The 71,439-nt window shown below is 44.2% G+C and overlaps 2 protein-coding genes across 9 annotated transcripts; both read right to left on the reverse strand.

The window, feature by feature from the left end:
• Nucleotides 1-11,892: 11,892 nt before the first annotated feature.
• SMARCE1 (SWI/SNF related, matrix associated, actin dependent regulator of chromatin, subfamily e, member 1) lies at nucleotides 11,893-32,561 on the reverse strand. Of its 6 annotated transcripts, none has more exons than XM_056127543.1 (11): nucleotides 32,472-32,561; nucleotides 29,941-29,992; nucleotides 29,720-29,763; nucleotides 26,666-26,770; nucleotides 22,359-22,439; nucleotides 21,225-21,356; nucleotides 20,812-20,983; nucleotides 17,350-17,522; nucleotides 16,490-16,591; nucleotides 15,270-15,477; nucleotides 11,893-12,178 (listed from the first exon to the last, which is right to left on the reverse strand). In XM_056127543.1, the coding sequence occupies exons 2-11, from the start codon at nucleotides 29,945-29,947 to the stop codon at nucleotides 11,970-11,972; spliced, it is 1,233 nt and encodes a 410-aa protein (XP_055983518.1). In that variant the 5' UTR covers nucleotides 29,948-29,992; nucleotides 32,472-32,561; the 3' UTR covers nucleotides 11,893-11,969. The 6 variants fall into 6 exon arrangements, with proteins under 6 accessions (XP_055983518.1, XP_055983517.1, XP_055983521.1 ...); XM_056127542.1 differs by lacking the exon at nucleotides 32,472-32,561 and adding an exon at nucleotides 32,125-32,315; XM_056127546.1 differs by lacking the exon at nucleotides 26,666-26,770 and having other exon boundaries at nucleotides 32,472-32,553.
• A 6,463-nt stretch (nucleotides 32,562-39,024) lies between these two features.
• KRT222 (keratin 222) lies at nucleotides 39,025-50,613 on the reverse strand. 3 transcript variants are annotated; one of them, XM_056127466.1, is made up of 7 exons: nucleotides 50,444-50,569; nucleotides 46,982-47,226; nucleotides 46,530-46,658; nucleotides 44,220-44,440; nucleotides 41,947-42,023; nucleotides 41,285-41,420; nucleotides 39,025-39,381 (listed from the first exon to the last, which is right to left on the reverse strand). In XM_056127466.1, exons 2-7 carry the CDS (start codon nucleotides 46,982-46,984, stop codon nucleotides 39,156-39,158), a joined length of 792 nt encoding a protein of 263 aa, XP_055983441.1. In that variant the 5' UTR covers nucleotides 46,985-47,226; nucleotides 50,444-50,569; the 3' UTR covers nucleotides 39,025-39,155. The 3 variants fall into 3 exon arrangements, with proteins under 3 accessions (XP_055983441.1, XP_055983440.1, XP_055983442.1); XM_056127465.1 differs by lacking the exon at nucleotides 46,982-47,226 and having other exon boundaries at nucleotides 50,444-50,613; XM_056127467.1 differs by lacking the exon at nucleotides 46,982-47,226 and having other exon boundaries at nucleotides 50,362-50,501.
• Nucleotides 50,614-71,439: the final 20,826 nt, after the last annotated feature.

Here is a 71,439-nt window from a genome sequence, read left to right on the forward strand (position 1 = left end):
GTGATGGGATCCATATACTGGTGTGGCTGGAGGGTCTTGATGCCTACTGAGCCGTTGTCCCTTGGTCTGGCATCCTTGGGCACTTGGGTAGGGGAGAAGGACGGGTAGCTTGAGAACATCTGGGGCTCTGGACCCTGGAGTTACACTGGGGCTCTCACTAGGAAGTGACAGACAGCAGGTCCATGGAGAGTGGCCGGCACGGGGACAGGGATAGGACACCTGCCTATGGACCCTGCTCTTTGCCCTTCCTTGGAAAACACCCCGAGCAGGACCAGAGGCACCTCCACGGGCAATCCTGGGGTGCATGAACCCGAGATCTTCCACCTGCTTCCTTCCGACCTAGTGATTCTCTCAGGCCTGGAACCCAGGACCCCCGGGTCACATGAATGTGCCTGGAGAGAGTGAAAATGCAACCAGAGTATTGTTTTGGTGTTTTACACATCAGCTGCTGATCTTCGCAGGATTTTCCCCTCCTCTGGGTACAGGGAAGGAGGAAGTGAAAGGAGGAGGGGAGAGTTTCTTTACAGCCCCTCATGCCTTGAAGACAACAACTGAAAACCCCCTTGGGTCTGAAGGGCCTCTGTACTTTTAGAGATGGTCCCCATGCCCGGGATGCCTCACTTGGCCTCAGAGCTGACCCAGCTAGGGGGAAATTCTGGGTGACCCCACTTGTGCTGGCCTGGATCATGGGGACTAGGAAGTAGAGTTTGTTCTCAGAGCCTCCCTGGAGTGCAGGAGCTCTGGGGGTTCTGACACTTTTTTTTTATTAGGGAAGCTGGGTGGAGATTTTTGGGAACCCAAGCGCCCATCCTCTGGGTGGTGCTACTGAGCCACAGAAGAGCGGGGCTGCCTAGGCTGAGTCACTTGCTGCCACTTCTCCTGGCTGCTGGGGAGCCTCTACCCCAAGACCTGGGCCTTGGTGAGCCATTAATACAGTACCTGCTGCTAAGGGCTGGGGTCGTCATATGGGATAGCCCCATTTCCTGTTCCTCCACAGACTTCAGGGAGCCCGAGGAGCTCTTGTCCTATTGGGTGGAAGGTGGGGAGGGGAGGGAAAGCTGGAAGGGACAGGGTTGGGGGTGAGGGTAGCCTCGCTGGGGAACCCTGAGGCCAAGTGGGGTGGGGGAGACACACCCTCACACTGAGTCAGTGCTACCTGTGGGCCAGGACACGGGGCCCAGGATTCCTGATGGGTTCAGGGAACTGTGGTGTCATCCCTTTGGGAAGGGCGAGAGAATAAGGGGCCGGGGTGGGCATGAAGGGCCGCCTGTGGGCTTCATGGTCTTCTATGAGTTTGGGTTTAGTTGGGGTCAGGTTGTTCGGATCATGGGGGTGGGGTGTTATTCACTGAACTAGATACAGTACAGCAGGGAGGGAGCTTGCCTTGCTCATGGTCATCCAGGCTCAGTCCCTGGTACCCCATGTTCCACTGGGTGGAAGGTGGGGAGCAGAGCACTCCTGGAGTCCGCCTGGAGTGATCTCTGAGTGTAGGGCCAGGAGCAAGCCCTGAGCATTGCTGAGTGTGGCCCTCAAACAAAACAAAACAAAACAAAACAAAGGTGGGTGCAGAGTCCCTGGGCATCCCAGAAGGACAGACAGTGAGCCCACAGTGTGGGCACACAAGGAAAGGTTTGGGGCTCTTGGCTGGCTTCCCCATCCCCATGGCTTCCAAGTCTCTTTTTGACACCTCCCAACCAGGCAAGTGAGGCTGAGGTTCTGTCTGGGTTGGGATCAACACCCCAACTTTTTCTTTTTTCCAGCTCTGCTCTGCCGACCAGGTCATTGTCCTCCCTTTGTCCTTCCCTTTCATGGTCTGGCACTTCCATAAGCTTCTCCTGTCTGTCCCAGAGCAGAACTGTTCTTCTCTGCCTGTGGTAAGCCTAACTCCTTGGCATTAGCTCCCTTCATCTGTGGGGGCATCCTCCCTGTGATGCCTTTTGGGAAGATGGAAGTCACAGGGGCAGGAGAGCCCACCCTAGTCCTCAGCTTGTCTACTGCCTTTCCTGAGGATCCCTGAAGCAGAGGCTGGGGGAGAGAGCTGGGCACTGAGATGCTCTGGGAACCTCGTGGTTCTGGTAATCAAATCCAGGCTCAGTGCGTGGTTAACACATGCTCTAACCACTGAACTATCTACAGACCCCTTGGTAAGCCTTTCTAAGTGTATAGTGTGTGTGTGTGTGTGTGTGTGTGTGTGTGTGCGCGCGCACGCGTGTGTATGTGGTGGGAGGTATGATAAGGCGCAAATGTACTGAGCCTCCTCCAAAGATGCCACCTGGGGCCCCAGAACCATGTTTTCAAGTGGATCAAGTTCCGGGACAGAATCGAGTCAATGACAATTTCAAGTTCCTACAAACAGCAAAAACTCGAGTCCAAGCCCTGGGCATCTCAGAGCCCCAGGCCTGGTCCCTCAGCAGCTGGGATGGTGCCCTGGTGGTCCCCGATCCCTCCTTAGTCCCTGGCCCCTCCTGAGCGCTGTAGAAAGCTCCCGCCCTGCCGGCCTGCTGACTCAGAGCTCATCTCGCCTGGGGATGGCAGCCTGGATTTACCATCCCTCAGAGATCGGCTCCTGGAAGGACACCAGCCTCTTATTAAGTCTCACGGCCTGCCTGGGGGCAGCTCAGCTAATCCCATGCTCTCTGGCGGCGGGATCCACCTCTGGCCCAGTGTTCTGACGACACCACCCCTGGCACCAGGAGGGTGGGAAGGAGAAGCGAATAATTATGCCTGGGAGTTGAAAGGAGAAGTAATTCCCCTGGATCAACCTCTGTTTCTTCTCTTCTTGGGGAACTTTCAACTGAGAACGCAGGGCACTTCTCTATTCCCCCGTCCAATCACGTAAGAAACAGAGTATAGCGCTCCTGGCTGTGTTGAACTGTGTTTCCCCCCTCAAATATCACACATGTGTAACTATATGATGCTGAAGTGATTTTCCCCATCTTTTTTATAAACATGATTTTTTGCTGCACGAAATCAAGCTTGAAAGGGGAAGTACCAAAGATCAGCGGGGGTTGAAAGATAGTACAGGAGGGAAGCTTCGCACTTGCCTTGTAGGTGGCCAGTTTGGTCAACCCAGCATTACATAAGGCCCCCTGAATACAGAGCCAGCAATAGCCTCTGAACACCACTGGATGTGCTCTCCCCCCCCCCCCCCCGCCGCAAATAACAAAAACAAAAAATCCAATGGGATCCTTTTGTGGGAAAAAAAAAAAAAAGCAAAGATCATTCTAAATGTCTTCTGGAGGTTGGAGTGATAGTACAGTGTTAGCATGCATCTGACTTGGTGGTCCTCCCAGGCAATATCAGGGTCATTTCTGAGCGCAGAGTCACTGCTAGCCACTGGGCACCACCAGCTGTGACCCCTCCAAAAGAAAGCAAAGAGTACCCCTTAGTTCCTCCAGATACCCTCAGTCCAGGGGCTGGGCTTTTCCTTGCCTTTGTTTCAATACATATCTAGTGGTACACAGCTCTGATCCCAATAGTCACTTATTTGTTTTGGAGGGGGTGGGCTCCAGGCAGTGACCAGGGCCCCCAGGGGCCCCCAATCCTGGGGGTACTCACCCCTTAGATTGGGCATATCGGGGGGATGCAGCATTGTTGTGCTGAGGGCTCGTGTGTGTGTGTGTGTGTGTGTGTGTGTGTGTGTGTGTATGTGTTTGGAAGGAGGAGGTCAGAGACTTTCCCTGTGCTGCTGGAGATCAAACTCAGGCCTTGAAGCCTACAAGACAGATGCCCCAAACCTCTGATCTGTCTCCCAGTCCCTACATTGACTATGTAGGAGAAACCCAAAGGGGTCTATGGGCCTAGTTGTGTGTGACTCAGTTTTTCAGCATCCTGCACACAAGATAGCTTGAGTGTCAGGATTAACCTGATCTGTCTGCAGCTCAAAAGGCATTTGCATCTTTCACTCCTGAAACCAAGGGGCTCACCGGCTTCTCCCGAAGGTGGAAGTGGGTGACAGGGGTGCTGTTTCCTGGGAGGCTGTATTCGCTGCCTCCTATTCGTCTCTGACTCCAGCCCAATGCTCTCCCCCTGCCGCTCTCCCCCTGTCCTGCTCAGGGGCCAGCAGAAGGGACCCTTCCTCTGCTCATCAGAAAAAACATTTCCCGGCCCCATTCCCTGCATTCTTACAACTGCTGATCAACCCAGAGCTCCACGCATGCACTCTCCACTGAGTCATCTCCCCAACTCTCCCACACACATTTCATTCCTGGGGAGCGCTGGTCCCCAGACCTCTGATAGATCATACAAACATCCCCACCAGACAAGAGGTGGTGACTGTTACTGTGGGTGAAACGTGCTCCTTAGGTGCTGGCTGAGTGAAGGAAAGGAGAAAGGATGATGCAGGGCTGGGGGCACAGAGCTCAGCGCGGAGCAAACACAGAGCAAACACAGTGGCTAGTGTTTGCAGGTACCTGAGTTCTATCCCCACGCTGTGGGATTAGCCCTGGAGGCTTCTGAGCTTCACTGTGATCCTCAGGATCACCGGGCAGGGGTAGGAGCATGATGTCAGCCTCCGCCTTCACCCCCGCCTAATCCCCCTCAGCTCTGTGGCCTGGTTGGCTGAATACCTCCAAGAGTGGGTTTCTGGCCCCCTGAACACTGCTAGAGAGCTTTCCCCCACCCAAAAAAGAAAGGGGAAAAAGAATCATCTATATCTTATAGAGAAACATGGGTCAAAGAGGTAGTACAGTGGGTAGGGTGCTTGCCTTGCATGCAGCTAACCAGGGTTTGATCCCTGGCACCCCTATGGTCACCTGAGCCCCACCAGACATGAATGCAGAGGCAGGAGGAAGTCTTGAGCATCACCAGTGTGACCCCAAGATACACAGACACACAGACACACACACACACGCACGCACATGTACACACACACACACACGCAGATGCACACAGACACTGACATAGACACACATGCACACACAAACACACACACCTTATAAAGAAACACAGAAGCTGGAGCTGTGGAGTAGAGCATTTTGCTGTGTGTATGAGACCCAGGATCAATCCCTGACTCTGCAAAAACAGAACAAGATGAGGAGACATAAAAGTCCAAATCCCCTGTGACTCTGCGTGAACTGCAAATGGACACGCCCCCCTGCTGTTGGGCCGAGGTCCTCTGACTCAGGTTCGGAGCCGAAATAGCTACTTCTTCCTCCAATGACGCTCCTGGCTTCTCTGAGGATCCTGGTCCTGTTGTCCCCTCTGTCTTCCCTCAGCTCTACAGTGATGCTGGTTTCCCAGTGCAGGCTCCTCATCCCCTCCCCTGCAGCTCCCCTGCAGCCAGCTTAGGCCTTCTTCTCTTTATTCAGGTGACCAGCTGGTCTTGGTTTGCCTGGGATGGCCCGGACCCCATGGCCAGGCACTCGGGGAGGGCTCCCTGTATGCAGGTTTAACAACATCCTGCAGAGGGCGCTGAGGGCACAGGAACAGACTTCAGGTGGCAGCGCCCTGGCGGGTTCCCACCCCCATTAAACTAGTGAATTCACCTCCTGCCCTAGAGGGTCAGCGAACAGCCCACCCCTTCCCTCTCCCGCTGGGATCCTTGAATCAGGGGGCGATGCTGGCTAGAGAAGACCTTGTCCAGACCAGCCTGGTGTTAGCGACCCTCTTAATCCCCTGATCCTAGGAAAGCCAGTTCCTGGGAGTAAACGGAGGCTCATTTCAGGCTTTCTAGTTACCCAGTGGATCCTGCTTTGGCTACCAGCCAATGGGAGTTGGGGAGGGGTGGAGGGGGGATCATCGTGCTTAGCAGGTCCCCAGAGTTTCACACACACTGGCCTTGCTTGGACTTTTGATTATTTGCTGTTGAGGTGCTGCAAGAGTGCTTCTAGAAGATTCTTTCATTTGTTCCCCTGGGGTGTTCAGACACATACATGGGGGAAATCACTGGAGATCTTCAGGCAGACTGAGGGACTGTCCAGCATGGCCAGCCTCGCCGGAAACGAACAAAATAATCTAAAAGTCCTGAATTGCGATTGGTGGTTTGGGACATCATGGAGGTGGATGTTTCCACACTGCACAGGTACCCGGGAAATGAGCCCTCTGTCTCTTAGTGTTCTAGAAAGAAAAGAAGGTATTTGCTTCTAAGCCACCTTCCCTCCTAAATCTTTTTTTTTTTCCCTTTTTGGGTCATACCTGGCAATGGCTTAGGGCTACTCCTGGCTCTGCACTCAGGAATCTCTCATGGCGGTGCTCGGGGACCATATAGGAAGCCGGGGATTGAACCCAGATCGGTCACATGCAAGGCAAACACCCTCCACGCTGTACTATCACTCAGCCCCCCTAAATCATTTTCTGAGTGAGGGTGGGGGGAAGAAGGGTCAACGAGGAAAATTTTTTGTTGGTTTCTTTAGTTTTTGGGCCAACCCAGAAGTCCTTTGGGGTTATTCTTGGTTCACGCTCAGGGGTCACTTCCAGCTGTGCTAAGGATCAAACCAGGGTTGGCTGTAATCTAAGGCAAGTGTCTGAACCCTCGTGCTCTCTCTCTGGTCCACACTGGGGTTTTTAAGTCGCTACAGAAGCAAAAAGGTTGCTTTCAGTCACTCTGAGCTTGTGTTCTAGAGGGAGCGTCCACAGATGGGGGTGGCTGGAAATTTTGGATTTCCCATTAAAAGCTTGCATGCTCTTGGGCCTGTTACCTGACTTCTCTGAATCCCAGTTTCTCTAAGATCTTTAAAAGACAGATGATATCTGAAGAGTCGTCACATGAGAGGCTATTATCTCTCTCTCTCTCTCTCCCTCTCTCTCTCTTTCTTTTGCTTTATGGGTTACACCCAGCGATGCACAGGGATTACTTTGCACTCAGGAATTACTCCTGGCAGGGATCGGGGGACCATACGGAATGCTGGGAATAGAACGGGTCAGCCACGTGCAAGGCAAACACCCTACCCACTGAACTATCGCTCTGGCCCCGGCTACTGTCACTTTTGATATTCTATGATTGAGGTCTTTTCAGAGGTTCCCATGACTCCTATTTTGACAGGAAACCGCACAGGCGAAAGTGTAAACACCACACATCTCCCGTGAGACACCAGAGCGCTGCTCTCTGTGACACAAAGACCTGTGTTGTTGAAAGTGTGTGTGTGTGTGTGTGTGTGTGTGTTGTGCATTTTCATTTTGGTGAAAGGGAGGATTCAAAAGGCAATATTTTGTATTAAAAAACTTTCTTCAGGAAAAATGAGAGGCAAGAAGGTTGATGATTATAAAGGAAGAATTTATTTATTTGTTTTTATTTTGGGACCACACCTGGCAGTGCCTAGGGGTTACTCCTGGCTCTGCACTCAGAAATTGCTCCTGGAGGTATCTGGGGACCATACAGGGTGATGGGGACCAAACTCTGATCGGTCACATGCAAGGCAATTACTCTACCCACTGTACTGTCTCTTAAAAAGGAAGAAATGAGTCAGACTGGGTGGGTGTGGGAGGGGGCAGCCAGTCAGGCTAGCTGTCACGAAGGAGACCTTTTCTGTAGGCATTGCCTTAATTCTATGTAAAAAGTCACGAAGTCATTAGGGAATTCCCCTTCTTCACACTAACCTCTTTCACTACTGAATATACATAAAAATATTTTAAAGGAGACTTTAGTGCTAAATTAGAAAACATGCAAACATAAGTCAGCTAGTTTAACTGTTTACGACCTGTATCTTTTTGGGTGGGGGTGGGTTTTTTGGGTCACCCTCAGCAGTGCTCAGGTGATATTCCTGGCTCTGTGTTCAGGATTTGCCCCCGGAGGGACATGTGAAACAGGGTCAAGGTTGCCACAGCGGCGTGCAAGGCCCACCATGATGTTTTGTGTGATTTGGTCTTGGGGCCACATCTGGAGGTGCTCAGGCCTTATTCCTGATCCTGTGTCCACAGATCACTCCAGATAGAGCTTGGGGCAGCCAGGGACTGAACCCCAGTTGGCTGTGTGTCGGCAAGTACCTTACTTGCCTGTTCTTTCTCTTTGGCCTCTTCACAAAGTATTTTAACATAAGGCTATTAAATGTATGATAACTGGATAATTGGGTCAGTTTGCATTTTAATCAGTTTATACAAAAACAGTACATAGCAATGATTAAATGAAGTACAGAGGGCAGTCTGATAGAGGCAAAGTTCCATCACTTCATATTCAGAAAGCTGCTATTTAGTTTCTACTGACTGGTGCTGGGGAGATGGCTCGGTGAGCTGGAGGGCAGGTTCTGCACGCAAGAGGCCCAGGGTTGATCACTGGCACCTCAGATGGTCCCCTGAGCACTGCCAGCGGTGAACCCCAGCACTGGGCCAGAAATGGTCCTTGAGCACCACTGGGTGTGGCCCCAAAACTCAACAGGAAGAAAGTTTACATTATAAAAAGGAATAGGGAGATAGCTTTAAGGGCTGGAACACAGGTTTGTCAAGCACAGTACCCTGGGGTTGACCCCCAGCACCAGATGGCCTCCTAGTGTGGCAGAATATTGCTCCTGGATTCCCCAGCACTGCTGGAGAGACCCCAAAACAACTAAGCATTTATGCTTGAGGTCTGGGGGGAATTGCTGAAAGGGCTAGAGTGTGTGTCTTGCATGTAGGAGACCTGGGTTTGATTCTCCCAGTACCAAGCCCATAATAACCCCTGAACACTGCCAAGTGTGGTCCAAAAAACAATTGAAACTTATACTTGAGTTATAAAATAATAATCATTATATCAAATCAGGTACAAGTGTTATTTTTCAGATGAAAAACCTACATTGGCAATTACACATGGTTCAGCCTGTTTCTGAGATACAATAAATAGTTGGATAATTGTTAATGCCTTTTAGACATTTTCTACTAAACCCAGAATTTTCCTTACCACACCGATCAAGGAAACATTATCACAGTAAGCCAAATTATAGTTCAGCATGATTTCTTTGCAAAAGGCTATGAGTTCCGTTTAGCTTGTTACTACAGTGGATTTTTTTCATCTGTAGACATTAAGTCTTCTAATGTGCGAATCATTAAGCACTCAACTGTCTTTGTTCCAGCAACGTTTGCCCAGCGGTGAAAAACATGATAAAACTCATGCTTCTCGGCAGAAACCAGGTGGAGGGAAATCATGCGAGGTAGTGCTTGGGGGTGGATGGGGGACTATTTCTAAAATGAGGATTTAACAAAAGTTCAATCCTGGCTTCATGGTGTGTTCACACAAGAAACCAAAGCTTCTCAGTGAACTGCAGGCAATAAGGGTTTCACATTGATATCATCGTCCAAAATCCCACACGAGTATCTAAATGTCAAGGATCAAAACTCAAAAGTCTGGGGGGAGCTAGTCAAACTTGAGTCTCTAAATCCCATGGACCAGTATTATCATTCCCACATGTTATCGTTCATAATGCCTTCATCAAGCGAGATTGCTCTTGGTGTATTTCCCCCCCCCCCCCCCCCCACCTCCCCGAAGCTCTGCTTTCCAGAAATCTTGATTACCATGTAGGAGAACCATTTAAAAAGACATGCTTCATGCTTGTTGACTGAGGGAAAAGACATGAAAATTGAAACTCCTGTTAAGAAAACTGGGGGACTACAGGGGGTTTCCCTCTCTTTTGTTGTAAAAACGAATGAAAAATGTAAGCCCACACACTTTTGTGCTATCATACTAAAAATAAAACACTCAAACCCATGGCTATTTGGAGCAGTGAGGGAGCTCAGAGTTGCATCCATTGGCATTTGAAGTAGGTGCAAAGGGTTTAAGTGACGTGCCCAATGCCCATGGGGATATGAGAAGAAAAAAAATAAGAGCTCAGTTGGCTCCCACATTCTCAAAGCAACATCAATGGTTTCTGCAGATACCATTCTAACAAGGTATCTTAATTCCACCCCACCCCCTGTTGAAAGCTGTCAAGTACAATCTGACATAACTCACCCTCCAGCCAATTGCCCTAGAACTGCATTGGGCAGGCGTGGCCTAGACCCACTCGTTATCCTAGGGCCATCTCTCCAGCTCTGCAGAAGTATCACTTGCATCACCTCAGACTTCAGAATCACAGTAAATATCCTGACACCTTGCTCAGGCCCTGTTTTCCATCTCTATTTCTTAGCACCTTCGCCACCCGTTTTCAGAACTACTTTTTGGAAGCAGTGCCCAGGGGCCACGGCCAGTGACTCAGGCAATTGAATCAGGGGTTCAGTGCTTGGACCCAGGATGCAGTGCTGCTCAGGACCACCAGGGCAGGGCCAGGTGATACTGTGGGTGGGCCATGCAGTGCTGGGATACAAACAAGTTCCAGGGCTTGCAAGGCAGGTGCAAGGCAGGTGCAAGGCAGGTGCAAGCTGTGCTGCCAGGTCCCCAGTCCCTCTGGCCAGTTTTGATTATTGAATATACCCAAGAGGCTGGTTTGTTTGGATGACTCGTTACTTTGCCCTTCAATGCCCGACACCCAGAAACACCAATCTTATGAATTAGTTGTTTCACAAAGAAACAGGAGACAGATTTTGATGCATTATTTGGAAAAACATTATCAAAGGTTATTCCCACCCAGCACCAAGCTTCCTTTTTCCCTCTTGGCACCCCAGGGGTTACCAACTAAACAGCTGTAGATTCTTTATAAATTCTAACTTGCCTGTAAAGAGAAACTATATGCATGTAAGTGCAACACTTAAGTTTCTTTAGTACTTTTGTTCAAAGTTAACTGAAAGGTCACAGACTTATTCATGTGGCTGTGTGAATGTACAGATGTATTTCATTCAAGGATTTTCATCTGTGACTTGACTAAAGAAATGGGGCTCTTCAAGTATCTTGTACGAAAGAATTTAGTTTTGCAATATTGCGCTGGGTGAGACAGGGTCCCCCGCATACATCCTTTAGCTATACCATAGCGAGTGGCCTCTCTAAGTGGTCACTCACTCACTATGGTAACAGTGTCCTATACTGGTTTTGCATACGAATATTTAGTGCATTAAAAACACTGAGGCTTATTTTTTCAATTTTTTTTATTACATTTGGACCTTTAAGAAACATATACCATCAGATATTCCACTATTTAGTAAAAATCTACCCTAGTTTTGGGAAGTGTATGTGTCACAAACTATTTTGCTTCTAGTCTTCACAACTTTTTACTAAGAGTTTATCAAAAAGGTAGGTTCTGATCTACAAGGATCCTGAACCTTGAGGTTTGAAATGTTTTGATTATTGTAAAATAATTTCAAACATGTGAACTTAATTCCCCACTGTCTAGAATAGGCTAATCATTTGGAAATTATCTAGTCCATTGCAAGAATATTCAATTTCCTCCAGCTTTGTGATGTCTTTGGAAAACTCGGTTAAAAAGACACCCCCCCCCAATACAATAAAGATGAAATTAAGAACACAGCCAATGTTAATTGTAACCAGAAGCAGCACTGATGAGGCTCATGTGTCACGCTCACTTGAATGAACTACTTCAAAGCAAGGAAGTAACTATGGAGATATTTTTTGGATCAATACAATCCAAATGTAGTTGCAGGTACACTAAACTCTGTAACACAACTATTGGTATCTGATACTGATTAAACATTAAGGAAGAGTAAGTAACCAAATACATACTTAGACATGATCGCGTTTCTCGAGAAGCTACTCTTTGTGAAGTCAGCAGGAAGGGGGCTTTCGGGGAGCCGCTGACAGGGGCTGAGGTTTAAAGCTACGGCTTGGGTTAGCACCCGAGTGAGCGGTTAGGAAGGCATTTGTAAGAGCAGATTCTGCAGCATCAGAGGTGAGCTCTCTAAAAGAGGTGGGTGTTTTCTCAGTCGTTCCAAATCCTCAGGCTTTCGGCAGCTGAGGGCCAGAAATAAGATCCAAAGCAAAGAACCATCTTCACACTTGCTGAAGGAAGAGTGACAGTGTCTGTCCCTTCCTGGTGCCGAAGGGTCCAGAAGCCTTTGGTGGTGTGATGTCGACCAAAACATATCAATCCACAAACCACATAACACCATTAAAACTCAAAAACTTTTTTTTTTCTCATTTAAAAAAAGCATTTAGAACACATAAAACAAGGCAACGTTTATTCTTTTTTCTCATCCTCTGGGATGGGGTCCGCAGGCGGCTCCTCCACGGTGGCGCTGTTGCTCTCCGACCCCGTGTTACTGTCGCTGGTCCCTTCCTCCGCCATACTGTCCACCCCCTCCTGCCCGCTCTCCTTGTCCTCAGGAGTCGAGGTGCCCTCCTCTCCGTTCTGCTGGCTCTCCGTAGTTTCCTCCAGGTGGGTCTCCTCTGTGAGCACAATTGTCACCGTCACTGTCAGTTCCCAGACCAGACGAGGCATCTCTGACTTATGCAGAGGATGCCACGTGGCCACACCCCACGCCCCCCAGGCACTTTTTTTTGGGGGTGTGTGGGGGGGGTCACACTCAGTGATGTTCAGGGGTTACTCCTGGCTTTGTACTCAGAAATTACTCTTGGCGGTGCTCAGGGGACCATATGGGATGCTGGGAATCGAACCCGGGTCGGCCACGTGCAAGGCATATGCCCTACCTGCTGTGCTACCACTCCAGCCCCCTACCTGCACTTTTAAGTATATTTAAAACAATCTATGGTTTGACACCAACTTGTTTTTTGTTTATTTGGTTTTTGGGCCACACCCAGCAGTGCTCAGGGCTGACTTCCTGGCTCTGCGCTCAGGAATTAACACCGGGGCCGGACTAGGGGGACCCATACAGGATAGCCAGGCATCAAACCCGGCTGGCTGCATGCAGGGCGAGCATCCAACCTGCTGCACTATTGCTCTGGCCCCTTAAGAATATCGTGAAATAAAAATGTTGATTATAGGTTGACATGACAGTTTACAAGATTTACTAGATCTGGTCAATATATTTCTAATATGAACTTCACTTGTTTTGCCGTCCTTCACACGGCAAGGGGCTTGGAGAGCTGGTACAGGAAGGTAAGGCACAGGTCAGGCACGAGGCTGACCCTGACATGGTCCCCAGGTACCAAGCATGCTCGCAGCACCGCCTGCTTATAGCACCCAGGGCCCCCAAACACCAGTCCCCTCGCTGCAAAGTCACAAATAGAAAATTTCTAATTACTGTGATTTACTGTAATTATACTGAACAACGTTTTGCAGTGCTTTGGGTTTAGTAAGTGGTCTGGAGATAATTATCTTAGATAATTTTTAGAAGCCATATTGGGCTGTTTCTGTAAAAAGTTAGGGGCATGAAGTTTTTGCTCTAATAGCCTCAAGTAATGTTTTCTGTCTCCTTCACCCCACCTAGGTAAAGGATAAAATCTGAGTCAAGATCTACACACATCTTCTATTCACAGATGACAAAACAGGCAAAAAGTCAACGTTTTCTCTAGTTGCAAAATGAACAGAGAATCAGGCTGCAGCTTTTAAACAATTGGTTTAACCACAAAAATATGCGCTCACCCCAAATTTGTTAAGATAAAAAACACGTTCATACAAAACAGATAAAGGCTCAAATAACGAAACTTTAAAACCTGACTATCTGAGACATCAATCTGCTGAATTAAATTCTGTAGAAATTCCTGGTAAAGACATCTATATTCCCTTAAATGTTTTCCAAATGTCAATCAGAACTTTTTTTTTTTTTGGTGGGATCTAGGGGAGGAGGTAGCGAGGTTTGGGCCACACCTGGGAGTACTCAGGAGACCATAAGGGGTATGGGGAAGAACCTGGGTCAGTCATGCCCAAGATAAGTGCCTTAACCTCTGGATAATCTTTCCTGCCCTCCTGTAATTATTTTTGTCTTAGTTCTTACTACTGGTCAGTCAGAACCGAGGTAAGCCGTGAGGAAAATAATCTCAGAATTTCAAGTACTGATCTATTTCTTTTTGTCTTGGGGCCACACCAGGCATTGCTCAGGGGTTACTCCTGGCTCTGCACTCAGGAATTACTCCTCGCAGTGCACAGAGGGCCATATGGGATGCTGGCGACAGAACCTGGGTCTGCCACGTGCAAGGCAAGCACCCTACCTGTCTGCCGTACTATTACTCTGGCCCCATGGAAAGGATCCTTAACCATCTAACCACACCATCACTCTTTGCATTCGCAAGTCAGAACACGACAAGACTCAATCTGGGCAAATAACCAAGACCTCAATACTGAGCTCTGCTGTTTTGTACTGTGAGAGTAACTTCTCAGTTAACTCATGATCAAGATTAGATTTGGAAAGGAAGGGTCAGAGAGACTCTACAGGGGTTAAGGTGCCTGCTGATCCCGGCACCACAGATGGTCTCCTGAGCACCCCCTGAGTACAGAGTCAGGGGTAGTCCTTCCCTCAGCACTGACAACTGACAACAGAGATTCAATGCCCCTGTTCCTCCAAATATATATATATATATATATATATATATATATATGGGCTGGAGCGATAGCACAGCCGGTAGGGCGTTTGCCTTGCACGCAGCCAACATGGCCAACCCGAGTTCGATTCTTCCGTCCTTCTTGGAGAGCCTGGCAAGCTACCGAGAATATCTTGCCTGCACGGCAAAGCCCGGCAAGCTCCCCATGACGTATTCGATATGCCAAACACAGTAACAACAAGTCTCACAATTTTTTGTGAGATGTTACTGGTGCCCGCTCGATCAAATAGATGAACAATGAGAGGACAGTGTTACAGACTGAAGAGGTCATACAGTGAATAACTCAAGAGGCAACTGTGTTTTCTAAAAAGCATTTAGAGGGCCAGACTGATAGTACAGTGGGTAGAGCTCTTGCCTTACCTGTGGCTGACGCAGGTTTGAACCCTAGCACCCCATATGGTCCCCCCAAGTTGGCCAGGAGTGATCCTTGAGCACTGGTGGGTGCGGACCCAAAATAACAAAACAAACCATACCAAAAAATACATAGAAAAAAAAATACCTCAAGACCAAAAATATCCTTCTTGGCAGGTCAGGTGCTTGCCTTGCACATGACAAACCCAAATTCAATCCCTGGAATCCCATATGGTTCCCCGAGTCTGCCAGGACTGAGCACAGGTAGGTGTCCCCCCAAAACAAACTAGCACTGTAGCACTGTCCTCCTGTTGTTCATTGATTTGCTTGAGCGGGCACCAGTAACATTCAAGCACGGCGGCTGTGCAGGTGAGATACTCTCGGCAGCTTGCTGGGCTCTCCGAGAAGGGTGGAGGACTCGAACCTGGGTTGGCTGTGTGCAAGGCAAATGCCCTACACCCCTACCCGCTGTGCTATCGCTCCAGCCCAAAACAAACTAAACCAACCAAAATAAATAAATAAATACATACATACATACATATATAAATAAAGGCATTTAGAAAGAAAAACCCAAGTGGAAGACAGCTCTGAGAACCATTGCTACTGACTCGGGTGTCGACTGGGTTACCTGTCTCCATTGGAATGTTCTCGTCTTCTTTCTTCTCCTCGGTCTTCGCCCCCTGCTCCTCCTCAGGGGCGCTGTTGTTCTGGCTGCGCTCGGCTTGCTCCGCCGCCTCTTTCTCCCTTTCCTCCTGCCTCTTCCGTGCCTGCTCCTCTGCCTGGGCAATTTCGGCTGCTATTTTTTCCATATCCACTTCTACTTTCAAACCGCACAACTGAGAGAAAACACACACAGAACCTCGCTTGGTCATGTTTGAACTACAGCCAGCACTTCAAAAATCACTTTACTCAGCTACAAACTATGTACATATAGATTGGAGGGTGGTGGAAGGTGGGGAGTTTGACAAAGCCCCTGAAACACTTGTGCTTTCAGGCAGAGGGTTGTGCTAGTAGAAAAGTAACATCAAATATTATAGAACAGCTGGTGAGGTAATCCCCACCCCGCTTTTTGGTGGTTTGGGCAACACCCAAGTAGTGTTCAGGGCATACTCCTGGCTCTGCACTAGGGTAACCATATAAGGTGCTAGGGATCAAACCTGGGCTGGCCATGTGCAAAGCAAGTGCCCTGCCCACTGTACTATCTCTTAGGCCCCAAGTGAGGTAATTCTTGAGAGTACTGGATAACAAAAAAGGCTTCTATTTTAGGTCACCGGGCTGGAGCAATAGCACAGGGGGTAGGACTTTTGCTTTGCACGTAGCTGACCTGGGTTTGATTCTTCAGCCCCTCTCAGAGAGCCCGGCAAGCTACCAAGAGTATCTAGCCCACACGGCAAAGCCTGGCAAGCTACCCATAACGTATTCGATATGCCAAACACAGTAACAAATGTCACATGGAGACGTTACCGGGCCCACTCGAGCAAATCGATGAACAACAGGACAATGCACTTTAGGTCACCAAATACAAGATGTACTTGTTTTTAATACAAAGAGCAAAACATGAACATCAAAAGAAGACATTTGATGAAAAAATATCTCACGAAAATGAGACTAACTCGTGACTGCATCAGAGTGTCCCAGTTTCTTTCTACAGTACTAGCAGGATATTCCAAACGTGTTGCAATCTTGACAGGAAATGAGGGTCTATTAAGCATGTGTCTTTTAAGTTACAGTGTAGTGAACCCTGTTTCAAGGTGAACTTTCAGTGAAAACACAAAAACGACAAAATAAATGAGAACAAAGCTAACAGACTTAGTGGTAAAGGCATAATGGACACATTAATGCGGATACCCTTTTCAGTTCATTGTTGAATGAGTCTGTGCTTTCCAGAAATTTCCTCTTCTTTTCTTGGTGTCGCTCCTCTATCTGAAGAAGTTCAGCTTCTAGCTTTCGCTGTTAAGACATATGATCAGATTTTATAATTACAGAAAAAAAAAAACTGTTTTTGGGTGACACCCAGCGGTGCTCAGGTGATCTACACTCAGGGGTCACTCCTGGTGGGGCTGGGAGGACCATATGGGGTGCTGGGGAGTGGAACCAGGTCCACAGTGTGCAAGGCAAGCGCCTGACCTGCTGTACCGTCTCTCTGGCTTTAAAGAATTATTCGAAGGAAAGCCAAGGTCAAACAAAATGCCACTCACTTTTTTGGGGGGTGGAGGGGGAGGGCAGGATCACACTGGAGGTGCTCTGGAGCCACCTCGGCTTAGCTGCTCTGGGCACCCTGTGATGCTGGGCTTGGAACCGGGCTTTCTGCGTGCACCCATCCTCTAGCCCTCTGAGCCCTCTCTTTTTGATTTCTCAGTGTGACCAGTGTGTTGGATTTCAACGTAAATAACTGATTATCCAATGCATTTAAGATTTTAAATATTTTATCAAGAGTTGGAGAGAACAGAAAAGTATCTATGGGAACTAATACTGAAGGATGCGGTTTCAGGCTTGGCCAATTTCTTGGCCAACTCCCGGCCTCAGTTTTCATAACAAACGCGTCAAATCTCTAGGAGCAGTCCGCTCCTGGGTCCTTCTGCCCCGCGCAGGAAAAAGGAGTGATGGAACCCCAAAGCATTCAGCAGACATGGAGGGGGGCACCAGGGAGGACCAGGCTCAGGGTGGGGAGGGGTCCCGGTTACTGGAGAGCCGCTCTGTGGCCGTACCTGATGGACCATCAGGGACTGCACCTGGCGCTTGAGGACCTGCATCCTAGCTGTGGTCACAACAGACCGGACGTCGGGCACCACACTCTCGCTCAGGATCTCGCTGATGAGGCGGTGGTTCCTCTGGAAACGAGCAGTGGCCGTATGCTTCATTGAAAAGCCATCGTCGTAATCTGGAAGAAACGGGTTTGGGAAATGAAGGCCCCGGTTCCAGATGGAAGCGGGTCCCAGGGCCCACATTTAGTTAGTTCCTAGGCAGTGCAGGCCGCTGTGGCCTGACAAGACGACCAAACGCTTCTGGGGAACCCCAGGGTGGTCACACGGCAACGCTGCATAGAGAGCAAGAGAAGTTCATGGGCTATGGGACTCCATTCTGTGACAAGCTCTCTAAGTGAGGACATGTGTCCGACAAGGACTTGGCTATTAGGATAAACGAGGCAGAACCAGGTCTTTTTTTTTTTTGGACCTGGAACTCGAGCAAAATGGAAACTGCTCCATTCTCATGCTCCAAGTTGTAACTTAAGGATTTTTTCAACTGATGATAACTTCTGGCCTGAGGGGAACCCTCAGTACATGAGACTTTAATTCAACTGTGCACTGCAGAGGAAACACTATCTCGAGGGATATTCAGTTTTCCAGACCAGCTCACATTCCAGGTCATTAAACCACCAGTAAGGGCCTGGGGCGAGGTTGTGGGGCTGGTCAGAGCCCCAGATGTGATCAGCCCCTCCCAGAGGGACCCAAACAGAAAAGCCACTATGGACAGAGTTTTACAGGGCTAAATCTTGCAGGAATTCTACAGAAAACAAAGTAATACCCAAAATTACTTTTGTCACTTTACATATATAAGCAGGTGCTGGTAGTGTAGAGTGTAAATTCATCTACTTAGAAATCATTCATCTTTAAGTACAGACCTCTTTTATAGAGTATGGACCTTGTGTAATTTCCTTTTGGGGGTTAGGGGGCTGCTGGGGGAGGATGTAGGGCAGGAAGAGAAGGGTTGTTTTTTGGGCCATGCCCATGGGTGCTTCAGGGTTTACTCCAGCTCTGCACTCAGGGATCACTTCTGGCAGTTCTCTGGGAATTATATGGTGTGCCAGGGATCAAACCAGGGCTGGCCGCATGCAGGGAAAGTGCTTCACACCTTGAGCCCATGTGTAGCTTAGTCTGAATAGCTCTACAGGTGCTTCTTTTACCTCAGCCTTTGATCAAGGATTTCCACATAGCCACTAAAAACCTGTCCTAGGATTTTCACCTTAACTCAGTTTAAAAAAGGCTTCCTCTTACACAATGCACATGAAAGCAAATATCCTTTCCAAAGGACCTAAATATCTTCCACAAGGGCCTCAGCATCACAGGTGAGCAACTCCCTCATTATCTGATCCTGAAGAAGATCCTGAAACTCTCATTACCATAAAGACCATAGCCACAAACTTGGGAAATCAGTTTCCTTCTGAATATATCTTCTGAAATTAAAATTACTAAGATGAGACTTAAAAAAAAAGGGGGGGGGGGAGAAAAAAAAAACCCACATAAAAAACCCTGTGATCTTTTTATTTACCCTTTGCATTTTTTGGTTTCTAGGCTATTCCCAGCTGCTCTGTGCTGGAGGGCTGCTCCTGGTGGTGCTATGGGGTGGGGTGAGGTGGTGGGTGGTGGGTGGGTGGTGGGACACACCATGTGATGCTGGGGAGAGGAAGGCCACAAGCAAGGCAAGCGTCTTAATCCCTGGACTATCTCTCTGGCTTGTTTTCTCCTTTGTAAAAACAACAGGGGCTACTCCTGGTGCCGTTTGAGGGCTGCCAGGTCACACCTGGTGGCACTGGGACCATGAGGTACTGAGGACAGAACTCGGCCTCTCAAGAGCTGGGCCCGTGTGCTACCACTTAAGCTCTCTTCCTGGCCCCTATTGCTTTCAGTCTTGGGTGGGGCCCTTGAAAGTCATGCTGGGGCCCCAGGGCCACTTCTGGTAATTCCTGGGTCAGTCGCATGAAAGACACGCATGCACTGTAACTCCTGACTCTCCCCAACCTTACATCTGTTTGGTGTAGCGGCTACCCCTGGCTTCATTAGGAATGCAACCCAGGCTGCCTGCATGGAAGCAGGCACTCAGTCCCTTGAGTGATTTCTCTGCCACATCCCTCCCCCCACTCAGGTGAAATTTCCACAGTCATATTCAGGAAACATCTGACACATTCATGCTACCACCAGTTAAGGTCATCTTTAAAAACCATTATTCTTTGTGCATCATGGATGACTGGTGCTGATCGCGGTGCACAGCTCTGATGGTGGCGAACGGAGCTTGGCACAGCAGGTCAGTTCCCTTGTGGGTACTTAGTCTTTTTATTGCTTTGTTGCTGGGCCACCCCTGGCGGTGCTAAGCGTTACTCCTGGCTCCGCATTCAGGACTCATTCCTTGCAGTGCTTGGGGTACCAGAGGGATGCGGGGGACTGAACCCAGGTCAGCTGTGTGCAATGCAAACGCCCGACCCACTGTTCTACTGCTCTGGCCCCACACTTGAGTTGTCTTTTTGTTTGGAAGACAGAAGTGGGTTTATATTTTCTAATTTACCACCTATTTTACTTCATGAATATTCTATGTCATTTAGAAAGCTTTTACTGTCTTCTGTGGCCACCTGTGCGTGTCCTATAAGTCTTTGTTTTTTACTGGGGGTTGGGTGGGGTGGGGCTCAGGGCTTACTGTTGCCTCTGTATTCAGGGAACCGTATGCAGTACCAGGGACTGAACCCAAGCCAGCTGTGTTCGTTTTTAAGAGTTATATACTTTAAAATAATATTACAGATAATTTTGTGCTAAAACATTTTAGAATTTACATGAGACAGGCAAATTCTACAAATGTAAGATTTAATTAAGTTCTGGGGTAGAAGGTAGTTGGAATGGGGAAGTGACCACTATGGCAAAGGTAGCTGGAGATGATCACTCTGGATAGGAATTGCGTGCTGAACGTAGACAAACATGATAACCTCTCGGTGCCTGCATTGCAAACCATCATGCCCAAAAGGGGGAACAGGGAAGAGAGAAGGGAGAGATAGAAGGGAAGTGTCTGCTGAAGACACAGGCTGGGTGGGGGGGAAAGGCATGGTGGAAAGGAAACTGGGGACACTGGTGGGAAATGTACACTGGTGGATGGATGAGTGTCAGAACACTGACTGAAAACGGACCATAAACAGCTTTGTAACTGTATCTCATGGTGATTCAATTAAGAAAACAAAAACAAAAACAAGGTGAAGAGAATTAAGAACATTTAAAGGGGAAAAAAATCTGAAAAATCAATTAAAGTTCCATGTGTGTTTCAGCCTAACTTCTCCCCCCCCCCAAAGCTATATAAATTTAAAGAATATTATAGATAATTCTGTGTTAATACATTTATGAGTTTACATAGACTATTTCTTCGATTTCTTACAGCCCCTTTCCTTCCTGCCCCCGCCGGCCCGTCATTACCATCTGGATCTTCAGCGGGCTGAATGCTCATGTAAGGTTCTCCTTTCTCCATGCGAGACTGCCTCTGTCGACTTTCTTCCTCTAAAGCAGCTTCTGCACGACTTTTTGCATTTATGTAAGCAAGATATGCGGGGGAATTATGATAGGCCTTCATAGATTCATTGTACTCTATCTGAAATTCAAATTTTTTTCAGTTTTATAATCAGCATTTTGCAGGTTATACCGAACACCATCATGCTCTCATTTGAATATCAAAAGGGAGAAACATTAACTTCCTTTTTATAGACCCGGAGAAATGAAGGGCTCTCACCCCCTGCAGCCCAAGCCTCAGAAGGGCCTCTGCACCCCACAGCGCTTTACACTGCAAGGAGAAACAACAAGCAAGTGTTCATCCCACCAAGCTCCCATTCTACCTTTTCTGCTTCGTATTCGTTTAAATATTCTTGTTTTTCTTCATCAGTGAGATCTCGCCACATGCCACCAATAATCTTGCCGATCTCCCACAACTTTAGGTCAGGGTTGGAAGCCTTTACTTGGTCCCAGACCTGAAAGAAGGAAAACAGGTGACATTCCAGGAGATGCCTGAAAACGCAGGTCTTTAGAAGTCCCTTTTTCATGTGGAACTAAAACACAAACAAAAGCAGAGGGACTAGCAGCGGCTCCCTCCGGTCCCCTCAGTAGCCCCCCGCAGCGGCACATACGCGGCGGGACCTGCTTTCGCCACCACCCACACACCTCCACCAAGAGCAGTGAACTCAGGAATGGCTTATGTTTCTCTAGAAGTTCACTCGAACTGAGGTCAGAGTGCTAGCACAATGCGCTGACTACAAACTCTGCACGCCAGAGGTGCAGGTTCAACCCCCGGTACTGCAGAGTCCCCCCAGCACAGTATCGGGAGTAGCCTCCAAGCACTGCAGTGTGTAGCTGATAAACCAACATGCCCCTTTCCCCCAGTTCACTGTAACTTTAGGAAGGGTTTAGATGACACACTATACCAAGAAATCCATCTACAAAAATCGTGACAAAATTTGAATTTCTACACACTCGAAAGAGATAACTGTGAATATGCTGAACTCAAAGAATAATGTCATCAGCCAATGCAAGGAAGCCTGAAGACAAAAAATGGCTCTTAAGCCTGTAGTTAAGAGAGAAGCATCGTCTTCCAACCCTTTTTCCCCCTTCAAACTAACACGCAGTTTCTGTGATTTGATTAAAATAAGGTATGGATGACACCAGTAGGCTAGTATTGCCTTTTTCCACGTGGCTCTTTTGCTCAGATTATTAATCTCCCAGAGACTGCATAATGTTGTCTCTTCAGCATTTTATTTCATCAGTGTGGCTGAAATGACATTCTTGTTAAATCTGAAGTCACATCGTTTTGAAATCAAAACCCAGTTTTCTTTGAAAATGGCAATTCTTCATCCCTTCATTTGACAGCACAGAGAAAGATGGGCTAAGCCCATGTGCAAGCTGAGAGAGAGAGCAAATCAGCCAACAGTGGCGGTCCTCCCTGCATGCGGGCGGGGGGGAGGGGCGGGGGCACCTACCTTTCTGCTGTACCTCATGTAGGGCATCAGTGGCTTATCTGGTGGCTTTGGGGGTTTTGGAATCGTAATACCAGAGGATGCCTACAAAAGAGTTAATACATTCATTAATCAACTGTGAGGAGTTCGCCAGCCCACTGAAAAGAGAGTCCCTGAAAAACTTCTAATGCGCCTTTCTTCTACTCGTCCATGGATATAAGATTCTTATCTTTTTCTTCACTGAAAATAGCTATCACTGTAAATTCAGAAATGTCCACATCAAAAGAAAATAAAGAGAATGACTTTAAGCGCATAATTAAAAAAAATTATTTACTTAGTTTATTGTCACTGCTTTGACAACCTGGCTGTAAGAAAATATTACATAATAATCCATACACAACACTACAGTGTTACACATCACATGCCCCACGTGTGGATTATCTGCCACAGATTTTTTTTCCTTGGGGAGGCTGTTTGATTTACCATTACACATACAGTCAACACTTGATTATCAGCAGGGATTTTGGAGCTCCTTCCAGGCTCACCAGGCCCATGCAGTCAGAGGGGGCTGCGTGCCTAGCAGTGCTTTTTCTGGAATACACTCACTTGTAACTAACTACACAAAAACGACTCCCTACATTCAAAACCAAAACAAAATCAAAGAAACCTTGCTTTCTATATCATGGCCAGAGTTCTTCTTCTTCTTTTTTAAAGGCCCTATGTCCATATCTAGAGGCTTTTTGTTAAGGAGATCTGTAACTGAAGCTATGCCCTTTTTGTTCTTGGTGATGGGGGGGAAAGCAAATTTATCAAGAACAACAACAAAAGAGCAGACACAGGATGCAATGAAGTTATCTGCGAGGATGTACAGTACGTCAAGAAACTCCATCCCATGAAAAAAAATTCTGTTTTTTGAGGAAAGAGAGGCGAGGAAGGAAAACAGAGGAAAACCTGGAGAAACAAAGGTAAAGGTAAAGGTAAAGGTAAAGGCCCTCCCGTTGATCGTCGATTTGCTCGAGCGGGCCCAGTAACGTCTCCATTGGAGACTTTGTTGTTACTGTGTCTGGCATATCAAATACTCTCGGTAGCTTGCCGGGCTCTCCGAGAGGGGCGGAGGAATCGAACTTGGGTCGGTCATGTTGGCCGCTTGTAAGGCGAACGCCCTACCCGCTGTGCTATCGCTCCAAACCTCCTTAAAAAAAGCAAAGGAAAAAAAAAGGCAAAGGAAAAAAAAAGGCAAAGGAAAAAGTGGCTTGGAGAAGAAAAGGAAAAGAAAGAACACGATGAGATGGGCCCCTCTGGTGGGCAGCCACACCACAGCTGCTCAGGTCGCCAGACGCGGCCAGGGAAAAGCAGTTGACTCTGACCTCAGTCTCACCTGAATACACTTAAAGTGCCCTTGGTCAAGGGTCTAAAAGAAAATCCAGCTAAATCCCATTTATCTTTCTCAAATCTATGAAGACCCCAACACTGATTTTTTATAGGGGGGGAAAAAAACTCTAAGAAAATGGCTCTGTTCTGGGCTGGCTCTCTACCTAGATTCTTTTCCACATTGCTTCAAATTATGCCTCCTTTTTAAAGTATGGTCGTCCTCTACCCCTTTCCTTTTTAGGTGCTTTTTCCTCAGAAGTTATTAGGAAACATGTCAGAGGCTTAGACGTATTTTCTATTACAAAAAAAAAAAAAAGCAGTTTGCACTAAACCTACTTGAATCAAAGTTGCTTGTCAATAAAATTACAAGCAACCACTGCTTTGCAATAATCCTCTGGTTAAAGGTGTGAAAACCTGTTGGTCCTTTATCAAAAGGCTTAGCGGTGACACTTTTGGAGGGCGAGGGCGTGTCTCCCCTCCCCCCATTTTCTTTCCATACTACCATCAGGAAATGTATCTCTACCACAACATTCCTGCTTTTCAGTTTTGCTTCACAGACAGGAGTAGGAGGGAACTGTGATTGTCACAAGTAACTGTTTCCACCTCCAACTGATTGTGAAGACTTGAGTTTGCTGTTTCCTCCTACTAGAAGTTGTGTCTCCAGCAGAATCTAATTTAAGATTCTTTTCTGACAAATAATTTCCATTGAAACATAGAAATCAGTGCTTTAAGATTGCAGAGAGACAGTAGTGTTAGGGCAGCACCTGGTGTGGGTTTTAATACCCAGCACTGCACAGGGTCCCCTGAGCACCCCCAGGAGTGATCCTTAAGCACAGAGCCAGGAATGATGCCTGAGCACTGCTGGAGGTAGCCCCCTGGGGGGAGGCGTTGGGGAGGGGTGAAAAGTTTTCACACATTAAACAAAAGTTCTTTAATAAAAGAGAAAAGTTTTAAACGGTTTGTCCTGGTCTGTTTTCAACCTGTACTAAGGGGAAAGTCAACCACTCTGCATAAAGACTGCAGTGTGTGTGTGTCCCCAAAGTAACAAAATTCGATTAATTAAAAAAAAAAATGCTTTTACAATGGTCCAAATCTACTGAGTCCTAACATAATTTCGCTTAGGTACATCTTAAAAACGATGGTGTAAAATTTCATTTAAAATCGTTATTTTTCTTAGTGGAACATGTAATGTCACTAAGGGATAAAGGGGCCGGATTAACGTAGGTCCAAGGCCCTTCTTTTTTCCCTGACCTCAGGATTCACCTGAACAGCAGTTTTAGGAGACCCTGGTGTGTTGGTAGGAGGACAAGGGAAACAGCAAGAAGAACCAGGTCACCAAATTCGCTGATGTGCTACTATACCTTCAAATTAGTAAATTAGCGCCCACTTCAAGTACTGTTTCAACACCCCCCCACCCCCAAGAAAAAAGGTGTGGTTACGGGCAACAGGTAACTGGCCTAGATTTCCTTCTCCTAGTACACTAAGTCTCCACGAAATGATCTCGCTTTATGAAAAGAATCCGCAATGATACATCTAAGTTAGGAACAAAATACTTACACAAATGAAAATACGAATCATTCTAATATTACAATTACAATCATTTCTATTCCAGCACCATAGATAATCAAGAGCTGACTGTATATAGAACTGTTAAAAAGTTGTCTTGTCTCTGCCAACCAATCATTTTCTGCATTCATATAAATGACCCAATGTTGATTTTGCTTCTAGTTTAAATGGAACCGTTCTCAATCGCTTGAAAACTGTCACTTATTTCTTTTTTTCGGTGAAACAACACATTAAGACTGGGAAAAAACATGTACTGGTGCACATAAAAATTGTATGCATTGTGAAATGCACACATAGATACACGTAAGGCTTCTCTTTAGATATCATAAAATAAGCATGGCACATAAAACCTGATATGCTTATGAGTACAGATCAGATAAAAACAGTAAAAAATGTAGACAAACTAAACCCATCAAGCTTAGCAATAACGCTTACCACGATAGATACACATTCAGGTAGTTCCAAACTTTTCCCCCCTAGCTCAACTGCAGAGCAAGAGAGCTTTTCTAATGCCACATTAATAGATTTTAAAGTACAGAAAATAAAAATCAGGTACAAAAAGTTTACAGTCAACCTGGGTTATATATATATATTCTTGCCAATATCAAATTCCAATGCACAGAGGTATTTGGCTTTTGGATTTATTTTTTTACATCTTTTTTGCTCTTTCTTAGGTATCTGAATTTCCTTGGTGTTTAGAAGATTCAAAAAAGAAAGTCTGACATCACCTAATTTCAAATCTCAGGTTGAGATCTGAATGCAGCATCCTAATATAAAAAAATAACATCCCCTATAAATCCTACAGATTATAAATGTATTTTCAGTTGTACATATTTACTCTGGTACTTAACTTTATGTAACTTTCTGTAATTCTTTGAGATGATATAAAAAGGCTTTTCTTTTTTTTAATTGAACAGCTCTCAATTAATTGAACAGATCAATCATTAAATCCAAAAGACAAAGTAACTACATGTTACAATTCAAAATGGTAATGTTAGCCAAGACTGGTATGGAAGCCCAAACCAAGAAACCAAGTTCTTGTGCCTAATGCCAACTGCCACCAATGAAAAGATACTCATCTCAAAAAGTGGCATTTAAACACAAGAAATTCTAGGTTTATCTATACATAGTATAAACATTCAGTGCATTAATTTTTATCTCTACCAACCACCAAACAGAACAGTCTTCTTTTCTTCTATATACATATTCAGATCTCACTGTATATTTTTTCAGTGTAAGGCTGTACAATGAATGTTTAAATAGTCGAAAAGCTAGGTTAAAAAAAAATTTTTTTTTCCAACGGCTGTGCTGATGATTCGAAAGGACCTAACTCTGAAGGCATTTCTGGTCAATTCCAGTTGTTTGCCGGATGCGGTAATAGTTGATTCTCCTACCGTGACCCGGCTGTTGGTGCCCGGGTTCCCTCCCAGCCTGTAGTTGTTGTAGGCGAGATGACTGTATGGATTGTATCCCACAAACCCTGGTGTGCTGGGCATTTGCTGATGGAAACAAATGAGACAAAAACACGAATGAGAAATGAGCTCAAACGAGGAAAACACAGAAATGAAAAATGATCTGCATATGGCATGCAAAAGCAACCTGAGTTTAAACAAGCAATGATGTGTTGTAATTTGTTTTTTCTTTCACTGAAAAGCCTCTCTAGTAAGTGTTTTTCTTTTCTTTTTTCTTTCTCTTTACAGGGACCGGTGGTGTTCGTATGCGTGCGATTGTGGTGCTTGTGGTGGGGGAGAAGCAATACACTGCGGTGTCTCAAATGTTCAGGATTACTGTAGGGTCCTAACAACTCTCAATAACATGTCTGAGATAGAAAAGCCTGAAGTGTGATAAACTACAAATCTGGAAACACTACATGCAAAAACAAAACATGACTCATTTGACGGTTATGTGGATGTCATCAATGTATTCATCAAATAAAAACAAGAAATGGATCTGTTTCAAAAGACAGTTGTAAATCATTTTATATAATGTTGAGAAATAAGAAGACTCAAATCAGGGAGCTGGCAGTTGTCAATAGAAAAGAACATATGTGGGATTCAATGAATGTCACATACATGATTTCAAAACAAAGACTTGGAAAAAATGCATGGATTTCATTCTGGGGTCCTGTCTGTTTTAACCCAGTCAGTCATTCTTTCATAGGTTTTTTTCTTCCATCTCTTCTTTGGTCCATCTTCCATAGGTCAGTCATGAACAAGTTCTGCATTTAGTTTTATTGTGAACTACTTTCTTTTCTAGTCCACAGAGACTTGAGTTTTCTTGTTTCATCTAGTTCCCTGAGGACGCTAGCCCTTCCAAAACACAACTACTCATTGTAATAAAGGGATTCTTGAGTTTTGTGACTTATGTGCTGATGTGCTCACAAATGGGCTCTTATATAGCAGTGATCTTGTGGGTAATACAGTGACATCCAATGTTTATGGTAATCAAGGCAAAATGCATAAAAAGGATGAAGCAGGAGGCCAAAGTAGAATAATTTACCTAATGAAATGCAATCCAAACAAGTGACAGTAATTTCATGTTAACATGCAATTAACACTGTCAGTCCTGAATTGTATAGTGTAGAAGACAAAACATCCCAGCTAAGCTGCAGCTGTTATGAAATAAACACAATTTTCTCTAACATGCCGCTGCATGTGTCCAAAAGAAAGACATTCCAACAGATAATACATTTGATACTCTTCAGAAGAAAATGACCATTCAATCTCTAGCTTACATAGTTATAGAAGACGCAAATTCAGCATAATTAAGTAGGCAAAATATAGATGAAATATCAAAGAACAAAAGTAGTGCATATTACTTGAGTAGTAGATTGGGTGGTGATGGTGGTGAGTGGTGGAGGTGGTAAAAGTGATGGTGGTGGCAGAATGGAAAAAAAAGGGAAGGAGAGTAAATCATTTAAGATCCTTTCTGTTGGGTATTCTAATCCCTAGTCTTCTGTATTTTATGTGTCAATGTGAGATTATAATGATACAGTCATATGACTAAAGAAAAGAAAAATAACCCTTGCTACATTTGAGAAGCTCTAAGGGGTGAGTTGGTTTTGAGATCGCTTTATTATCTCAAAAATTTATGTTTGTCTTCAGGATATTTTATATTTTACAAATATATATACACACCCACTTATCAATGTGTATATATATATTATACACACATACATACACTGTCAGAGGCAGTATTAATGCCAAATTAACACCTTTAAAGGTTGCATAAACAATGGGAATCACTGTTTAACATTATAAAGAATCAAGTGTGAAAGGTAAGGGTACTAAAAAAAAAAGTAAACTGAAACAATATAATTCTATTAGTTTCAAAAATGAAGGACAAGGTTAGCTCAGAGAGGTCAGGAATCTTAACAGCTCACCTCCACCTCAACAGACCCTAGAAGAGTACTAAGAAGATGATCAAAATAAATGTTCTTTGATTTCAGAAAGGAAACCAACCAAACACAGGACTTTAAGATGTACTGGGAGTCACTTGAGAGAACGTGTGTTGTATAGGGTGAGCTGAGACCATAGGAGACAGGATCTCTTTTAAAAAGTGTCTGAGGAAAAACAAACTGTTGATAAACCTAACTAAAACACCCATTTGAGGGTTAGTAAAGGAGTTAGCGAGTTGGAAAACAAAATTATACAAGAACCTAATTAGCAGACTAGCCTAAAATTTAGGGGGCAGGGGATACGAAAGGAGAGCTAACAGCTTTTAAAGAACTGTTTTTGTAGGTTATTGTCAATGTTAATAGTGTTTCTCTTAAAACATAAGCACAAAGAGAAGGAATCCATTTTAGCCAGGCCTGAACAGTTATTGACAGGTTGCTTCTGTTGACTGACCAATTATTTTGCATGCTGACCAAGCTGGGTCAGAGCCTGATTGGGAGCAAATTAGTTTACAAGCAACACTTTGAAACATTACCAATTTCCAAACCATTATTTATGGAGTGGAATAGAATTTGACAGCAGGATCTGACCCGCTGGTAAGAAATCCTTACTTGAACAGCATGAAAATAAAGATTTGCAAATATTATGGCTCTAGAAGATTTATGGATTTAATATGAAAATTATATGGAGAAAAGGAGAAAAACGTAACCAGCTGAAGGTCGGGTTTAAAAAATAACTCAAGGATGAATATTCACTCAGTATCAACTTTAAAGTCTCAACAGAGATTAATAAGAAGGGTTAAAAGTGTCACTTATTTCCTATTTAAAAAATGGAGTGGAAGAGGGTGGAACTTCAGCAGTATGTTTCTTTAAATGTTGGGATTGGTTCAAGGTAAGATGCAAAGAGTTATTTTATTTAGTAGGAAGTGCTGTTTTTTAGCTGAGTTTTTCATTCTGTTCCTGTAATGATTGAGTGACTGTCACTGGAAGACATCTGGGTTTTTGTATCAAGGCCAGACTTGGCTATTACATTAACAAGAAAATTAAAACTTACTGTTGCAGGAGCTGGGGTGGGAGGTGGGGCATAAGATGGTCTTTCTGTTTGAAAGAAAATAAATAACTTCTTGTAAACAACTGAGATATAATACTATGCAACAAAACTACCAATGGTCCTGTTTTGAAGAAAAAAAAATGAGAGTATTTTTGGAATTCCCATTTGCTAGGGCATTAGTCTCTTATTAATATAGATTGATAAATATAAAAAATGAAACTTACTTGACATTTTGGAAGATTAAGTTCTCAGTTCCTTAAGAATGAATCTGAGACACTAAAATAAAAAAAAAGGAAAAAAAAGAAAAAAAAAGAGAATCAAAACTCAGCAAGCATATGAGAATGTTTCTTAAAGAATAGGGTAGTTTATTTGGTACTTCTGAATAAAATTACATTATCTTTGCATATTTTAATAGTTCTTATAGGGGATCTGGCTGCTCAGAATGAAATAAGGAGAATTATAGGGGATATTAGAATAACACAATTCAAGTACTTTTAAGTTTTTCCTTCTTCTAGCTACCTCTTTCTTACATGGAAAATATTCTGCAGATGTTTTCCATATTTAGTCGGGGCTGATATAAGCATGAAAATGAAATACTAGGAATTATCAGGATCCACTCACTTAAGGCCAACCAGATTTTAGGTAACACTATCTAAAAATATGGGGCATCACTTTATTCCTGGAGGCACTGTGAAACGTTAACTGGTACCATAATGAACTTTAGCTTCTCTTTAGTGGTCAAGAGCTCTGTAACTGCTAAAAATAAATCTTGATAGTGCGTGAAAAGTTCTTATTCACTGTTAGATGCCCCATTTCAAAAATCTCAACAGAGTCTTCTTGACAAACTAGCTGGGCTAATTACTTGCTGCTTCATCTGTATCACTATCCAAATTACACTGATCTATAGTATTACTTATTGTATCTTTTTTAAAGCAACCACTAAATACGGTCAGGCTGTGAGCTGTGCAGGACCCGGGCTGATGAGAGTAGTACTAGTAACCTTGCCCAGCTCCTAACGAACTTGATCTCAGTATTACAAGAAGACCAAACCCACAGGTTTGCTCCTACTCCAATATACTAAGTACCATAACATGTACTAAGAAGTAAAAAATCACTTTTAGAAGTGGCAAGTGAGATCTATGACTAGTGGGGTCAGCACAGAAGGAAACAGACGTGATTTCTTAGCTTCTATTTAGCTTTTTTGGGGGGGCGGGGCGGGGATGCTGAGGACTTAACCCCTGGCTCTGCTGGAACGACATGGGATGGGGTGGGGAATTGAACCTGGGTCAGCTGAGTGCAAGGCAGGCGCCCCATCCATCAGCCCTTCTACATCCCCTGCTCCCTATTTTGCATTTGAAGGGAACTCTCAAGAAGCTGGAAGAGGCCCGGTAGAATGAAAGCTTATTTTCTCCTGGGCCCAACCTGCTCTCTCCCTCTTTCGAAAGGAATAAACCGAATCCCTTGTTTCTGCTGCAAACTTCCCTCTAGGCGGGCACGCAGAAAGGGTCACCAAGCAGAAAGGCCTTGTTGGGGGTGGGGTGGGTGGCAACGGGAGCGTCGGTAATAACTACCACGAGGTCCCAGGGCACCACCACACTTTCTGATCACTCTTTTCAATGACCCTCTCCTTTGCTAGAGGCGGACACTGGGCGCGCGCGGGGGCGGGTACCAGGTTCACTAGGGACCTGGACCCATCCCGGGAGCTGGCATAAAGGACTGGCTGCGCCTCTGCTCGGGACATAATGGCACTGGCTCCCCCACCCCCACGTCTCCCTAAACCTTTCCAAGGCCCCGAGGAGCCCGGCCTTGCTGCCCCCGTGCAGCGGAGGGAAGAGGGGAGCCCGGGCGAGTTTTAAGACTCTAGTCTACAGCCGCCGGGCCAGGAAGTGCAGGAGGCGGGCAGGGGTGGAGAGTGGGGGGTAGAGGGTTGGTGGGTCCCACTCCTGGGCCCTCCAGCTTCCGAGCCGCAGCTCGCAGTCTGCACCCCAGAGAGGCCGACTTCCTGGGGTGGGAGGGTCCCCGAGCACCCGGGGGCTCTGCGTATTCCCCCCTCCCCCAGCCCCATCGTCCCCTCCCAGGGCTTCCTCCTCCCACGTCGCTGCCTTTCCGTTCGCTGCGGACAATGCACTTTCCCCGCAACTCCGCGACCACGGGGCTGGGCGGGGGGTGCGGCGGCGCGGGGTGCTCGGCCCCATCTCGCGGGTGGGTGGGTGCGAGGGAGGAAAGAGGCCACAGCGGCCGCGCAGGAGGGGACCCTGGCTGGGCCTAGGCCGCGCGGAGGGGGCCCCCGCGCTCTGGGGCTCGCGGGGCCTCGCCGAAGGCTCCCGGGCGGTCGGGGCGCGGCCGGGCCGGGTGGCCCCGCACTCGCCGCCCCCGCGGCGCGGCCGGGCCCCGGGGTAGACACTCACCGGCGGGCAGCGGCGTTGCCCGCAGCTCCGGCCTCGCTTCCCTTTGTCCCGCGCACGCCCCGCCCCGCGCGCCGCCGTTCCGCGGCCGCACTTTCCACACGCGCCGCGCTTCAGCCCGCGCCGCGCCGGGCCCGCGGCGAGCAGCGAATTATTTTTTTCTATTTTTTTTTCTTTCTTTCTCGCTTTCCCGGGCTCCGTCCGTTCCGCCCAGACGCTCCGGCCCGCCGAGCTGCTGGGGCGGCGCCGATTCGTCACGGCGGAGCGGGAGGAGGCGGCGCCGGGTTCGCGCCCCGAGCGCGGTGCGGGGCGGCGCCGCGACCCGGCCCGGCCCCCCGCCGTGCCCTCACCTCTGCCGCTCCGCACCCCCGGGGGCTGCTACTGCTGCTGTGGCTGCTGCTGCACGACCCCCACCGGGGAGCCGGGCTCTGGGGACCACGCGCCGCGCTCTTTCCGTCCCCGAGCGCGCCCAGCACCGCCTCCTCCGGCCTTGACGGCCGCGCTTTCGACCAGAAATCAAAAGCAAATAAAAAAAATATAAATAAAAAGGCCACCTAGTCCTTGTGGCGCCGCCCCCGGCACGGGTTTGCTGTGATCCGCCGCCGAATGGGAGCCGAGGCCCAGGGGCGTTTGTCCTCAGGCCCTGCGTGGCTGCCCCGGCTCTGCTCGTGCCGCCGCCGCGGCTCCCTCCTGGGGGGACCCTTTGGTCCCTCACTTTTTAGCCGGAACTCATCAGTCCTACCTAGATCCAGGTCACATGTCACTTGTGAGGCCCCCTCGGCTATTTCTTTACCCCCCACCCTCTAATATCCCGTTCTCTGGTCGCCCCCCGGCTTGGACTTGGTTTTCAGTGCAAGGGGAGTACCAGCAAAGCGGAGGTTTGGGCCTCTGCACTGGTCATCTTCATAGTGCGGGTGCCTAGGGAAGTGCTCAGTAACCCCTCCAGGGTTCTTTCCAGTCCCAGGAAGATTTCAGTTTATCAATCCCATCCGTGGTGAACAAACCTGGGTGAAAGGTGGCCCCCCCTGTGTGGGGGGGGTGGGGGGGTTGGGGTTGGGGTATCCATCAGCAATGGCTTGAAAACTTGACATTGAGTCTACTTATGGAGACCCAACACCAGATTTTCCTGGGTTCACACTCCTTATTCCTTTTCATACAAGGTTCTCTTTCTGTCTCCAACTTGTTGTTGTTGTTTCTGGGCCTCATCTAGTGGTACTCAGGCCTTACTCCTAGCTCTGGGCTCAGGGATCACTTGTGGGGTTCCAGGGAGACCATATGAGATACCAGGTATGGAAATGGAACCCAAGTTTGTTATTTTTTAAAAATTAAGAAAAAAATCTTTTTTTTTTTCTTTTTGGGTCACACCCAGTGATGTACAGGGCTTGCTCCTGGCTCTGCATTCAGGAATTACTCCTGGCAGTGCTCGGGGGACCATATGGAATGCTGGGAGACGAACCCCATCCACAATGTGAAAGGCAAAAGCCCTACCTGCTGTACTATCGCTCCAGCCCAGAATGAAACTCAGGTTGGCCTTATGCAAAGGAAGCGCCCTACCTGCTGGACCATTGCTCCTCTACCCTTAATTCTGTCTCCCTTTTCAACTTCCCACAGTGCAGAGGGAAGAAATCAAAGAGAGTTGGACTTGAATTTCAACTTAGTCACTTACTAGTATTAGCTTCTCTGTCGGAGCTGAAGAACCTCAAGAAAGTATAGGTGGCGTTAGACAGGTAGGCGACCCAAATTCCTGGGTCTTGCTGAGTTAAAGTAAGTTCAGGGTCAAAAACTCTTCCTCGAAGTCACCAGTAGGCCCATGTGAGTGCTCCCAACAACTCAGGAGTTACCTCTATTTCAGTTATATTAATGATGCATCACATCAAATCCTCCACGAGCTGTATTACGGATTCACTACCAGGATCTCACCATTCTACAAAGAAGTAATCATTGATGTCAAGAGAGGGGTTCAGCAGGGTGATACCATTTCACCGAAACTCTTCAGTGCCACCCTCAAGAACATCATGCAATGACTGGAATGGGAAGGAATGGGAGTGAAGATAGATGGTCGGTAACTACACCACCTCTGCTTTGCTGATGATATTGTTTTAATAACACCAAACATCAGCCAAGCGGCACAAATGCTGGCCGACTTTGACCGTGAGTGTGGAAAAGTAGGACTACAGCTGAATCTTACGAAGACAGTGTTTATGAGAAACAGCCTCGTTCCTGACGCCCCATTTGCTCTCAACAGAACGACCATCTCCGAATGCAACAGTTATGTGTACCTAGGTCGAGAAGTCAACATGACAAATGACCTGGCACCCAAGCTGCGCAGAAGGAAGAGAGCAGCTTGGAACGCCTTCAAGAGCGTCGAAGAAATAGCTAAGAGGACGAAGAACCTCCGGCTCCGGGCACATCTCTTTGATTCCACTGTTCTTCCTGCATTAACATATGCCTCAGAGACCTGGGCCCTACGCAAACAGGATGAGAACGCTATTTGGGTTTCCCAAAGAGGAATTGAAAGAGCTATGCTTGGAATATCACGTTTCACTCAAATGAGAGAAAGAATCCGGAGTTCTGACCTCCGTCGATGATCAAGAATCAGGGACGCTGTCTTGTTTGCCAAGGTGTCAAAAATCAGATGGGCTGGTCACGTAATGAGATTTAGAGATGACCGCTGGACTAGAGCTGTTACCGACTGGATTCCACGGGATGTCAAAAGACCGTGTGGCCGCCCACCTACCAGATGGTCAGACTTCTTCATCAAGATCATGAACGATCGGTTTGAGGCTCTTCGTGTTCCTAGAGCGAACAGACGCCATTGGGCTACACTAGCACGTGACAGGAACAAATGGCGATGTTACTGGCGCCCACTCGAACAAATCGACGATTAACGGGAAGTCAAGTGGTCAAGTGATCAAACATCACATTTACCGTCGGATTAGCTATGATTCCATAAGCCATGTGGTCCCCAGAAAGATCCATCTATGCAAGAGATCAGAGAATCCTTTAAAATTAGACACAAACTGGGAGAGATGCCAGACGCTGAGATATTCTAGGTATGCCTGGCCACCACTGTGCCCAGATCTTTGGAACCTTTACCAGAAGGAGGTAGGCAGAGTCCTTGCCCTGCCAAAGGCCCAGCACTCCACCCACTCACATCTGCCTCAGCTCCAAAGTTCCTGAAGCAAGCGGCTGCACATGTGGTTGCTTGGCACCTCCACACTTCACAGAGTTGACAGCCCAGGAGGAGCACAGAAAATTAGATGGGAAAATTGAGTAGAAGCCCAGTTAGCTCAGTGAATGAGAACAATAACACAGAAGGTTCAACTCACATTTAACAGCTCAGTAAATCCTCAGGCCATGACTTTAGCAACACCATTACAAGATGTATGTTGCAATAAGCAATATAAAGTGAAGTATTTTGTGTCTGTGGAGGAAAGGGCACATTGGTGACCGTTGGAATATTGACTTCCTAAAGCAATTGTACTGTCAAAAACTTTGTAAAGGTCTAAAGGTCTAGAGGACATGTTTTGGAAATGGGAATCTCAGGTTTAGTCTTGTTTTCTGTTTTTGTTTTTTGTTTTTGTTTTTGCATCACACCTGGTGATGCACAGGGATTACTCCTGGCTCTGCACTCAAGAATTACTCCTGGTGGTGCTCAGGGGACCATATGGGATGCTGGGAATTGATCCCAGGTGGGGCATGTGCAAGGCAAACGCCCTACCCGCTGTACTATCACTTCAGTCCCTCAAGTTCAGTCTTGAGCAATCCTGAAGCACTGAGTCAGGAGTAGCTCCAGAGCACTGCTTGGCGTGGTCCCTTTAACAAAAACTGTAGCACTGTAGCACTGTCCTCCCGTTGTTCATGGATTTGCACAAGCGGGTACCAGTAACGTCTCTGTTGTGAGGCTTGTTGTTACTGTTTTTGGCATATCAAATATGCCACAGGGAGCTTGCCAGGCTCTGCCATGCAGGGGGGATACTCTCGGTAGCTTGCCGGGCTCTCCGAGAGGGATGGAGAAATCGAACCCAGGTCCGCCGCATGCAAGGCAAACGCCCTACCCGCTGTGCTATTGCTCCAGCCCCTAATAAAAAAAAAACAACAACAAAAATACACAAAGGGGCTGGAGCAATAGGGCGTTTGCCTTGCATGCAGTCGATCCGGGTTCAATTCCCAGCATCCCATATGGTCCCCTGAGCACCGCCAGGAGTAATTCCTGAGTGCAGAGCCAGGAATAACCCCTGTGCATTGCCGGGTGTGACCCAAAAAAGCAAAAAAAAAAAAAAATACACAAAGGGCATAAAATTAGACACAATTGTTTTATGGATTTCCCCCTATTCCCCCTCCAGATGGGGGTTAGGATTTTAACAGAACTACTAGGGAACCTTGAGTTTTTTCCTTTTACAAGAGTCCTTAGTGACTGCACGAAGGCTGGGATTCTGCAATTGTTGGTAATTGGAATTACACGTGGAATTTTTTTTAACATTGTTTCCAGAAGCATGCATTCAAACGTTCCCCCCAAAAGATGGAAGAATATTAATTTCTGTTTATCCTTAAGGAGGGCATAATACAATGCATCGTATAGAATTGCTGTCAGGTCTAGAGATTATGTGGAAATTTGCTGAGCACAGTATACCAGGATTCACTGTCACTGTCCTCCCGTTGTTCATCGATTTGCTCTAGCGGGCTCAGTAACGTCTCCATTGTGACACTTGTTACTGTGTTTGGCATATCGAATATGTCATGGGTAGCTGCGGGTGAGATACTCTCAGTAGCTTGCCGGGCTCTGAGAGGGGCAGAGAAATCGAACTCGGGTCGGCCATGTTGGCTGCGTGCAAGGCAAACACCTTACCCTCTGTGCTATCGCTTCAGTCCACCACGAGTAAACACTTCATAAATAGTTGTTGCTGTTATTTTACTTTTGTCAGGATTACTAAACATTTAAATTATAATAGCTCATTCTTAATTTTTCTTTTTGTTAAATATACTATAATAACCATTATCTCGGGCTGAGGAGATAGCTCAAAGGCTGGAGCATGTACTTAACACGTGGGAGCTCCCAGCACTGCATGATCCTTGCGACGCATGGTTCCCCAAGCACTTCTGAGTGTGACCCCATACCCCTCAAATTTAACAAACCAAAATATTTTTTCTGCACTTTGGTAGCAATTTTCTTCATTCTCCAGTGAATGAACCATATTGGAACAATTAAACTCAATATAATGTATCACACATCACTCAAACACAATACATATTTCCATTTTTTTTTATTGCAGTGGTATCATTTACTTTGGTAAATTCACATCCCCATTTGAAATGCCCCAAAGCAAACAAAACTTTGTCATAAATTCAAGTATCTTGAAATGTACATTTATACATACAATAACTGCGTAGTGGAATCACTCTAACAAGCCATTAATTCATGATGACCAGTACCAAGTCTTTAATGCGGCATATTGAGTACACAAGACATATTGTTTTATTGTGACTACTGTTGCTTAGTGTAGTACATTTAATACAATAGCCTATATGACTGCATTTTTCAATGCTTAAAAAAGGAGCACTTAACTAATATTGAAAGGAAACGCTTATGCAAAGGATGAATTTTAGCTCAGATGCATATGCAAGAATAAGCATGCGACTGTCCCCTTGATGACCTGACATGATCCCTTTCACAAACTAAAATAAGCCAGGCTCGATGCAACTGGAAGAAATGAAAAAAAAATTTTACATCTCTTATTATGTTAAAACATAATTTAACATAATTCTCTTCTGGTTAAAATATACATCCTTGGTCTGGGCATGGAGCTCAGTAGCAGGGCACTTGCCTTGCATGTATGAGACCCTGGGTTCAATTTCCAGCACCACACAAAAAAGAAAAAAATTATTTTTGTTGAAATAAAGGAGATAGAGATGAAAAAGACTGCACTAAATTGCTAACATAGTTGTAGCCCTTAGATGAAACTTTAGCTGGCAATTATACTCAGCATTTTTTATGCTTTAAAAAAAATAGCCTACAAATTTGTATTAAACAAATTAGGTGGTTTAAAAAACTTTCCAACAATACTTGACTTTTTCACAAATATATTTTCTATCCATATTTTACGACAGTTTGAACAGTTAAAAATGAAAACCCTGCAAGTACGCTTAGATAACACTGTTATCTTAATTCACATAAATGATTGAAATATTTAGAATACTTCATATAGTATCTTTTCTAATGTTAGCATCGAATACTCCATCACATTTACAGAAGGAAAAACTGGGATGGTGAAGGGTTGGTTACTCTCCTAGAGCCATTAACATTTCCTGGCTTATACAAATGAGTCTTCTGATTTTTTTTTTTCTGGGAGAGAACACAGCCTTTAAAGTTTGAATAAAGCAACTCTTCTGGGAATCAGTTGACGGTTCTGAAACTTTCAGATGAAGATTAAATTTATTTAAACATTAGATTGGCCCTGAGGTCTGTTCCCTGGTTAGCTGAGAACTGCTTGCCCAGAAAGTAACTCTCTTTTTCTAAGTGTGCAAAGGATTGTCTTGAAAGGAAACATTTTGGTCTTTTGAACAATGAATTCTTTCTAAATGTTTGCTTATAATTTTTCTTTCTTTGGAGTAAAAGCAAATCTTTTTAGATTGAACCAGCTACCTAGGCAAACAGTGAGAAAATTAACTCGATACAGTCAAAGATGAGTAATGCCCATTTCTTAACTGGGCTCCTGATTTAGGGTCCAGAGACTCGACTTAGCCAGCCTAATGCTTACCATCTCTGATGAGACCTCAAGGGAAGAAAGACTATTTGGAGAATAAATAGAAACTGTACTGAATTTTTCACTTTATTTTGAGGCTCCCCCTCTTCAAAAAAGTTCATCCATGAATAGATTCAGAGAAATTTTGTCACGCCCCCCCTTTTTTTTTAATTTCCTGAAGAGAATCACACATTGATCATAACATACTTACATTTGGGGACAGAAGGTGGTAGACGTAACTCACCTTCATCTATCCTGGTGTTGTATTCAAGTCAAGTCAGACATTGTGAATTAATTAGCTGATGGATGTTTGATTGACGGGATGCTGCACGACCTTCTCATTATCAGCCTGACTTCTATATCTGGTAGATTATCTTGTTTAGTCTGTAAACACCCCTCATCAGTGGCTGCTAAATGAAGATCAAATCGAAGAGAAACAGATTTTTTCCTTAATCGAGGATTATCTTTAAAGAAGGAGCCTTCCCATTCTTTGATAACTTCATCCACTTTCTCTGTCCTGAAATGATAAAAGAAACTTTTCTGTATAAAAATGTATGAATATATTGAAATAGAAGTAATGTGTATTCCTTCTGGAAGAGAAATCAAGAAATTTCTATAATTTATAAATTGGATATATTGAAATAGAAGTAATGGGTATTCCTTCTGGAAGAGAAATCAAGAAATTTCTATAATTTATAAATTACATACTGTTATTAACAACAATTTATATTACAGAATTTATAACATATATATTGTGGAACTGATCATTCACATGCTTTAAGATCACATGAGTCTGATTTCTAAGTAATTCTATGATGTTCATATTTTGGCTGCATTTTTAGGAAAAATGGTGACTAAACATTGAATACTCCATTGGAGTTTTGTTTTCATATATTTACACGTACCCAATAGAAGGGAGAGGGGAGCGGGTTGAGTTTCCCTCCCCGCCCCAACCAGGGCTCCAGCAGACGAAGACCTCCAGAACCAGCCACCACCATGCTGAGACCACTCTCCATACGCATGAAGGTACCAGCAGAGGAACAAAGGCATGCGGGTCCTGAAGCTGAGATCTCCAAGCCTGCTCGGATCGGGGCTGAGCATCCTCCACCCAGATCCTCCAAATTCCAGTAGGCGGGGGTCACACCCACTAACTGGCCCCTTGGCGCCGTGCAATCCCGTCAACAGCCAAGACCCAGAGACTATAAAATCCAGTTCCCGGAAGTGCGTGCCGCATTTGCGGCCGCGCGACACCTTATTATCTCATTCTTACCTTGGACAAAATGGCAGCCTACCGAATGTAACCTGCCCACACGGCAGAGTCTGGCAAACTCCCCATGGTGTACCCAATATGCCAAAATACCAGTAACAATGATGGGTCTCAATCTCCTAACCCTGGAAGAGCTTTTAATATGGCACTTTTAAAAAAATCTCAGGGCTAGGACGAAGGAGAGATTACTGGGGCCTGCTCGAGGCAATCGACAAACAACAGGATGGTCATGATCATGATCGTAATCCAATAGAAATCACCGTATTAAAATTTAGTTTGAAAATAGTCAAAGGAGACTGATCACAGGTAATTGATCTCTTTAAAAAAGGTATTTTAGATTACTTCGCATTTATTACATATTTAATTGATTTTTTCAAATTACAGAACTGCAAAATAAGTAATTAATGTCTGTTGTTATTCATTTTCATCTTTCACGATCACGATCATGACCATCTTGTTGTTCGTCGATTGCCTTGAGCAGGCCCCAGTAACGTCTTCTTCGTCCTAGCCTTGAGATTTTTTTTAAAAGTGCCATATTCAAGGCTCTTTCAGGTTAGGAGAATAAGCCCCATCATTGTTACTGGTATTTGGCATATTGGGTATACTACGGGGAGTTTGCCAGACTCTGCTGTGTGGGCAGGTTACATTCGGTAGCCTGCCAGTTTGTCCAAAGTAGGAATGAGATAAGATGTCGCGCTTCCGAGAGCTGAGTGTGGAGAGTGGTCCCAGCATGGCCTTGGCTGGGGCCTGGAGGTCTTCAGCTGTTGGGCCCTGGTGGAGACAGTCAGGCACAGGGTAGGAGACTCTGCCTTGTTCTCTCCCAGGAACTGAGTGTGATAATCTCTGGATCCTGGCCATTGTTGGGGTTACACGGCAGTTGGTGGATGTAACTGTCTAGCTACTGGCATCTTTACCTCCTAAAATTAAAAATGTTTTTTAAATTTGGTGACCACACTCAGCTGTGCTCAGGGCTGACTCTTGGCTCTGTGCTCAGGGATCCCGCATGACATAGACCATGTGTGGGTTGCCAGGGATCAAGCTTGAGTTGGCTGTGTGCAAAGCTAATGCCCTAGTCAATGTACAATCTCTCTGTGCTCTGGATTAATTTCTTTGAACATGTTCATTGTTTTGCGGTCAAAATTGTTGTACTTACTGAATAGTGCCATGAGCTTCGGTGCTCTCCTTCACGACATTTCCATTTGATATTGCCTGCGTGGTCACTGTCTCCACTTTCTCATTCTCACATTTTGGTGGGACTTTTGTTGAAAAAGATATTTCATTTATAATGGCTGAAAAATATTATTTATGATATATTATGCTGCAGTATTGAATATACATGTACATTATACATACTATACATGCTAAATATACGTACCATTAAATATACATGTCAAATAATGCTTTTTTTTTTCTTTTTCATCACACCTGCCTGGCAATGCACAGGGGTTACTCCTGGCTCTGCACTCAGGAGTTACTCCTGGCGGTGCTCAGGGATGCTGGAAATCGAACTCGGGTTTTGGCTGCGTGCAAGGCAAACGCCCTATCCGCTGTGCTATCACTCCAGCCCCAAATAGTGTTTATTCTTGCTACCTTTATTTAACTTATTTTTAATCCCTGTAAATGGAATTTCACTTTTTTTTCCCGGTCCACACCCAGCAATGCTCAGGGGTTATGCCCTGGGGATCGTGTGGGATACTGGAAATCAAACCTGGGTCATCTGCATGCAAGGCAAATGCCTTACCTGCTGTACTATCTCTCAGGCTCCAAGCCAGCTTAATTATATATCAAGTTAGCTTAATTATATCAGAAACTCACCTGAAGGTAAAACAAAACCAACTCTGTGTGTGGTAGGTTTTCGTTCTTTTTTCTTTTCTTGAATACAACCATAATACCTGAAAAATTGGAAAAAATTATATTACAGGAGCAGAATTGTGCTAGCAGATGATTGAGAACAAGGCTCAAAGTAAGAAAATATATAGTCATATAATGAATATCGAACTCGGGTCGGCCCGAGTTCGATTCCTCCGCCCCTCTCGGAGAGCCCGGCAAGCTACTGAGAGTATTCGATATGCCAGACACAGTAACAACAAAGTCTCCAATGGAGACGTTACTGGGCCCGCTCGAGCAAATCGACGATCAACGGGAGGGCCTTTACCTTATAATGAATATGTTGTTTTACCCTGAAAATAAATGAATGATGTCTATAATCTTTTAGTGGATGCATTTCTTCAGTACACATTAAACTAAAATAAAAGGGAGGTACGTTGTAGCTCACTTTATGAAGTTTAATACGCAAAAACAACTCTATAATTTCTTTAGAGATGCCTATTGGTATAAAGGAATGTCTGAAACAAATGAGCGTCATTTTGGGGGCCACCATTGGGTTGAAGGACAATGATGTGATATGGGGAAAGTGGTTTAAATGAGTGGGGTACTTTGCTTACATTGTAAAGGCTTCACTTCTTAAGCTGTGAAAAGCATCAGCAGGGGAGCTTTTTGCATTTCCCCCTCCCCTGCTTTCTGATACATTTTGTTTTATTAATTTATTTTTTATTTTTAAATTTATTTATTTTACTTTTTAAATTTCTAGTACATTTTAAATATAGCATAATACAGAGTAAAAAATTATAAGAATATGAAGTGTCACTTTTCTTAACATCTTAATGAAGACTAAATAAAATTTACAACCATTTATTTCATAATAAATTTTATATATTTGCATAACTTACAAGCACTTTAAAACATTATATTTTGTCCTCATAGAAATTCTGTGAGGGAGTTAAGATTGTTCCTATTTTATATATGAGAAAACTGAGGTACAGAGAAATTCAGTAGCTTGCCTGGCATCACTGATCTTGTAAGTGATACAAGATCACTTGGGTGTGACACCCAGTACCAAAATTTAAAAAAAAATGCATGAATACATTTTAGTGCTGGGAATCTACCTGGGTAGTTCTCACACATTATACATATATACATATATATATACACACATATTTACATATATTTCATTTCATTTCATTTCATCATCCTGTTAATCGTCGATTGCCTCGAGCAGGCCCCAGTAACGTCTCTTTCATCCTAGCCCTGAGATTATATTCACGGCTCTTTAGGAGAATGAGAGCCATCATTGTTACTGGTATTTGGCATATTTGGTAGGCCACGGGGAGTTTGCCAGACTCTGCCCTGTGGGCAGGCTACATTCGATAGCCTCAAGTTTGTCCAAAGTAGGAATGAGATAATAAGATATATATTTAGAATGGATTTAGTAAGTGTCAAGACATAGGTTCAGGTAGTTTCATCAAGCTTTATAAAAGACTCTGAGGCAAGAAAGAATAACGATGTCTTTTTGGGAACGGGGTAATTGGAGGTTGTGCTATAGGTTGTGCTATATTCAGAAGCACATGAGCTTATAAATGATTGCGGTTTATGAAACTGAATTAGTCAATTCTCTTTTTATTTCCTTTGTTATCAAGACATTTGAAAGTCTTTTAAGCCATGGACGTAGAACAACCTTGCTTTTTATAGTAATATAACCAGTATCTCGCCCGCACGGCAAAGCCTGGCAAGCTACTCATGCCAAGCACAGTAGCAACAAGTCTCACAATGGAGACGCTACTGGGCCCGCTCGAGCAAATCAATGAACAAGGGGAGGACAGTGCTACAGTGCTACATGAGGTGATGTTAGTGATGATGTTTGTTATGTGGTGAAAATGGACCTGGGGGAGGGGAGGCAAGTGGTAATAACACACAATTTTTCTAAGATTGATTGGTGGGTGGTTCCCAACAAACACGAATTCTAATACAGATAAACTGCAAGGGAAATGAGAAAGTCAAAGAAAGTTCATTTTTGTGGCAACTGAGAATTGTTTTAATTTTGTTCTCAACAGCTACCAGCTCTTGGTTGCTGATAACCATTTATAATGTTGGAAGTTCTCTCTGGCACCTGCCAAACTTCACTTTATTGTGGGAATTCAGCAGACTGTAGCGATGTTGAGATTTTGGTTTTCAGTTCTCTGACCACAGCAACAATGACATACATAACCCTGGATTTCAGGCCACTCTATCCACGAGCTAGGATTTGGTACCTGATTTCTTCCTTTTCCAGGAGGCGGCGATAGGTTGCTATTTCTTGTTCTAGCCTCATCTTCGTGTTGAGAAGCATCTCGTGCTCTTGAAGCTGCTTTTCGATGCCCCGCCTCACTTCCTGGAGCTCTGTCTCTAGTCCCTCAATCACAGACTCCAGGTCTTGCAGTTGCATCTGATGCTGCTGCTCACTGGCCTGGAGGGAGTTTTCAAGGCCCCTTTCCTATTTGATAGAGATTATCACCAGTAAATTGGTGAAACATATTTCTGAAACCAACTCCCAGTGTGTTCACTGGGTTGGGTTCTCTTCCTTTTAAAAAAGGTGGCAATACAATAGATATGGAAAGAACCCCCCCTCCCCTGACCCCCCCAGTCCAACTACAGAGGTCAAGAAGTTGTGATATATATATATATATATATATATATATATATATATATATATATAACACAATGGGATATTATGCAGCTCTAAGAAAGGAAAGTCATGCAATTTGTATTGGAACTACCAGGTTATCATGTTGAATGAAGTCAGTGAATAGACACAGAATGATCTCTCTCATATGTGGACTTGAAGATAAACAGCAAGGTAGCAACAAAAGAATAATGACAACCTAATGGGAGAATTGATCTACATAACTGAGTGGGAGGAAAGGGCCTTGGGGGCCTTGGGAGAGGGAGGGGATACACTTGGTGTAGTGTGGGAATAATGTGCAAGAGAAAAGTATTAATAACATTGTAAACCACAGAATCTCAAAAAATTTTTTTTCTTTTTGGGTCACACCCAGTGATGCTCAGGGGTTACTCCTGGCTCGGCACTCAGGAATTACCCCTGGCGGTGCTTGGGGGATCATATGAGATGCTGGGAATCGAACCCGGCTTGGCCGTGTGCAAAGCAAATACCCTACACGCTGTGTTATCGCTTCAGCCCCATCAAAAAAAATTTTTTTAAGGTGGAAATAATTATATATCTCTTATTCAAGCATCACCTTTGTGATGAATAAAATAATTAAAAAATATGTATAGAATCAGAGTGCTTACTAAGACAAAGAAATCCTGGGCCAGGAGAGATAGCAACAGTCGTCACCTGCAAAAGGCCCAGATTGGGTCTCTGAGCATTGCCAAGAGCAGCTCCTGAGTTGGGAGGAGAGCCTGAGCACTGTTTGGGTGGTGACCCCCAAACCAAATCAAAACCCGGAACCAAATAAAACAATAAAGGAATCATGTGATTTTTTTTTTTTGCGGGGGGGTGGGGTGGGGTCCACACCCTGCTGTGTTCAGGTCTTATTCCTGGCTCTGCACTCAAGAGACCATTCCTGCTAGTGCTTTAGGGACCATACACAGTGATGGGAATTGAACACTCATTAATTGTGGGCAAGGCCAAACACCTTATCTGCTGAACTATCTCTCTGGCCCTTGAGATAATTTTCAAAGTTTCCCCCTCCTCCACCCTTTTCATCTCCCTGCATAATTATAACTGTGATTTATTTGATTGACTCAAGCCAGAGTTTATAAATGGCATTTTGGGGAATACCAATTTATTTATTTATTTATTGGCATTTTGTGTCACATCCAGTGATGTTCAGGGTTTTCTCTCTGTTCTGCACTCAGGAATCACTCCTGGCAGTTCTGGGGGACCATATGGGATGCCAGGGATCGAACCTGGGTCAGCTGCATGCACGATAAGCACCCTACCCATGTACTATCACTCTGACCCCGGGAAATGCCAATTTAAAGAACAACATTTAATAAAATAATCTTTAAACCAATACTTAAATGTTCCACATTTAAATATTTAAAATAAGTTCAATATTTTTCTATTGAAAGTCTCAACAGTACAAATAAAAGTCCCAACTATTATTTATTTATTTATTCACTTATTGGCTTTGGGGACATATCCAGAGGTGCTCAGGTCTAACTCTTGACTCCGCTCTCAGGGATTGCTCCTGACAGTGAATGGGGGACTATGTGGAGTGCCAGGGTTCCCTCCCAGGTCGACCACAAGCAAGGCAATCATCCTGCCAAGTCTACTTTCGCTCTAGCCCCTATTCCCAACTGCTTGATTTTGGATAATGGTCATGGCTCTGTTTCTCCATGCCAACAATCAGGAAATTGCAGGGCGTAAGCCATGGTGAGGATTTCCTTTTCACAGTGTTAACTGAACTGTCAGTGAATTGATGATGGCCATTGCATGAAGGAGTTGACTAGAACTGGGGCCAGAATTCAGGGGCTCTCTGTCTGCAGTGGGCATTGTTCCTTTCCCCCACTAAGCCTCTGGGCCTCATTGAGCCCATGGATGCTGAACCCACTCTCACCACGGCATGGAGAGACTCGATTTCCACTTGCAGATGGTGCCACTGGCGCCGAGCCTCCTTCAGTTCTGCTTGGGCAGCCCTTAAAGCCTCTTCATCTTTGTCCATTTTTTTGCTTATATCTTCTTCTAACTATAAGAGAGCCAACAAAAACAATAAAACACAACCACAACAAAACCACAGAGCTCTTGAAAAGGAAATATTTGGAAGCTATTACAGAAATCATGGTTTTGGAATCAATTTTTTTTCTTCTCACTCATGAGATTACTAACATATTTTTTTATCCAAGCTGTTAATTTGATATGTGAGCAAGTCAATTTCTTTCTCAGCCTTAGTTTTATCAGGTGTAAATGGGCCCTAGAAAGTTCCCTTCCTTAAAATAGAAAAATAGTCTATTTTAATAAAGGCAGCGGTGTCATTTGACTATTGTTTGAGACTCCTAACTCTGAACTTACCATTATTTATGGCATCATTAAGGAAGAAGTATTGAAAATTAGCTGTTATTTCCACTCATCCTTTCTTGCAGGCTTCTTTATAAAAGCAAATAGTTATATATCCATAACTGATCAATCGATTCTGGGACTGGTTATGTGGACAGGAAGTAAATACTGCTGGGAAGTATATTGTGAATAATTTAGAACTTTAAGCTCTCATAGGCATTAGAGGAACTAAAATAGACTTCTTGCCTTCAGAGAAGCCCCTGTTGAAAAAAACTCTGTTTCAAAACCATCTTTTTAGATGGTCTGTTGATTTGGGGTATCTAGGACAGCAGCAAAGGTGATTTCTCTTTTTTTTTTGCTTTTTGGGTCACACCTGGTGATGCACAGGGGTTACTCCTGGCTCATGCACTCAGGAATTACTCCTGGCAGTACTCAGGGGACCATATGGGATGCTGGGAATCAAACCCGAGTCGGCCACGTGCAAGGCAAACACCCTACCTGCTGTACTATCACTCCAGCCCCAAAGGTGTTTTCTTTAGAACTTGTTTTCTAAGTGCTCACCTTAAACAAGACATGGATTATGTTGTATCCAGCTTTAAATGTTCATATACCAATATTGGGATTAAATAAATTTCTTTGGACTGATTCTCAGCATTTGCCCCCAAGTATATTAGGAGAAATATATATTAAGGATTTTGAAGCAAAAATTACAATTTAAAAAATGTTCTTATTAAAATGCATTTAAAAATAAACAATTAATTGATAGTGCAATAGTTTTCTGAATTTGTGTGTGTGTGTGTGGGGGGGGGGTGGGGTGGGAGGGCTGTGGTATTGGCCATACCTGGCAGTGCCCAGGGGCTATTCCTGCTGACTATCAAAGCATATTTGAAGGGAGCACATCAATCTCTGTACTATCTCTTCAGCTCCTGGGGCTTTCTTTGTTTTTTTTGGACCACACTTGGTGATGCTCAAGGCTTACTGCTGGCTCTTCACTCAGAAACCGCTCCTGGCAGTGCTCGGGGGACCATATGGGAGGCCTGGGATCAAACCCAGGTCTGCTGCGTGCAAGGGAATTGCCCTACCCGTTGTACTATTTTTTTTCCAGCAATCCCCTCTCTCTCACCCCCTCACTAGAAGGAGAATCAAGGGGCCAGAGCGATAGTCCAGCATTTGCCTTGCATACAGCCTACCCGGGTTCCATCTCCCGGATCCAATATAGTCCCTGGAGCACTGCTGGGAGTAAATCCTGAGTTCAGAGACAGGAGTAAGCCTTGAGCAGCCAGGTGTGGCTCCCAACCCCCAAAAAATTACAAAAAAAAAAAAAAAAAGAAATTGAGTCAAGCACAGTGGAAGCATAAAAGTGCATATGTCGGGGGCTGGAGTAATAGCACAGCGGGTAGGGTGTTTGCCTTGTACGCAGCCGACCCGGGTTTGATTCCCAGCATTCCATATGGTCCCCTGAGCACCACCAGGAGTAATTTCTGAGTGCATGAGCCAGGAGTAACCCCTGTGCATTGCCGGGTGTGACCCCAAAAGAAAAATAAAAAAGCATATGTCCTGGTCTTTGGAACTTTGAATGGGGACCTGGCAGCTGGGCTCCTGTGGTAGCCAGATCCAGATGACTGCCCATCTTGGACCCCTCCCCACACGCCGTTGGACCACAGTCTCCCAAATTCACATCCTCCTGCAGTCCTCCTAGACAGATAAGGACTCTGCTGCAGTGCCACTCTATGCCTGTGCCCGAGGAAGCCCTCAAAACAGCTACTTCCATGTCCTGGGAACTTCTGCCAACAAGGAAGAAGTCTGGAAGTCCAGCTGGAGAGATGATGAGGAGGTGACAGAAGGAGAGACACTGTGAAGCTAGACAGGGAGAATCAGGGCCAGTTCTCGAAGCTGAGCGTGTCTTCCAACATCCTGCCAAGATGCTCTACACAAGAGTCAGCCAGCTGGGATGCCCCCACCCCAGCGTGAGTGCTGGCCTCGACAATGGCATGTGTAGCATCTTCCCCCACCAAGCCCAGTCACCTCCAGAGTCCTGAGACAGAGAACAGGGTGGTTTTTAACCCACTTAGTTTGGGACTAGAAGTTTGTGATATGGTAATAGGTAACAGAAATCACCTATACATCCTTTCTTTTTAATATTTAATCTGAATTTCTTGAATTTATTTCAGTGAACTTTCTAAATTTTTTGAAAATCATCCACAAAAGAAATTTTATGTTAAAAAGACTAAAAACATTTTACTTTATTGATGCTTTTTTCAATTAATTCTTTTCAGCATTGTGAATTGTAAATAACTTGTGTATCTAACATTGCATGATAAAAATATTTGACTACATCTGAAATTTTCAACTATTCATTTTTACTTCTCTTTGTAAAAAGGTGAACTAACTATTCAAATACTTAAATAGCCCAGCACATTTGCTTATTTTAATAATGATAATTTTTTATGAGTAATGAAAATGTTACCCATAGGTAAAATTTATAGTGCTTCCAAAGATTATTTACTAAGAAATTCATATGATTTTCCAGCAGTAGTTTTTCCCTTTTGATGATATTTTAAAGTAAATTCTTGTCTGTATGAATACTTAGAGTAGCACTTGAATACCTATATGATAGGTAAACTAAAAGCAATCCCTGAATTTCTGAATTTGCCTCTAAAATATTTGTTTGTCTACTTGTTTAAAGATTTGAGACATTAACTAATTGATAAAGGTGCACTCTGAAACTGAGTATATAAAATCAGCCCTTATTTGAATGGACTCAATATTAAAATGTTATATTGTTTTAAATGCAAAATTAAATATTAAATTCTTCATATTGGAAATAAACATTTTTCAAACAAAAAGTGCAAAAGCACAAATCTATCATCTAAGTGGAGAGTCGATATCAGTTTGGGGTATTTGGATTGTCCCAATTTGTATCATTGTCTCCGAATGTCTTGTTCACGAAGTTACATGATTTCTATTTATAACTATGTGACATAAAACTGAACTCATTAAAAAGATGATAGGAAGCTTTTAGAAAGATTTTACTCAGTTTCACCTCTATTTAGTGTGCAAGTAATAAGCCTTACTATAAAACTGTCATTTAAAAGGTGCTATTTAAATGATCCCTAGAAATAAACTCTGGAACATCTTTGAAGGGTATTTGAAATGCCTTCTCCCCAAGAGAGGTCCATAAGAGGTTAGAGTGCACCATTTTATTGCAGGTTGACCTCGTGTCTTCTTCATAATAGGCACCTCCTAATTTCTATACAAAAATGAAATGCACCAACCGACCTCAATTTCATGGCAGAATTTATCCCAGCCTTTCCCCCTGGTAGTCCCAGTCCCATTGCAGTAAAACCGAAAATTCTTTCCCCAGTAAATGCTGCATTGAAAAGGAAATACTGTACCTCAGAGAGGCCGGGACAGGGATTGGATAGACATGGACTGTCTCCTTCTCCTGGAAGGTGCCTGTCTGTATGAAATCATTACCTGGATCCTTGTTGAGAGCACGGTCTCTATCTGATTTCTGGTGAGGAGCTTTTCATAGTTTGCCCTGATCTCATTGAGTAGCTGGGACAGCTCCATTCTTTTCCCATCCTCCACCTTGGCTAACTGAACCTTATCGATGATGGGCAGAATCGCTGCGGCAGAGGCTGAGCCTGCTCGGTCTGCATCGCGAGCAGAGCGAGCCCCGCGGAGCCTTAAAGATGCAGCGCTCTTTTTTCCCAGCCTGGAAACTGAAGGTTTCCGCCTCCCGGGGAACTGCTGGTCAACACTTCTCCTCTGGTTGTTGGTTAAGAGGAAGGGTCAGACTCTCCGGGAAGAAAGAAGGGGAAAACAGAAAATGTTTTCAGTACTCCTGCAGGCATGTGTGCTCTGTAAAATGGAGCACTATAGTGTGAAACAGGTAAGGAGTGGAATGGGATAGACATGGACTATCTGTCTATTCCCTGAAGGGGCTGGGGCCTCTCATAAAGGAGACACTGGTTGTTTTGTAGGGACATTGCTTGGGAATAAATCGAGGTCCAAAGCACAATAGCTGAACTATTACTATTTTTTGGGTCACACTCGGCAGTGTAAAGGGGTTACTCCTGGCTCATACACTCAGGAAATACTTTTAGTGGTGCTCGGGAACCATATGGAATGCTGGGAATTGAACCCCAGTCGGCTGCGTGCAAGGCAACCCCCCTATCCGCTGTGCTTTCACTCCAGCCCTGCTTTATTACCTCACCACTTAGATGATTGAAACAGAAATGGTGTAGGAGTAATTAGAATATGTGCTGCATCCTGAATGTTCTGGCAGCTTTGGGGAAAAGCTATCATCAGATTCAGTTGACAAGTGTCATTAGCCACACGCCTTATTGTATTTCCTCAGGTGCCATATGGGGTGGCTCTTCAAGGGACACTGGCCTTCAAAGTTTGGTGTATTGGAGGGAGATCCTGAAGGCAGATTACAGATGAAACTCTAGCTACACAGGGTACAAACTGAGGAGTAGAGTGGAGAGCTGACATTCCCAACATTTCAGCACGGTGGGAGAATATATATAGCCTGATGGTTTCTGCTTGGGGGTTACTCTGTAAGATCTGGATCATCTGCCCGTTCATTGCTAAACATAGTTATTGGCCACTCATGCTTGAGAATGTAATGTTTGTGCCTCTCTTCTGACTTGAAGAAGCAGCTCCATGATTTCTCCAATCTTTGCATCCCTGTGATTTTGTCCCCTAGAAGGATGAGCTGGCTGAGGTGGGAGAAGTGAATATGTCCTAGGAGTCTGGGGCTGCTCAAGGAAGCAGTGGTCACCTCCGGACCGGACCGTGTTTGCAAGGTGCATTTCATGCATCCCTGAGTCGGCCTGAACATTCTCTTACTCCTCATGCAAATTTCTGGTTCCATTCATTGAGATGGGACTGAAAAATTGGTGAAAATAAAGTTATCCTGATGATTATTTCTTAAGCTGACCGGCTGCAGCTATATCCCGAGTCATTTAGGAAATAATCTGTCTTTGGCTCCAGTGCTCATAGGGCCTTTGAATGTGCTGTCCACTCTTTCAATTTCAGGATGGGCTCAGTGCAAGCCAGGCCTGTGTCCAACAATGACCTCCAAACCAATCTGGCTACCCGTGGCCCTGCTGAGAGGATAGGTTCCGGAGCATCCCCCTATTCTCTTTCACCTCACCACCCACTTTTCCCATCCTGGGACCAAGGCATAGCTAGTGAGAAACCAATGAGGTTTGGTGAATCAGCATGCTGTGATGTGGGTGGGGCCATAGTTCAAGGGGTAGAACACACATGCTTGTCATGTGTGAGACTCTGAGTTTGATTCCCAGCAGCACTGATGGATGTGGCTCTGGTGGCATCCCAGTGCGATGGGTTGAGTTTTGCCAGATATGACTCCTATATAAAAAATGCTCTGTGGCTGGAAAGATAGTATAGGGGTCAGGTGCTTGCCTTACATGCAGCTGACCCAGGTTTGGCCGCTGATACTTTATATGGTACTTCAGTATCTCCAGGGTGATTCAGCTAACCTGCATTCTCACGTCATGGGAGGCAACTACCCCACTCCCACAAAACAGAAGTTGTGAAACCAAGGGTATATTATGAGTTTCTAAGAAATGAATTTTCTTACTGCACCCAAGAAACAGGAAATGACTTCTGTGCTTGATAGTGGGAAAAGCAACAAAAATATGAAAGATTAGGCTCTAATTTCTGTATCTCTGGCTAATCTCTTTCTCAAATGTAGAGAGCTGAACCAGTTTCTGTAAAGGGCTGGTCCTGGCAAATAGTATTTTTTGGGGGGAGTAGGGCTTCTAAGTAGTGCTCAGGGAGTTCCTCCTGGTAATTCATGGCCTACCAGGCCAATAGGTTGGTGCTAAGGCCCACTGAGGCAGATCTGCTTGGGCACTGTGGTGCTGGGGACCATCAGGGCCATTATACCAGGGACCTGATTTTGAACCCTGGCAGTGTCCCAGGCCTTCCAGGGTTATACCTGGCAATGCTCAGGGCCTCTAGAATTACAGGATTCAAAATCAAGTGTTTGACAAGTATCTCCCCAGCCCACAATCTTTTTTTTTTTCCTTTTTGCATCACACCTGGCGATGCACAGGGGTTACTCCTGGCTTTGCACTCAGGAATTACTCCTGGCAGTGCTCAGGGGAACCATATGGGATGCTGGGGATCGAACCTGGGTTGGCCATGTGCAAGGCAAATGCCCTATCAGCTATATTATTGCTCCAGCCCCTCCCAGCCCACGATCTTAATGTTCAAGTGGTCTCCTATTTAATGCACTCCAAAACTTTACTGCTTCTCAATAGAAATAGAATACCAGCCACAAACACCAATTGAGAGGTCAATTGGAAACTTTCCGGTAGTCATATCAAGATACATAAACAGCGATGGGTGGAAAGAATATTAATAGTGTGTTTTATTGAACTTGATATCCCTAAGGTATAATTATCCCAACATGTCATCAATATAAACTGTTGAGGTATTTTACAGTCTTTGTTTTTGATACTATCTTTGAAACCCAATATGTAGCTTTACAGCCCATCTCTGGACAGCCAGTGCCAGTAGCCACGTGGCTGAGGGCTCTGGGTTGAGCAGTGCAGTTCTCCTGGTCCTGAGGGCTCCAGGCCTGGAAAACTCTGCGAGCATTTTAGAAGAAAGGAATCTGTGCTAGATATTTTGGTTTTTGAGGGAGAGAAATATTTAGAAAGGTTTTCTATAAGCATGTGAGTAATGAAGGTAACTATCTCAAGACCTTAAAAGTCCATTTTCAAGGAAAAAATGGTGCTTGTTTACTTTTGTGGTACTCCTTCAAGGGACCAGGGAGTGCTCTTAGAGTCCTCTGCCCAGCCGTGGGAACCCAGTGGTTCAGGCCTGGTGCAGCGGGGTTGCTCAGGTCCAGGGTGCTGGGGGCCAGCTGGGAGACACCAGTCAGCATTTGGGATGTCATGTAGTGCTGTGCTGGGGATGGAGTTGAGGCCCCACACACACCAGGTACGTGCTGTTGGGCTTTGAGCTTTTCCCCCGTCTGCTAACTTACCGTTTAAAAATGCTGACCTTTCTTTTTAAAAAGCCAGTTAACTAAAACTCATGAAACAAGTAGGTATACATAAAATTGCAGGACCTAAGAGATTTTTAGTGTGGGAACTATCATCAAACTATTGCCTTAAGCTGTGGAAATCATTATAGAATGCAAAAACCTTGAATTCATTCTGATGGTTGGAAAAATAGAGCATCTGAAAACACATACCTCAGTGGTAAGAATGAGTTAGTCACAGTAAATCTACAATTGCCCAAAGGCTGAGATTGAAGACACAGGCTTAGGTTTTAAGAGTGAACCCCCAGGGCTGGAGATATATAGTAGTTCAGGTAGTTGCCTTGCAGGTGGCTGACTTTGATTCAATCTCCTGTACTACATATGGTTTCCTGAGCACTGCCAGGAGTGATCTCTGAATGCAGAGCCAGAGTTATCACTGACTTTGTCTCCTTCCCCTTCCCCCCTCAAAAAAAGTCATAGTGGTTAGAATTTAAGACTGGGGTTACTTTTTCATCCATTCATTTCCTAATTGGATGGCCACTTTTTTTTTAGGTGAAGCAATATGGTCTTTATTGAAAGAAATCTAGAGAGATGTGAGGAAGGGGGTGGAGAGAGAGATACCGAGAGAGATAGAGAGAGATATATAGAGAGATAGAGAGAGTGAAAGTGAGACAGAAAGTAAGACAGACAGAGAAAAAGAGAGTGAGAGTGAGAGAGAGAGTGAGAGAAACACAGAGATACAGAGAGTACAGAGAGAGAAGGAAAGAAAGGGAGATATAGGGAGAGAGACAGGGAGATACGAGGGGGAGAAAGAGAGAGAGAGAGAGAGAGAGAGAGAGAGAGAGAGAGAGAGAGAGGTGTTCAGTAGAGAACAAGGGCTTGGAAGAAAAAAGCCTCCAGCAGGCCTGGATGGCTACCTGGAGCGCAGATAAAGTGCTCCAAGAGTTTAGGAGAGTAGCAGTGACCTTTATGAGGACACACAGAATCAGAACACTGATTCCGGTTCGTCTACTGAAAAGGCAGGCTGCTTCATTTGGTCAGAGGGGAGTGTTATTCCTAGTTTATAAAATGGGGTGTCCCATGGTCACATTGATTTGGGAGCCAGTCTAATGCCCAAAAAAGTAGCCTTCATGAAATGAAACAAAGCTATTTTTTAATTCAAACTAAGCGGTGAGTCTCATGACCAAAAAACTAGCCTTCGTGAAATGAAACAAAGCTATTTTTTAATTCAAGCTGATTGGTTCTAGAAAGTTGAATTTGAACAATGCCATGGCACAGAGCAGGAAGGCAAGTAGGGTGCCCATGGACTGGGGCAAGAGTGGCTGGTTATGAAGGAAAGGGGAGGAGCAGGCAGAGATAACCCAGACTGAACTTGTGACTAGAACGTCTAGGTTCCATGATTAGAAGCTGGGAAGAGAGGAGGGTAATTAGAGTGAATGACATCCTGACTCTTCAAGCAGCCTGAGGCAGGGGCGAAAGGCAGGCATGCCCATTACTAGCAAGGTGAGCTGAGGTGACCCTTCATTTGAACCTTGATGCTCTTTGAACTCCAGTTTCTGTCTCTGTCAAATGAGATTAATGATACACAGCTCGGATTACTGCTGCTCTGCTGGTGGGAATCAGCTGCCATCCTCAGCTTATAGATAAAGATGCTTGAAGCACCATGAAGTTTAGAGTTAAGAGTTAAAGTCTGGATGACAATGAGATACCATTTCTCATCAGTGAGAACGGCTCATATCAAAATAGTAGGAACAATCTGTGTTGGCAGGGATGTGGTGAAAAAGGAACTCTCATCCACTGCTGGTAGGAATGTTGTCTGGTACAACCCCAGTGGGAAACAGTATGGAGAGTTCTCATTAAACTTAGAATTGAACTGCCATATGACCAGCAATTTCACTTTTGGACATCTACTCTCGGGACATAAAAATACCCTCTCAAAAGGACGTATGCTCACCATTATTCATTGCTGCACTCAGTACAAAAGCTAAAAAAACAGAATTAACCTGGGTGTCCAATGACAGATGAGTGAACTATGAAGATATGGTGTATATACCACAATGGAATACTATGCAGCTGCAAAGAATGATGAAATCATGCAATTTGCTGCAACCTGGTTGAAACTGGAAGATATCGTGTTGTCAGTGAAGTAAGCCAGAAGAAGAAAGACACATACAGGATATCTCTCTTATCTGTAGTATATAGAATGCTGGATGAGGAAATGTACTATAGTTAAATGGGAAGGTCTTGATCACCCTTGACCCCAGCATTTAGAGAGAAGAATAGAGAAGAAAAGAAATTGAGGGGGAAAGAAGAGAATGAGAAGTAATGGATGAACAGGCATTAGGCATTCAGTTATACGAGTGATATGAGTGAGTGGTACAATCATATATCCAAAACAAAGACTCAGTAAAACTGAAAACACGAGATCTAAACTGTAACCACTGAAACTTTGTGTCTGTCAAGTTGACAGACTGGGAAAGGGTGGGGATTGAGGTGGGGAGGGAATATGGGAACACTGGTGGATGGATTTGCTCGAGCGGGCCCAGTAACGTCTCCATTGGAGACTTTGTTGTTACTGTGTTTGGCATATCGAATATGTCATGGGGAGCTTGCCAGGTGGATGGAAATAGACACTGGTGGTGAGATTGGTGCTGAAATATTATATGCCTAGGACTGAACTATCAGCCATTTTGCAAATTATCAACTTTGTAAATTATAGTTGTTAAATTAAAAAAAATTCTAGGATTGATCTAAAAAAAAAGCATTGAAGTCTGGCTGGCTAACACTCTAAAGGTGGCTTTTTAGAGCCTAACTACTAGGTAACTTCTTTGTTATTAGAAACAAAACTTCTGCCAGATAAGTCTCTGGGTGCTTGTTAGAGAGGGAGCTTGTTAGAAATGCAGACTTCTCAGTCTCACCTTGATGCACAAGTCTGTAAAACCAGATCTTTGGTGATGTGGGTGCTCTCCAGCATCTGAGAGTCACCGCCTTAAATGACTGGCTTTCAAGCTTGTCTGCACAACGAAACCATTCAAAGTCGGAACAATGGTCATAACCAGGCCTAGTCAAGTTTCTGGTTTAATTAGTTTACTGAAAATGACCGGGAAAGAGTAATAAGCCATGAAGTTTCAGAAACATTATGAACAATGCCATTTCCTCCCCTCCATCTCCCTCTTACTCATTGCTGGGAGGAAATGGGAAGTTAGCACAATGGTCCGTAGCAACTCTCCTGTAGCTGGACATAAAGCAGGGCCAGGATTTGTGTAATAGTGGGCATAGGACTGTGTCCAGCAGCCCAGGCAGGTGAGAGCACTCCTGGGAGTGGCTCCCACAACCACCACTATGATAACAATAATAATATACATTCCTTTAGGTTTTTTTGTTTGTTTGCTTTTTGGTCACACCCAATGCTGCTCAGGGCTTAGTCCTGGCTTTGCACTCAAGTATTACCATCTCACATGGGCTCAGGGGACCATATGAGAGGCCAGGGATCAAACCAGGTCAGCTTCATGCAAGACAAGGGCCCTACCCACTGTACTATGCTCCAGTCCTTAATTTTCTAAAATAAATTGACTTTTATCTTGAACTCCTACGGGATGCACAAGTACATCTTCTCAGCAGTGCCTTCTGCCTTTTCTTTGAAAGCTTTTATCTGAATTTGGGAGAACTTCTGTGGTTCTGACAAGGTGTCCTTGTCTTTGGTGTCATCTGTCCAATCTGTGTTTGTGAAGTCAGTTATTATTATTTTTTTAAAGGAAAAGGAACTTTATTATTTATTTATATATTTTTTATTTGCTTTTTGGGTTACATCCAGCGATGCTCAGGGGTTATTTCTGGCTCTGCACTCGGGAATTACTCCTGGTGGTGCTTGGGGGACCATATGGGATGCCAGGGATTGAACCCAGGTTGGTCGCGTGCAAGGCAAATGCCCTACCGGCTGTGCCATCGCTCTGGCCCCCAGTTATTATTTTTCACAATTCAGCATGGCTCAAGTTCAAACCATTATCTATCAACCCAGAAATTCTCTCCAGAGTTGGGAGAGAAAGAAATCCCTCTGCCCCTTATATTTTGGGCCACACCCTGGCTTAGGGGACCATCTATGGCATAGGGGACTACAACCAAGGTCATGACAGTTGCAGCCTCATGCAAAGGTGAGTGTATTCTCCTTTATTCTATCTCTCTGTCCCCAAGAAATCGCTTGTATCACTGAGTAAGCATTAAACCACACAGGTATGCATATCCTGGGCCCTCTGCTAAGAGACTGCAGAGACAGACAGAACCTCCTTCTCTTAGGTGAGCAGTTACTGGTCCTCAGGAATGAGAGAACTTTTCAGCATCTTTGTGTACAGCCTACACTCTAACTTTTCCTGGTACTTGGGGTTACCATCTGTGTTAGTCAACAGGATTTTTTTTTCCTTTTTGGGTCACACCTGGCGATGCGCAGGAGTTACTCCTGGTTCATGCACTCAGGAATTTGTCCTGGCGGTGCTCGGGGGACCATATGGGATGCTGGGAATTGAACCTAGGTCGGCTGCGTGCAAGGCAAACACCCTACCTGCTGTGCTATTGCTCCAGCCCCAGTCAACAGGATTTTTATGTAAAGGGAAGATACCCTATATCAGGAAGAGCAGTCCCCTCACTGGAGTTCGACAATCTCCCTCCCCAAGAAACAGAGAATGGGTCTTATTGTTCTGTGAAGTTCACATTCCAAAGGGGTTATTCCCAGGTGCTGAGAAAGATTTCAGGGTTTTCCAGCTAGCCAAAGGCTTTCTTAACTTTGGAAAACATTGACTAAAAAGAGATGGAGAATTTACACTTAGGCAGTGTTTAAAATAGAAACTCCAAAGGGGGTGGGATGTGAGTATGTCTTTACTTCCAACAGGAGAAGAAAACCACCTGTTAGTAATTTGTCCAACAGCCTCCAGTATGGGCTTCTAGGCTTGGGGGAGCACTCTGATGTATCAGTGTTCCCATAGAGCATAAAAAGATCTGCTAGAACGGGATGGGAGGAACCATCTACCCAGTCATTCTGTGCCCAGGTGAATGGCCCTGGTCTGGGACCACCATCCAAGATGCAGGGGACAGTACCCCTGAGCATCCCAGCAGGTCCCCAAACTTGCTTTTGATTTGACTGATGTTCAGGGGCTCTGACTCAAGAACAGAGTGATCATAGGGGGTGCAAGGAATTGAAGCCGCGATGGCCATGTGCAAGGCAACAGTCTGCCTGGACTATCTCTCGGGCTCCTCCATGGCCTGTTCATCCTGTTGATTGCTCTACGCATGTCCTTGCCCTGTGCCTGGCACAGTGACTCACACAGTAAGTGCAGAACGAAGGAGGTTTCTGCTCCACTTTTTATCTGGGCCCAGAGTCCTTTTTGTTCTAAAACCAGGGGCTTAGTTCTTATTTCACTCTCCCTGGAGGCAAAGAATAGTGATCTTTTGGCTCGAGGAGAACAGCGTGGTGAAGTACAGGGGCAGATGAGGACTTCCAACATTCTATCTCCCTGGGGTTAGCTTTTATCAAGCCAAGCAAATCGAGCGTGAGCTTATGCTCTATCTTGGGACACTTTTTAGTGGGTGACGTGCTGGGCCTTTGGCATTCCATTTGGGGTGAAATATCATCTCTTTTAACTTGCTTGTACTTAAGGGTGGCTATTTGCTTAAGGGAGGAAAAATAATGAAAGGGGAATAATGGATTAATACATTTTTATGTAAGGCACTCTGGCATCACTTGATGAACAAAATTTTGTTCTATGCAAAGGTTACAAATCTTATTGTTCTCCATGTCCTAAATGTAGATGCAGCAATGAGTTTTTATTATGAAAAGCACACCAGATAGGATTGATGGCACATATGTTTATGTTAAAAGGCTTTTTCCTCCAGGCAGTTATAAATATGAATGAATCTCTTCTTTAGATGAGCTTATCAGGGCAACTGATCTTGTAATTTTGGGCATCACTCCATAGAGCTTGGGTATTCTGTGTATCTAACATAATTTCTTTAGCAGATTAGTGTGGTTTTTTAAAAAAATTAATCATGCACATTAATAGGGTGATAGATGCCTAATTAGTCACTAAATAAAGATGAATTTTTTTTGGTACCTTAAGAAACTGTTTCCTTTGTTAGTTTTCTTCCCTTTTATAATAGTGTTGATTTTTCTACTCCTGGGAGCATGCCTTCACATGATATTGTATAATCTTGTCTTTCGTGTATCAGTTAAGAATATAATGAGGCAAAGAGATTTGTGTTGGAACGTGTTTGTTGGCATTTTCTAGCTTGCCTCATGAATTTCCTTGGGCCTGGCACATGTCCTGCGAGTGGAGTGAGTGGCGGGCATACGACACTCATGGCCTTGTTCTATTTTTTGTTTGTTTGACACTCATGGTCTTGTTCTATTTTTTATTTGTTTGTTTGTTTGCTCTGGGGCCATGCCTGGAGGTGCTGAGTGCTTACTCCTGGCTTTGTGTCCAGGGATCACTTTTGGTGGGGATTGGGAACACCATATGGGATGCTGGGAATTGCTCCCAGCTTGGCCTTAAAAGTGCAAGGCAAATGCCTTAACTGTTGTACTATGGCTCTGGCTCTGGCTAATCTGTCTTCTTCTAATAGAGTCTGGATTCATTCTTCGATGCTCAATAGTCCTGTTGGGTATGCTCCCTGGCCCTGCCTCCTACCTCCACCCCTCGCTGCCCAAAGGACTGATTTATCTAACTGATGACATTTGCCCTTCTTTCTTTCTTTCTTTCTTTCTTTCTTTCTTTCTTTCTTTCTTTCTTTCTTTCTTTCTGTTTTTGGGCCATACCCAATGGTGCTCAGGGTTTACTCCTGGCTGTGTACTCAGGGATCACTCCTGGTGGGGACCATATGGGGTGTCAGGGATAGAACCCAGATGAGCTGCATGCAAGACAAATGCCCTACCTGCTGTACGAACACTATTGCTCTTTGGCCCTGACGCTTTCTGATAATGGTCTAGAAAATCTAATCATATAATCTCTCAGTATCTGTATTGCAAATCATAATGCCCAAAAGTAAAGAGAGAGCATGGGGAATATTGTCTGCCATGGAGGCAGTGAGAGGGTGGGAAAGGTGGGGGTATACTGCAGATATTGGTGGTGGGGAATGTGCACTGGTGGAGGGATGCGTGTTTGATCATTGTGTGATTGTAACTCAGACATGAAAGCTTGTAACTATATCTCATGGTGAATCAATAAAATTAAAAAAAAAAGAAGGGAGCTAAGGTGAGAAAAAAAATAAGAAAGTCTAATCATAGCCATTTTCTCCTCATCTTGGTTAAATATAGACAAGTTACACTCATGCCCTGTATTCATATTTTTTCTTGGGCTTTATTTTATTACTTGGTTTTATTATTTTATTCAGTTAGGTCATTCTCATAGAATTTTTGCCCAATACCATGGTTTTTATCTTCCTGAGATATATTCCTCATGATTTCCTAAAGACACAGCTTCATTCTGCTCAATTCTTCATTTGAATACATTTTGAAGTATAGATCTCTTTTGCTGGGAACCTGGATCTCTTTATATATATATATATATATATATATATATATATATATATATTCAATAATACCTGTCAGTGTTTAGGGCTTAATCCTGGCTCTGTGCTCAGGTATCATTTCTGGAGGGGCTCGGGGATCATTTGGGGTGCCTGGGATTGAGCCAGTGCAAGGCAAGCACCCTTCCTGCTGTAATATTGCTCCGGCCTGCCTGTATCTCTTCAGGGGGATATTTGGTGGCTAATAAGAATATTCCTTCAAGCATCTCTTATTTGTTTTCAATTTTATTATATTTTTAGTTTTTAGGATACACCCATTAGTATCTGGGGGGCTACTTCCAAGTTGGTGTTTGAGGGTTATTCCCAGTGGTACTTGAGTTCAAGTCTAACGCTTGGACATATAGTAGTAGGGTTCAAGCCCAGGGCTTCCCTGTCCCCAAGAAGAGCATGCTTTGAGCCATATTGCCAGTCCTGGACCTTTTATTTTATTTATGTTAGGGAAGGGTTGAATTACACCTTGCAGTGCTCAGGGCTTACTCTTGACTTTGTGCTTGCGGGTCCCTCTTGGCAATGTTCAGGGGACCACATGAGGTGCTGGGGATCAAATTAGGTTGGCACACAGGCAAGGAATTACCTTAACCCCTGGCCTATCTCTCTGGTCTCTCTTAGTAGAAGTTCAACTCACATTTTAGGCAGTTGGCTGTGGAGGGTTTGCCTTGAAATTAAAAAAATATATATATGTAAAATTTTTATAAAGCACAAAATAAACCACTTAAAAATGCACAGTTCCTTGGCACTTTGTCCATAGGCACCACTGAAGAGCCAACTTGTCCGTTTTGTTCCAAACCATTTCATCACCTCAAAAGAAAACCTGTGCCCTCTAAGCAGTCATGCCTTTCCCTCCAGCCTCCTTCACTGCCAGTTTGCTTTCTATCTTTATGAAGAGAAGCCCTAGTCATAGCAGCCAAAAGGTGCAAAAAGACCTGGAGAAATAGAACAGGAGGTAAGATGTTTGCCTTGCATGTGGCCTCTTGCACTCACCCTAGTTTATTCTTAACATCACATATGGTCCCCTAGACACCACCAGGGGTCACTCCTGTGCACACATCCAAAAACAGGTCCTGACTACTGCTGGGTATGCCCAACTCTCTCAAAACACCCTAAAGGTGGAAAGAACCCAGGTTATCATCAAAGGATGAGTGATACGTTGTAGGTCTGACCATCCCATGGGGTGTCATTGAGGTAAAAAGGGATGGGGAGACGGTACATGCTGCAAGTCCTCAACAAGGGTGAAAATCCTCACCAAGGCACTAGCAGAAGTCAATACCAGAGGAATCCACAGTGTGTAAATCCATTTCTATGAGACATCCAGAAGGGGTGATATTTCATCCATCCATTTGATCTCCTAGACCTTGTTTCGAGATCCTTCCCACTACTTGGCACTGCTGTGGATCACGGGTTAGATACAGTGTGTGGATTTGGTAGACTGCTTGCCCAGTTTAGACTGCGGACCACTCATTAAGGCTTGATGAATAAACAATATGGAAACCCAATATTATCTGCTTTAGCCTCAATGAAAAACAGGATGGTGAGGTCTCAAAAAAAGGAGAGACAGAGTTTTCTGGAGGCCCAGAAATTTCACTTCTTGACATCTACCCCCCAAACACAAAAACATCAAATCAAAAAGAATGTGCACACTTCTGTTCATTGCAGTTTGGAACAGTAGTCAGGATATGAAAACTTCTCACATGTTCAAGGAAAGATGAATGGATAAAAATGTATGGGAAATGGGCACTGGCGGAGGGATGGGTATTTGATCATTGTATAATTAAAACCAAAGCACAAAATTTGTAAGTCTACAACTGTACCTCATGGTGTCTCACTAATAAAAATTAAAAAAAAAGAAACAAGAAAACATGAAAAAAAAAAGAGACAATGGAGACAGAGGAGATAGTCCACGGATTAGTGGGCACCTAACACCCAGCACTGTAGTCTCCCAAGAATCTCCAAATGCAGCCTGAATCCCAGCTTTACCGAGTCAGCCTTCAGACCCCAAGCACTGCCTGGGAGACACTCCTGGTCCCACAGACATGAGAAGCTCTACCTTCTATGGCGATTGCACTTAACTGCTGGTCTGATAGATTAAAATATTTCTGGAAGTTTCCTAGGGCCCAATGAGCATCACTTGGAAGCACCCACTCCCAAATAAATAACAACAAACAATAAAAAATGTTGCAACATAAATACAAAATGGATTACAATGATTAAACCGCAGGAAGAGGTGAAATCATGCAGTTTGTTGCCATGTGTCTGGAACCAGAGGTCACTAGGGTCAGCAAAGTCAGAGGGAGAAGAACTAGGTGACCTCACTCATTTGTGGTATATAGAGACAAAATAAGGAAACAGACAAGACTGAGCAATGACAAATAGTTGGCCATGGTTTACAAAACTCAGATTACATAGCAATGGAGAAAGGACTGCGGTGAGAAGAGGCAGACTGGAAATGATAGAAAGCCATATTGGAGGGTCTTGGGCAGTTTGGTGGTGGTGGTACGCAATAATCTTGAACATACGTATCGTAATCTTTAACACTAACATAAACACTAAAATAGCCATCTTATATAAACTATATAGAAATAACAATTAAAAAAAAGGAGAGCTCCAAGTCTGGAGAAATAATACAGAAGATGAGGTCCTCACCTGGCATGTGCCTGATCTAGCTTCAATTCCCAGCACCTATATGGTCCTCTGAGCTCCACCAGGAGTGATTCCTGAGCCAGACCCCAGGAGTAAGTCCTGAGCACCATCATGTATGGTCCAAAAACCAAAGCAAGAACAACCAAAAATAGTAGAGTCCCGGATGTGAATATATATCACTGTCATCCTGTTGTTCATTGATTTCCTCCAGCAGGCACCAGTCCTGAGATTTCGTCCTAGTCCTGAGATTTTAGAAAGTGCCACATTCGAGGCTCTTTCAGGGTCAGGGGAATGAGACCCATCATTGTTACTGGGTTTTGGCATACTGAATACGCCACAGGGAGTTTGCCAGACTCTGCCTTGTAGGCAGGATACTCTCGGTAGCCTGCCGGGTTCTCCAAGAGTAAGAACTAGATAATAAGAGGTCGCGTGGCCGCGAATGCAGCTGCGCACTTTTGGGAGCTGGGTTTTATAGTGTCTGGGTCTTAGCCATTGATGGGATAACACGGAGCCCGGGGCAGTTGGTGGATGTAAAGCCTACCTACTGGAAGATGGGGGATCTGGGTGGAGGAGGCCCAGTCCCGATCCGACCAGGCTTGGAGATCTCAGCCCCGGGTCCTGCATGCCTGAGTTCCTCTGCCAGTTCCTTCATGCGTGAGGCTTGTCTGAACATATGGAGTGGTCTTAAGCATGGCTGTGGCTGTTTCTGGAGGCCTTTGGCTGCTGGGACTCTGCTTGGGTCAGGGAGGGAAACTCAACCTGCTCCCCTCCAAGGCTTGGAGATCTCAGCAGAGTCTCCTGCCCCTGCGCCTGGCTCACCAGGGCCCCTTGAAGGGGGGCAGGTTGAATTTCCCTCCCCACCCTGAGCAGAGCCCCAGTAGCTGAAGACCTCCGGAAGCAGTCACAGCAATGCTTAAGACCACTCTCCACATGTTTGGACGAGCCTCACACATGAAGGAACCGGCAGAGGAACCCAGGCCTGTGGGATCCGGGGCTGAGATCTCCAAGCCTGCTTGGATCGGGACTGGGCCTCCTCCACCCAGATCCTCCACCTTCCAGTAGGTAGGCATTACCCCACCAACTGCCCCTGGCGCCTGAATATCTATATCTATATCTATATCTATATCTATATCTATATCTATATCTATATCTATATCTATATCTACATATATACACACTTTTTTTCTTTAGGCACTCAGGATGAAAACAAGGACTTTATACATGCAAAAAAGCACTCTACCATCCAGCTAGATAATCAATCCATACTTAGGGTTTTTAATAGAGAGATTTCATAAAAGAAAATTTAACTGTAAACTAATTGCTGCTGTCTTAGGTTGTAATTCCTCAGAGTTTGGGTGATGGGAGCATATGACTTTGGCTATAAATAAATGCAATTTAAAAAGAACGGAGTAGGGGCCAGAGAGATAGTGCAGTGGGTAGGGCATTTGTCTTGTATGTGGAGGATCAACCTGGGTTTGATCCCCAGCATCCCACATTGTCCCTGGAGCACTGCCAGGAGTAATTCCTGAGTGCAGAGCCAGGAGCAACCCTTGAGCATCACTGAATGTGCCCCCCAAATAAAACCAAAACCAAAAATCACATAGTAACAAAAGCCAAGAAGACAAAAGCTGGAGTAGAATTTGATCCCTGGCACCTCATGGCCTTTGGGATAGCATGGGTGTCCCAAAATCTTGTTTGCCTCTGAACACAGTCAGGCATGGTCCTGGTAGCCCTAATTTTGAACCATCTCCTGAGGCCCTGAACACTGCCTGGGAACCCTACCTCCCAAAATATATATTTATAAACATTCTGTTTGTCTCCAGGCCTAAAGTGAGGTTCAAAATATTTGGTGCTCATTTTCTTCTTTTTATTGTAAGCTTCTCAAGGGCAGACTGGGTGCCTTAGGATGCTTTGGAATCTGTCCAACTCCCTCTCATTTAGTGAGTTTTTCCATGAATATTTTGGGCTTAAGGCTTATTTAATACCTTTGAATAAAGTGGATGAATATCAGAACAATCTTTTGTTGACTTTGTATATTGCCTTGGGAATGAATTAATCATTGCTAAACTTCTCTTAAAATATGTTTTGAGTTTGGAAATGTTCATTGCAAGTCTTAGGTTTGTTTAGAATTTCTTGTATAACCAGGGAAGGAGAGTTCTTGGGATTATTGGTGTACGTTTAGAATAGAATGATGATCTTTGCCTCTTGGGTGTGGGACTGTATTTTTATTCAAGATACTATATGACATACCAACAATTATGCAATGTAATGCAGCTTAACGAGACCCATAGATCATATCATTTATTAAGAATGTATTCTGCTACTGTGAATAATTTTGACTATGAGTGATTTGGGGAAAATATTGGGATCTGTAGATTTTATTATCAAATAACATTATCTTTCAAACTACCCTAAGTAGCTAAAGACTAGATGCTCATGAAATGAAAAAATATTCCTGCCTTTAGTATTATTTGAGGATGAGGAAAACATTTTCTATTTTCTTTGACAAATTCCCAGTATTCATTTTAATATTGAGTAAGAGAGAATTCCATTCTTATTTCCTCTTTTTTTTTTCTGGTGTGTGTGTGAGGGGGCGTGGTCACACCTGACACTGAACTCAGAATCATTCCGGGCCATGCTTGGGGGGCCATGTGGGATGCCAGAGATTGAACCCAGATTGGCTGCATACAAGGTAAGTGTCCTACTATCTTTCTGGCCACTCTGTTTTTTCTTTTTCAACTCTGTAATTCTGTGTTATCTCAGATAGTTTAGTTATAGACTTTTATTTATAATTTGGTATAGTTAGCTTTCAATGTGCTGAGCTACGAAAAAACAATGTGGTACTACAACAAAAGTAAACATAATCCATATTTTAATTTAGCCTAATCAGCCTAACACGGTTGCTGATTTCTTGAAGTGTAGCATCTTATAACACTGTGCTTATTTGAGTACAGAGTGTCTTTTTATTTTGCTTTCCTTTCTCTTGGCTTCTTACATTGTGGTCCATCCAGTAAAATTAAAAAAAAAAAGTGTAACGCATTTTAAAATGCCTTTTGGCTTATATTACACATAATTACATTTGGAAATTATTCAGCTTTCTGAAATGTAGTCCAGCTTACAATGGAAAACAAAACTGTTGGTAGGACAGGAATTGTTGCCCTTCACTGAGTCGACATCCTGCCACTCCTTCTGCAAATATTTCCCCACTGTTGCCTTCAGAAAAATTCATTATCCTAATCCATGAAACTTCAACTCCTTCTTAATTGTGTTTTTTAAATGTCTCACCTCACCAGTGTCTCCTTCATTATTGCTGACTCCAGAAATGAAATTTGGAGATATGTCGACATACAGGCATCACAAGCTCAGTTACTCTCAAAAATCATTATCACTGAAACTTTTCCAAATAGCCAGAAAGTGAGTGACTCAGATCTTACAAAAGAGCGTGTCAGTGAAGTGAGTATGGCATAAGAATTAGAGAAATATTTTCAGTTTTCTGTGGGAAATCCTAAATCTTAATCTTTTTGGATTAGCTTTAATCTCCTTCCTGATATATGATTTGATATATCTTGGTTAGTTCAGTTCTACAACTTTTACTGCACCTGCATATTGTAAGCAACCAATAATTGATTTTTGAGTTGAGTAGAATATTTTAAGCTAACTCGATTGGTTTCTTTTTGGATATAGCCACCACAATTCGGTTGTCGTCTTTGAACTAGTACAACTCAGTCCTGAAAACATCATATTTAATTGTGAATTTCTGGAGCTTTTAAATATAAAAGTTTTGAACTTATTTAATCTCTTAAATTTATCTTATAGAAAATTACTTTCTTAATGTAATTTAAAGCACAAAGCAACTGAAAACACATAGTAATCATCACATGTTTACTTTTTTTGATTTATTTTATGATAATTCTATTTGTCATTCCTTTAAGTTTTATTGGACTAAATAATATGAAATAAATTTATTATATGCCTGACAAGACAGGTAGTGGGGTAGAAGAAAATGTGGGGATACTGGTAGAGGGAAGGGGACAATGGTGTTGGAATTTTGTATGTGTGAAACAACTCTATTATGAACAATTTTGTAAGTCACACTGTTTTAATAAACATTCCCCCCAAAAGCATCTTAAAAATATGAATACTTACCAGTTAGAAATTTTACAATGTATAATTTATTTTCCATAACAACAAAGAAACACCAAAAACGTGGTGTTTTTCACATTACCCAAATCTATTTTAGTATAATTTGTAGGTAGTTGTCTCTGGTTTTCTATAGGGAATTACTTGTTGGGTGTCCCATAGTTATAGATGGCACAACTTGTTCTGTCATTTGTCCTGATTCTGTTTTCCCTCTCAACTTTTCAATTTTAATTCTACTTTGAAATTTTAGAATTTCCATTGAAGATCTTTTAGCCATTGAATGGCTAAATAATCACTCCCTGTCTCCCAGATTATTCACTCTACAGATTCTTTCAGTTCAGAGAAATTTTACCTTATTTGTACATTGCTGTAGTAACACTTCAAGCACTTTCTGTCTAGTCTCCATCCTTACCAGTCCTGTCCATTTCACATATAAGGCTCTCACCAATCTTTTTATTCACATGACAGATTAATCTACAGCCTAAACCTTTTAAGAGTTGTGCAATTTAAGATTAGTCTGTATTCCTGGGGTAAATTATTAAGACTCTAGAATTTGACTCTCTTCCAAGTATCCAAACCCATTCCCAGTCATCCTCTAAACTGAATTTCTTTCTCTTTTTCTTTTTGGTGCGATGGGGGATTTGGTCTTCCAAAACAGTGGTCAAGGACCCTGAGGGACACTCCTGAGGATACTCAGCAATGCCACTCATGCCAAGCAGTGTGGCATGCCTATCAGAGCGCAGGGAACATGCAGTCCTGGATAAAAGTGGATGGACACGGAAGTATCATACTAAGTGAAATTAGTCAGAAAGAGAAGGTCAGACATAAAATGACTGCACTCATTTGTGAAATATAGAGTAGCATAATATGAGACTAACACCTAAGGACAGTAGAGATAAGGGTCAGGAAGATCACACCATGGTTTGGAATCCGGCCCCACATGCTGAGGGAAAAGGCAGTTAGGACGGAGAGGGACCACTAAGTAAATGATGATTGGAGGGATCTTCTAGCTTGGGAGATGTATGCTGAAAGTAGACCAAGGACCAAACATGATGACCTCTTAGTATCTGTATCGCAAATCACAGTGCCCAAAATCGGAGAGAGAGTAAGAAAGACTGTACCTGCCACAGAGGCACGGAGTAGGATAGGGTGGGGTTGGCGGGTAGCACCCTAGGAACAGTGGTGGTGGAAAATGTGCACTGGTGGAGAGATGGGTGCTCCAGCATTGTTCGAATGAAACACAATCATGCAAGTTTGTAACTGTATCTCACGGTGATCCAATAAATTAAAAAAAAAAACATGCAGTGCTGGGTAACAATCTGGGAACCTAAAGCACGTGCTCCAGATCTTTGAGCCATATCCCCAGCCATAAGTTAAATTCTTCACTCTGGCAAATTCAACATCCTGGTGCTATTCTATACCATTGTCAATTCAACTTTTCCCCTCCTTTGTTCACTTCTATTTAAAAATGCTCTTAAAATCCAAGTTTTGTAATACAAGCCAGCGTTTCTCTGATAGTAACCTGATGTTGAGATTTATTGAGCCTCAGCAAAATCAGGGGCAGTCATATTTACAAAACTGGGGCTGATATATATAGTAAATAATTTTTCTTCCAGATATATATATATATATATATATATATATATATATTTGCTTTTTTGGGTCACACCCAGCGATGCTCAGGGGTTATTTCTGGCTCTGCACTCAGGAATTACTCCTGGCGGTGTGTGGGGGACCATATGGGATGCTGGGGATCGAATCCAGGTTGGCCGCATGCAAAGCAAACACCCTACCCGCTGTACTATTGCTCCGGCCCTCTCTTCCAGATATTTTTATATGTTAAATGAAAATGTTCCTTCCGAGTTGCTAATTGAAGATGTTCAAACTCTTAGTTTCCTCTTACAAGCTTAAAAAAAGAAACCTTATCAAGGAATATATTTCAGAGACTTAGTACTGAGGAGAAACCACCCCATTATCACAGGGACAAATTGATTTATGGTGTATTCACCCAGGAGGGTCAATTGTCCTTACCATGGCTAATACAAACTGTAGTTCTAGCTCTAGTGCCTGAGAATTCTGCCTCAGAGCATTTATCACTCTTGGCAGAAACGAATGCGTCAGCACTGGCGGAATCTTGCCACTGCAGCCTCTTTTACTATGATACCATCATTAACCAGGCTTGTCTACAGGAAGTGGCATCTTCCCAGATCTGACCTTGCTGTATCTTTAGCTAACCTTAAAGTTGAACCTGATTCCAGCACCCTTGCAGATTTGGCACAATCCTGGTTTCACAGTGAGTTCTCCCAGCAACGAGGAGTTAGATGAGATCCATTCCACCCATCAGCACAGGACAGAGTTGGAATATCCCAAGATGGAAATATCCATCAAAAAGTTCAAACCTTTTGGCAATAGAATTCACTTAGCTGAAGCGGCTCTTACGTGAAGAGGAGAATTAATAAAGAGGCGAGCTCCCCTTGCTACCTGGCACACACTTCTTGATTCTTGAAATCTGCTGGCTTTTTTGTCAAACTTTCAATCTGAGTCCAGATCAGTTGTGGGACAGTCAGATTATCCAGGATGCCTAGTTGGAGGGCTAATGTCATCTCAAATCTGGAAAAAAAGGTTCAGGTTTGTTTTAATGCTCTATTCTAAACAACTTTTTAAAAATAGAATTGGTCCAGCAATCCTAAATGGTAGTTCAATATTTGCTGCAAATGTATTTACTCTCAGCATATTCCATGCTGGAAATTTTGGGGGAATAACCTTCTCAGTATTTTTATTTCTTTCTGTTCGGTGCTCAGGGCTTACTCTTGGCTCTATGTTCAGTGATCACTCCTGCTGGTGTTTGGGGGACCAAATGTGGTGCTGGGGATTGAAATGGATTTGCCACATGAGAGACACGTGTCTTAATCCCTATACTATCTGTAGCATTTTTAAGATGTAGACATCACATTTTATTGGTTTGTTGAGAGCTTTGTATACACACACACACACACACACACACACACACACAAGAGTTAAAGAGTCTTATGAACATCTGGTGACATTTTTTAGGAAATCGTACATATGCTTTCTTATTTAAGACACACACAAGTTA

Source organism: Sorex fumeus, unplaced genomic scaffold, assembly GCF_029834395.1.
Source record: "Sorex fumeus unplaced genomic scaffold, SorFum_2.1 ptg000063l, whole genome shotgun sequence".
NCBI lineage: Eukaryota > Metazoa > Chordata > Mammalia > Eulipotyphla > Soricidae > Sorex > Sorex fumeus.

Bases quoted from the DNA above. Each gene is read 5' to 3' on its own strand.
- SMARCE1 (XM_056127543.1), bottom strand. The intron at 20,984-21,224 runs GTAGAATGGGAG...TTTGAATTTCAG, and splicing joins ACGAATACGAAGCAGAAAAG to ATAGAGTACAATGAATCTAT. The intron at 12,179-15,269 runs GTAACCCAGTCG...TTGTGCTCACAG, and splicing joins GAACATTCCAATGGAGACAG to AGGAGACCCACCTGGAGGAA.
- KRT222 (XM_056127465.1), bottom strand. From the start codon at position 50,539: ATGGAGCTGTCCCAGCTACTCAATGAGATCAGGGCAAACTATGAAAAG. The intron at 42,024-44,219 runs GTACCAAATCCT...CCAATTTTTCAG, and splicing joins CTGGAAAAGGAAGAAATCAG to GTATTATGGTTGTATTCAAG. The intron at 41,421-41,946 runs GTGAGTTTCTGA...AATATTTTTCAG, and splicing joins TGGTTTTGTTTTACCTTCAG to CCATTATAAATGAAATATCT.